Here is a 72089-nt window from a genome sequence, read left to right as displayed (position 1 = left end):
TTTTATGAATTTCTCAATATTTTATTTGTGATTTTTGGACTTACAAAAATACAGTTATTGTTCTTACAAAGTTATAAAAATTCAAATATATATTTTAAGTTATTTTATTCAATTTTAAAAATAATATTTTTTTATAATGTTCCATGGGGGCCCATAGTGCGCATGGGCCTACCATGTGGCATGTGGGTAGGGGACCCACATGTGCCACAAAAGGGTGGCAAGCCCCACCCTCTTTGGATTCTCTTCTTTGCTTTTAAGATAAGGTTAGTTTGATTTGTGGTATGTGGTCAAATCTTTGAAGGGATATATTGACTATGGCTTTATCTACTTTTTAGCAAGTTTGTTTTAAAGAGATGTGGTCAATTTTAATTGATATAGATCTTACCTTATTTATGTTTGGTAGTATTCATCTACTTAATATTATTTGACATATCCTTATAGAATATGTGACATGGATCGTGCAATTTTATAGGATCCATGATATTTATTTTATTTAAATATATTGATAGGAAAATGGTTTAAGGAAATGGGGATAATGGTTTAAGCACCTTCCATAATGCTGATGGCTCATCTATAGAATGGATGGCTCAGATCTCTTACCTCACGAGATCGACGGTCTATGTTCAATCTCATAAGAAGAGGCAAGCCAAGGAAAACCCTAAGAAACCCTAATCTTGTTCAAGCTTATAAAAAAGAGATTGTTTCTACTCAAAATCTCTACTCCTTATCTCTATTTCTCTCTCTCTTAATTAAGTTTATCTCTTTCATGTTTGATCTCTCTCTCCTACATTGTGAAAGAACCGAAGTGTTTAGGTTATGTAATTTTTCTCTCCTATCTCTCAAATATAGATTTATGGCTAAGGGTTTTAGAGTTTAGCAAAAAGAGAATTCATCTCTCTCAAACTAGGTTGCTAAGAGAATTCACATAGGGTTTAAGTTTGTGATCAAAGGGATTCATGTTCCATTGGTGTGGCTTGGCTGAAATTTGCTTTCCCAGTTAGAGATTGAAGCAAGTCCGTTGATCCCGCGCTATCGGATGGTGGCGACTCGGTGTGGGATGTAATAAGCCTGGTTGAGGCAATCTCCGGCACTCTTCCTTTTGTTTCTTGCAATCTTATTGTTTATTCTCAAGCATAATGCATAGTTGTTTCAATGGCATCAAGTTGTTAAGATCTTGGTTTTATTGTTATGCTGATTTTATTTTGAAATTTATCTTATTATAATAAAGACCACATGTAAGTGATCTTTTGCAAAAAGAAAGGGGTGAAGAAAAAAAAAAAAAAATGTATTCCCCGGTAAAAGATCGCAGGAGTCTTTCTTTCAATATTGTAATATCATTAAAAAAAAAAGCTATCTATATAATTTTCTCTTTTGTCAATTAGTTTTATTGAAGCATTGATTCATGGAAAAAGTTTATATAAGGTTGCAACTTTAAAGTGTAGAATTAAAAATGCACATCAAATCTATTAGAAAAATAGTGTATCTTACAACACTTTATATAGACCATCTATTTTCAAGATTTTTATATGGTTATAGATCTACTTGATTTTAACCATTTTTGGAGTTTAAAAATTTATAATTAGATATAACAATAGATTTTGAGATAATCTTAAAAAAAAAATTGTACCAAAATTACATGATAAGTTGGATTGTTTAAGGTTGCAACCGTCGAGAAACGACACCCATTATTCATATCTTATTTTATTGGTAGGCCATCAAATTGGTCATTCACTTCTGGTCAAATAATGGAGTGAGACATCTACTCCTGATTTTCAATCACACCCGCTTATTCCTAAATTTTCAATCACACCCACAAACTACAAAAAAGAAAAAAGAGAATGGTCATGCAAGACCAGCTTTACCTCGAGCATCATTAGTACCAAACACGGCTGCATCATTTTTTTTTCATTCTCTTGTTGTTAGATCAACGTTGAATTCTCTTGGTCAAGGCTCAAGACTAAATGGGAAAGATCCAATGGTGGATCTTGATGAATAATAAAATGATCAACGGTTTTAGTGCGTCAACAGTGTTAGTGTGGCACATATGATAGCTAAGGTAGATCATCTCTAGGAAAGGGGTTGGGGTCGTGGTGGTAGCATCCCCACATCCAGTTACCACATCATGGTATCCATTCCTACGCTAACACCTCTAATTAGCACCTTTAAAATATAACTCCCCAATCTATTGAAACAATGGGTAGGGGTCTGTCTACCCCACTGAATTACCCAAAAAAGAAGAAAAGAAAAAAAAAGAAGGTAGATCACCTCTACCTCATCATTCCTCCTTTCTCTTTGATTTATTGAACACCAAAAGATTAATATGATAGAAAATGAGGAAATGAAAATACTTAAAAATGCTTATGATCTAACTTTTACAATATTTTTTTCACGGCTCATCACTGTCCAAATTTCAGGCCACGATTACATGATAATAGTTGAATTTTAATTATTTTTCTATAAATTAGATTAACTTCAAAATTTGAGAGTGTGTAGGTGCTCAATGAGGTGAACCTACCCAATAATATACAAAGTGATTCAAATAATACGAATGACAAAAGCGCACTTTAAATATTTTAAGTCTATTTTGGTCAATTTATTTTATGATGATTACTTTTTTATGTTTGTTTTTGATGAGTGATGGTGATGGTTAAATTTACACATGCCCCAAATTGTTGGATATGGTGATATCAAAATCACCTACATAATAAAATCCCATACTATGTAGGATGGAGATTGAAATTGAGAAGTTTCATAAAGAAAGTAGAAATCCAATAAAATTAGGAATCTTGGGTATATCTCTTGGTTTTGAGATATATATAATACAGATAGGAATTTTCCTATTTAAAGTGGATTCCTAATTTATATCTATGAGACACCTATAGGAAGTTTCGTATTTGATGTGGATTTCTTGCGTCACCATATAGGAAAGGTGGATACCGCTAAAGAGCGAGGCAGGGTTTCCTCATCATCGGCAAGGCCTCCCTTTGAGAGAAAAGAACTTTCGATGGAGATAAACACCACGGATGTGCCACCTGTAGATTGAGAGGCTGGTTTCTTGTAGATAAGAGGTTCCCATTAAGATTTTTGGTGGTTTCCCTTTTTAGTAAGAGAAAGTATTTGTTGCTCTCAAGGTTCTTCTCCGGGATGATGGTTTAGCTGTGGAATGGAGATGGTCTCTTCCTGGATAGTGGTTTGTTGTGGAATATAAATGAGAGGCCGATGATGGTGCTGATCGGGAGGCTGCGTCTAAAAGGGTTTGCTCAACTGGTTTTTGTCGAAAATTAGAGAGGTAACTCTCTGTCTCAAAATCTGTGATGTAACTTTCATTGGATATAGTGGATTTCAATTTGTCATGCCTGTGGATGTAACCCTTATGGGGTAAACCACTTAAATCTTTGTGTTCTTGTGATGTGTGTGTTTCATGTTTTTTTTTCACATATTATGGCTTGTGCTCTCTCTTATTTTGTTTCTAGCTGGATAAGTACACACTCTTGGTGGGATCCAACTTTTGGGATTCTTGTTTTCACATCTAAGAGGGTTCTTAAATACAAACAAGCGGTATCAGAGTGGATGGTTCAGTACAAGGCTAGTGTTTATACATTCGATCGAAAAAAAACACATGGCAAAATATGCGATTATTTTATTTAAGATGGAGAAATATGGTGGCAAGCACTATTTTTAATAAGAATAATGAAGGAATTTATTTGGCAAAATCCATAAAACTATCCAATGGATGTTGGCATGGTGAGCATGTGATTTTGATATCAACGTGGAGATTATTGAATATGGTGATATCCAAAATCACCCACATAATAAATTTTCATATTGTGTGGGATGGAGATTGATATTAATAAGTTTTCTAAAGAAAGTAGAAATCTAATAAGATTAGGAATGTTGGGTATATATCTTGGTTTTGAGATATATGTAACACCTATATGAAGTTTCCTATTTGATGTGGATTTCTAACCTTATATATATATATATATATATATATATATATATATATATATATATATATATATATATATATATATATATATATATATATATATATATATATATATATATATATATTTGTCTATGTGTGTGTGTGTGTGATATTCTAAACTTCACAACCTTTCAAATTACAAAGGTTCAAGATAAAGAGAGATGTGAAGGGTGGATTTATTACTCTATTTTTTTAAAAAAGTTACTTTTGTGGGGCAAATTTGTAAATATTACTACATGACAAATGATATTTTTGTCATCTCCATAAGGGGTAAAATTAAAATTTCAACTAAAGGACATGAGCACTCTACAAATAAAGTTCCAAGATACTAACTTCCAAAATTCATGTCCTATACCCATATGACAAGTGATTTGGATTTGTAGAAAAAAAAACTAAAATTCAAATACTACCGGACATCCGTGATAGTCAGATCGGTCCAGATTCAAATTTCATCACGGTTATGTTCTCGTTACTTCGCCTTTGATTGTTCTAGGTTTTGCAAAAGTTGGGAATCAAAGACTACATAAATGTTGTTTTTTATAAATCCAATAAAAATGAGGGGTTTGACATATTTTGTGTGCTAGACCATCACATTTTGAGGGTTTGGCATATTTTGTGCTCGACACTTTGGGCCAAGAAGTCTTGTGCCGGATCGACAAACTTTATTTCCAAGAAGCGGGTCCAACACATTTTCTACCAGACTGCTTTAAGTGAGAAAATGCCTGTTTGTGCCGTACGAGTTTCTGCCGGTTCGTTAATAGTGGGAATGTGATAAGATCGGAGAGAAACGTGGTTTGAATAGGGGTGTAATTTTTCCTAAAAAATTAACTTCTTTTGAGGTGGGTGAAAAAAAAAAAAAAACATTAGTAGGGGAAATGATTTGTTTTAATAAGTGTCGGAGAAATAGCTTAAAAGCGGGGTCCATGGGGGTATCTATAACTTCTTTAATTTAAATTAATTTTCTATTAGTTATTTATTTTATTTTAGTTATAGAATCAAATTCTCATTCAAATAGTAATACACGTTAAAATTGATAATTTCTTATTAACAAAAACTCTAATTTCACCTCGAATAAAAAAGACAAATTCACATATAATTCCTATATATATATATATATATATATATATATATATATATATATTTAAAAATAGTATCATTTATTTTATTTTTTACAAATAAATTTTATTTCTTCAGAAATTAAGTCTATTTAAATTTTTTCTCTTTTTATATAAATTGGATCACGCTTAGATTCGGTAGGCACTCTTAATTTTCGTTTACTTGGATTAGCAATCAAGATTGTTTGGACCAAGAATATTGCTGGGCAATGCAAGTAATTTTTTAAAAATTGTTTGAAATTGTAAGGGAACCTTTCTACATGCCACTACATATATCAAATATATGCCACCCCTTTCCTGGTCATCCGATCTCAATGGATGACTCGGATGGCATCAATAGCAATATCATACCTAGCACTATATTATTTTTATTTCTTTTTACAAATAATCTTGTTACAAAAAGAAAATACATTTTTTATTACAAACAATATCACACCTTTTTTCTTAATTTGTTTTTTACATATACTCTTATGAGAGGTCTTTTGGTTACTTTATTTCATCAAAAATATTTTTGATATATTTTTTTAAGTATAATCCTATGAGAGGTAGATAGGCTTCAAATTTCATCTCGAGATAAATTATAAATATAATTAAAAATAAAATACTCTAAACTTTCATATCAAGATATGACATTCAAATACTAATTCATCACATTATTCATCAAGTTATCCCATTCATTTTTTAAAGAGTAATGATCCTGTGAGACCCTCCCACACCCATGTGTGTAGGACCCTACGTCCTCTCTTATTGAGATATATTGTAGAAAGAGAAAGTGCATAGAGAAAAACAGAGAAAAACTTTTGGGGTGCAGAGAGAGAAAATTGTAGAAAAGAAAAGCTTTGTGGGAGATTGAGTATCTGGTTCTGTCAAGTAAATTGTCTTATAATTTTATTTATTTGATTTAGTAAAAAACATCGATCATCTTTCACCCATGGATATAGTCACAATTGTGATGAACCATGTAAATCCTGGTATTCTTTTTTAGTTATTTATTTCTTGCTTTAAATTTATTGTTTGTTTTTTGTCAATTCTTTTTCTCATACTTTATTGGCCAAAAATCAACCCGTCGGGTTTAAAGCTTCCGCGCACAACAAGTGATATCAGAGCCCCGTTTTGGTTTGTCGGTATTCGATTGTGTTTATTGAATGTAGTGTTATATAATATTGTCAATGAGGATTAAGCATCAAGTCTTTGGTCGAAGCTTGAGAGTTTGTATATGACGAAGTCCCTCACAAGTCGATTGTTTTGTAAGCAAAATTTGTACACCATGCGAATGAATGAAGGTACAGATATCTATGAACACCTAAATTATTTTAATAAAATTATTTATAAATTATAGAATATTGGTATTAAGATGGATGATGAGGATAATGTTATAATTTTGTTATCCTCACTCCCTCATTCGTATGAGCATCTAGTCACAACATTGCTCTATAGAAAAGATGTCATATAGATAAAAGATGTGATTTCAACTTTTCTCTCAAATGATTTGTGAAAGAGACATGACAATGCTCAGTCACATGTAGATGGTTTAATGGCTAGAGGGAGATCTGTTGAGAGAAGTGGAAAGAGACATGAAAAACTTGGCTGATCTAGATCAAAATTCAGATCAAGAAAAAGTAATAAGTATTGCAATTACTGCAATAAAAAAGGACATGTTAAAAATTATTATTGGAAACTCAAAGAGAAAGAAAGATGAGCTTATAAAGTAGTCAATATAGTTGATAGAAGTTCGGTAAATGGTACATATAATGTGTTGTCGGCCTCAATAAATTGTGACAACTCCAAAGAATCGTGGGTTCTTGATTCAAAATGTTCCTATCATATGTGCCATCATCAAGATTAGTTCACTACATATAAGAGCATTGATGGTGGATCAATTTTGATGGGGAATGATGCTGCTTGTAAGACTATTGGCGTTAGGACAATTACTATCAAGATATATGATGGAGTTGTCAGAACCTTGACTGATGTTAGACATATTCCAGATTTGAAAAATAATCTTATTTCTCTGAGTACCTTAGACTCCAATGGCTGCAAATTTGTTGGAGAAGGTGGAGTTTTAAATATTCTTAAGGGTATTCTGGTTGTGATGAAAGGCAAGAAGAATAGACCAAAATTATATGTGCTGCTTGGAAATACTATCACAGATAGAGCATCAATTTATGTATCTGATGATGGTGATTCTGACTTGTCTCAGTTGTGGCATATGCGATTGGGCCACATGGGTGAGAAAGATTTGGCAAAACTTAGCAAACACCAATTGATCAATGGCATGAAAAAGTGCAAGTTGGACTTCTGTGAACACTATGTTTATGGTAAGCAGTGTGGGGTTCAGTTTCGCACGTCAAAACATACCACAAAATGTATTCTTGACTATATTCATTCAGATGTTTGGGGCCCTGCATCAATTGTCTCAAAAGACAGATCTCTATACTTTGTTTCCTTCATAGATGATTTCTCTAAGAATGTGTGGATTTACACATTGAAGAAAAGGCAGATGTATTAAACACATTCAAGCAGTGGAAAGCAATAGTCGAAAGACAGACTGGAAAGAAGGTCAAATGCTTGAGGACTGATAATAGTGGAGAGTACACTTCAGTGGAGTTTGTGAATTTTATAAGAGTGAATGAATTGTTTGTCACTTCACCACTTCAAAGATGCCACAACATAATGGAGTTGTTGAGCGTATGAACAATACACTTCTAGAGAAGTCCTGCAGCATGTTGAGTAATGCTGGTTTGTTAAAGGACTTTTGGGCTGAGGCGGTCAATACAACGTGTTAACTTGTCAACAGGTCACCATCTACAACAGTAGATTACAAAACACCAGAAGAGGTATGGTCCGGTAAACCTGCTGCTCATTCTCATTTTAGAATTTTTTGTTGTCCTACTTATGTTCATGTGAAGGATGATAAGTTGAGTCCAAGGTCAAAGAAATGTATTTTATTTGATTATGCAAATGGGGTTAAGGGCTATAGAATGTGGTGCCCAAATCCTAAGTCCCCTTAGGTTATTGTCAGTTGTGATGTTAAGTTTGATGAATCTTTCATGTTAAAGCACATTTAGAATGGTGCAGAAAAGGAAAATTGCAATAGTAGTGATGCAGTTGAGGTGGAGTTGACAACGCCAGAAAATACTCCAAGTTATGTGCCAGAAATTCCCTGTGAGAGAGTGGAGGAAGATGTTGAACATGAGAACGTCATTGAGTTTACTCCACTTGATGAAGAGCCTCAGTTTGGAAAGGAAAAGTGAATAAAAAAAGTTAGTCGTGCGGTATGGTTTTGAGGACATGGTGGCTTATGCATTAGCTGCCACAAGCCAAGAGCCATCCACTTTTAAGGAAGCTACACAAGATAGTGACAGTAGCAGGTAGAGTGAATTCGTGGATGAAAATATAGAATCTCTTCAGAAGATTCGTACTTGGGATCTCATGAAGTTGCCTAAAGGCAAAAGAGACATTGGTTGTAAATGGATTTATAACAAGAAAGATGGGTCACCTGAGAGTGGTGGCCATAGGTTTAAGCCACGTTTGGTTGTAAAAGGCTATGTGCAGAAAAAAAGTGTTCACTATAATGAGATTTTCTTTCCAGTTGTGAAACACACTTTTATTCGAGTTTTACTAGCCATAGTTGTATTGTTTGATTTGGAGTTAGAGCAGCTTAATATCAAGACTGCATTCCTTCATGAAAAGTTAGAAGAACAGATTTATATGACCAACCAGAAGGCTTTGTTGTTAAAGGAAAGGAGGATCATGTCTGCAAGTTGAAGAAGTCGTTGTACAGCCTTAAGCAGCCTCTTAGCCTTAAGCAGTCTCTTAGGCAGTGGTACAAACATTTTGATACATTCATGATTGGACACTGGTATGTCAGAAGTAAGTATGACAATTGTATCTATTTTAAGAGACTTACTGATGGTTCGTTCATCTATTCATTACTTTATATGGATGATATGTTTATTACTGTAAAGAATTCTTCAAAAATCAATAAATTGAAGATTCAGCTTGCCAGAGAATTTCAAATGGAAAATTTATGTTCAACAAAAAAAAATTTGGGTATGGAGATTTACAGAGATCGAAAGTTGGGTAAATTGTAGCTATCTCAGAAGGAGTACATTGATAAGGTCTTCATTAAATTCAGGATAGAAAATTCAAAGCCTGTGGGTACTCCTCTTGCTGCACATTTCAAATTGTCGACAGCATTATCTTCAAGTTATGATGCTGTAAAGGAATACATGACACATGTTCCCTATGCGAGTGCAATTGGAAGCCGTATGTATGTAATAGTTTCCACTCGTCTAGATATTTCACATGTCATTAGTACTGTTAGCAAGTATATGGCTAATCTAAGAAATAAGCATTGACATGGGTAAAATGAATTCTTCATTACCTAAGGGGTACATCACATATGGGTCTGATGTTTGATAGAAATAGAAAGTCTGGTGATAAAGTTGTTGGTTATGTTGATGCTGACTTTGTAGGTGCTTTGGACTGTAGGAGATCTACTACAGGTTATGTGTTTACACTTGCAGGAACTCAAATCAGTTGGAGGACGATGCTACAAACTGTGGTTGTCTTATTGACGACTGAAGCAGAATACATGGATGTTATTGAGGCAGTAAAATAAGTCATGTGGCTGACAGGGCTTGTAAGTGATTTGGGCTTATGACATGATGGGACTGTTATTTATTGTGATAGTTAGAATGCAATACATTTGGCGACGAACCATGTATATCATGTCAGACACCATTTTATTCGTGAGATCATAACTGAAGGTGACATATTGTTACTGAAGAATGGCACCAAGAAGAATGTTGCAGATATGTTGACAAAGCTGGTTTCATTGCAGAAGTTCAGGCTATGCTTGGAGTTGACTAATTTATTGCCAAAGTAAGCCCCTATCGGGGCACGTGTGGAGAAGACAGTTGATTGAAATTTCTTTTGAAATTCAAGCTAAAGTGGATATTTGTTGATATTTATCTTGAATTATTGAATCCCTAATTTTAAGGGATTGGTTTCTTTTAATTTAGGTTTCTTATTTATTTTAGTAAAGCTTATTATTTGGGATCTAAGTTTATAAATAAGTTCTACTTAGATTAGGATAGAACCTTAGGTCCAAATGGATAGGGATAAAGTTCATTTTTGATAAAGTTAGGAAAGTTGAGATTGGTTTGACATACTTGTCTTTGGGCGTTATTCTCTCTATATAGCGATGTTTTTCTATAGAGAAAAAGTATGTGTGGAAAAAGTAAGCCATACATGATGCACTTTTGAGTTTGTCATTTATTATTGGGATATATTATAGAGAGAGAAAGTGTATGAGAAAAATAGAAGGAAACTTTTAAGGATTTTTTACAAGAGATAAAATTGTAGCAAAGAAAGGCTTTGTGGGAGATTGAGTCTCTAGTTCTCTCAAGTAAGTTGCCATGTAATTTTCTTTCTTTAATTTAATGAAAAACATTGATCGTCTTTGCCCATGGATGTAGTCACAATTGTGACGAACCACGTAAATCCTGATGTTCTTTTCATGTTATTTATTTTCTGCTTTAAATTTGTTGTTTGTTGCTTGCTTTTTGTCGATTCTTTTTTCTCGTACTTTATTTGCCAAAAATCAACCCATCGGGTTTAGAGCTTCCTCGCATAACAAGTAGTGTGTCACTAATTAATTTATTTTTCATACAATTTTATTTTATGTTTATTAAAATAAGATCTAATCAAGTGTGTGCAACAACTATTTTATCTCTTAGAACATCCATTAAGTCTATCACTTTTAAAAAGTATAACAAATTTGATATGCAAAAAAAAAAAACCTAAAAAATGAGATGGTGAAGATGATTTAATGATCAGGAGTTTGGGTACTCGTTTAAATTGTTTATGGATGAACGCATTGTCTATAATAACAGTTCATGTTCATTAATACTTACAAGTAATGTTTTGTTAACTAATAGCTTTAATTGTATAATACTTCTAGTTTCCAAATTCACAAAAATCAAAGCATGATTTTTATTGTTATATTTTTTAATAAAGTAGTTTGTTTTGCTAATAGATGGAGTATATTCCTCTATATTAATTTTATTAAAGCATGAAGAAGGGGGAAACAGTTGAGGATACACAAAATTTTTATAGTTTATCAATTAGATTATCTATTCATATTTTGATAGAAGGTTAACTTTAGACTATTTATTCATTGTCTAGTTTAAAGCAGAATCTAACAAATCATGTGTGCACAACAATTAATTTATCTATTAGAATATCCATTAAGTCCATCAGTTTTAAAAATATAACAAATTTGTTGTGCCAAAAAACATATAAACACCTAAAAAATGAGATGGTGAATATGATTTAATGATTACAGGAGTTTGGATACTCGTTTACATTGTTAATGGATGAAGGCATTATCTAAGTTCATGTTCATTAATACATACAAATAATGTTTTGTCAACTAGTACTTTAATTGTATAATATTTCTAGTTTCTAACTTCATACTTCTAGTTTCTAATTTCATGAAAATCAAAGCATGAATTTTATTGTTATATTTCTAAATAAAGTAGCTCGTTTTGCTAATAGATGGAGTATGTTCCTCTATATAAACTTTTATGAAAGCTTGAAGAGGGGGCAAATAGTTGAAGATACACAAAAATTTTATAGTTTATCCATTAGAATATCTATTCATTTCTTAGAGATTGTTATCTTTAGATTATTTATTCATTTTATCTGTTTTAAAACATAATCTAACAAATCAAGTACGAACAACAACTAATTTATCTCTTAGAATATCCATTAAATCTATCACTTTTAAACAGTATAACAAATTTGATATGCACAACAAAATACAAACACCCAAAAAATGAGTTGGTGAAGATATTTAATGATTACAGGAGTTTGGGTACTCGTTTACATTATTTATAGATGAAAGCATTGTCTATAATAGTAGTTCATGTTCATTAATACATACAAAGAGTGTTTTGTTAACTAGTAGTTTTAATTGTATCATACTTCTAGTTTTTAAATTCACAAAAATCAAAGCATGATTTTTGTAGTTATATTTATGAATAAAGTAGTTTGTTTTGCTAATAGATCGAGTATGTTCATCTATATTAACTTTATTAAAGCATGAAGAAGATGAAACAATTGAAAATACACAAAAAATTTATAGTTTATCTATTAGATTATCTATTTATATTTTGATAGAAGGTTAACTTTAGATTATTTATTCATTTTCTGTTTTAAAACAGAATCTAACAAATCATGTGTGCACAACAATTAATTTATCGATTAGAATATCCATTAAGTGTATCACTTTTTTAAGTATAACAAATTTGTTGCGCAAAAAAACATATAAACACCTAAAAAATGATACGGTGAAGATGATTTAATGATTACATGAGTTTGGGTACTCATTTGCATCGTTTATGGATGAAGACATTGTATATAATAGTAGTCCATGTTCATTAATACATACAAAAAATGTTTAGTCAAGTAATACTTTTAGTTATATAATATTTCTAGTTTTTAAATTCATACTTCTAATTTCTAAATTCATAAAAATCAAAACATGATTTTATGGTTATATTTCTGAATAAAGGAGCTTGTTTTGCTAATAGATGGAGCATGTTCCTCTTTAAAGCATCAAGAAGGGGGAAATTGTTGAGAATACACAAAAAATTTATAGTATATCTATTAGATTATCTATTCTTTTTTTAGAGAATGTAAACTTTAAATTATTTATTCATTTTATTTGTTTTAAAACATAATCTAACAAATCAAGTATGCACACTAACTAATTTATCTCTTACAATATCCATTAGGTCTATCACTTTTAAAAATATAATAATTTCGTTGTATCTTAAAAAATAAGATAGTAAAGATGATTTAATGATTAAAGGAGTCTGGCTACTCGTTTACATTGTTTATGGATGAAGATATTGTCTATAATAGTAGTTCACATTCATTAATACATATAAAGAATGTTTTGGCAACTAGTACTTTTAATTGTATAATACTTCTAGTTTTTAAATTTATAGTAATGTCACCCTTATACTAAGTTTGGATAGTGTGATTGTTTCAGGTCAATGACATAGAACTTCCAAATTATGATAACATCTTTAGTTGTTTATTGTTAACAATTCGGGTCTCACTATTTTCATTATGTTATCCTTGTTTAGTATTGAATAACTAAGTGTATGTTTGATAGCACCCTAATATCTTAATAATTCTAGATAATATATAATATTTTATAATTTCAATTATATAAGTTTATATGCCTTATTTGATAGGTTCAAATCATATCTTTTAATATGACTCCCCAATAATTCAACTCCTTGAATTTTACAGAATTCCATTTCTCCATCAAATTTTCACACATCTCTCTCAACTTATCTTCCTATTTAGTTTGTCTTGTTTCTAACATAGGCCCTCTCTCTATCAATGGAGGCCCAAACCCTCTCTCTCTAGAGTCCATCTCTCTCTATATAGTCCCTCTCCTCTCTCTCTCTCTCTCTCTCTCTCTCAAAGGAGACCCTATCTATCTCTATCTAGAAGTACTAAATTGTATTCCGTTGCTTTCTCTCTATCCTCAAATTCTTTTTGGTTTCTGCAACTACTCATCTGAAATTGAACCATTTTTTCAACCTAATGATGCAAAATACTGCAATTTATGCTTTGTAATTGAAGCCATCTGCTAAGCTCCCAAAGGAGACCCTATCTTTCTCTATCTAGAAGTACTAAATTGCATTGCGCTACTTTCTCTCTCGATCTCTTTGAAATTGTATCCTCAAATTCCTTTTGGTTTCTGCAACTTCTCAACTAAAATTGAATCATTTTCTTAACCTATTATTGTAAAATTCTGCAATATATGCTTTGTAATTGAAACCATCTGTTAAGCTCCCAAAGGAGACCCTATCTGTCTCTATCTAGAAGTACTAAATTGTATTCTGCTGCTTTCTCTTTCTATCCCTCTGGAATTATATCTTCAAATTCTTTTTGATTTCTATACCTTCTCATCTGAAATTGAACCATTTTCTTAAGAAGTCATCACCACTGTGAGGTAAACTGCATCTCTACCAAGGCTTGCGATGTTAAAAAAATATTAACTACATTACATATATTATAAAAATAAGATAATATTTTACTTTAATAAAAAAGAGTGAAAGTGAGTTTCCATACTAGTTTTTTTAATTCTAACATTATTAGTCCCCCTAGAATACTTGTAGACACAAGCACACATATAACAGTGTTCCTAAGCCTCACATTTATCAGCACTCTCGGTACTCAATAGAAAATGCACTCTCATTAAATTCATCAACATAAATAAACCAAAGGGAACTCAGTACTTGGTAATTGGTATCAACAAAATGACAAAGACTCTTCATAACACTTCGTTTCTTTACTTATTGCATCGTCTGAATTATCTCCTTTTCTCTCTCTCTCCACATCTAAATATTCTCTCAAACACTTCTCTTTCTTTACATCACTCTATTTGTCAATCTATTTGTGTATGTGAGTTTCTTTGTGTGTGGTCTTAATAAACCAAGGTTTCTAAATTCCAGTTTTGCTAAAATGTTGGGGAGCAAGGAAGCAGAGGGAATAACCCTCATCTCCATGTACAATTATGTAAAAGAAGACCTAGCTGAGGAGAGAGAAGAAAAGGGAAAAGAAGAAAGCAGGAAAGAAAATGAAGAAGATAAACCAAAAGAAAAGGGGGATGGAGATGATGAAGAGCGAGAGATTGTGCCATAATCTTTTAGTGAGATGACTTTTCCACTTCCTTCACTCCCAGCTCGTAATGATTATTTTGCCCTATAAAGCTTTTCTTCTGAGTTTTGTCCACCACCTACCATAGAAGTCGATGTTCAAAGATTCAATAGATGTTCGTTGGCCATTGTTGAGTATGCACATGATAATTTAGTCCTTTTTGTTTTTTTTTTTGTCTTTTGTCTTATAATATACTATAGGAGAAATTATAGATATCCCCGAAAATGTACTTTGTAGCCATTCTACCCCCTAATAGTTTTAGTATGAGAAATTTACGTACGGACCACATTTGGGGGTTTCAATTACAAAATAGGATCATGTTTGTCCCAAATTACAGGCGGCACCCCCTCCCCCCTCGCGGATTTTTTTTTTCCCCAAGCTATCCCCTGTCCAGTAACGTAAACACCGGAAATGTGGGGTTTATATCGTGCAAAGCAAAATAGTTGTCTAGTGTTTGAAATACCGGACAACCTGCTATCCCCAAAACCAACAAGCCCCCTCTCTCTTCAGCATCCTGGCCACCACCACCACCACCACAGCCACCATAACCATTCTCTCTCTGCCACCCCTTCTCTCACCCAACCCCTCTCTCCCCAAACCCCCCTCTCTTTCCTCTCTCTTGCAGCAAGATTTAACAGGCAGCAAAGGCTACCACAAAAATCAAAATCTCACGCATTCAACTTTGAGAGAGAGAGCATCATATCAACTCAGATTATCAAGGGAAAAGAACTAAAACCACAACTGCAAGTACAACATGTTGCAAAAGGATTTAACAGACAAAGAAAGATACCCTGATCCTCAAAACCTTTTAATATCCCAACTCAAAGACATAAAGCGTCCGAAAAATGGGTCTCCTAAGCATTTTAGCAAACAAAATAAAAGTCGAACCTCTGGCACAAGACCTTTGCTAAGTTCGTAACCTCAATCAGAGTCAAATCAGAGATCTCATTCACAAAATCTGAAACCCTAGGGCTCAGTTGGGTGCTGATATAGTAATGGCGATGAGAGAGGTAACGAGCTCTTTCCAAGACTAATTCTGGGCAAAAGAAGGGGCAGTAGAGAGAGAATGGTTGTGATGGCTGTGGTGGTGGAAGTCGGGATGCTAGAGAGAGAGTGAGGGCCCGCTGGTTTTGGGGATAGCAAATAGTCCGATATTTTAAACACCGGATAGCTGCTTTGCTTTGCACGATAAACCCCACATGTCCGGTGTTCGTGTTACCGGATAGGGAGGTAACATGGAAAAAGAAACGCTGCCAAGGGGGGTGCCGCCCGTAATTTAGGACAAACATAATCTAATTTTATAACTGACTCCCACCAATATGGTCCGTACATAAATTTCTCTTTTCGTACCACACCCCTAACCTAGTTACTGTTTTTTGTTTTTTTACTTTTACACCCCAATTAAAAAACTAAATATTTTGAAGACTAAACAACCTTTCCCGCCCTTAGTCTACCAATTAAATCTTTGTCTGTACCTGCCCTTTTTATCTCTCTACCTGCTCTCTTTGACCACCCTTTATCTCTCAGTCTCTCTCTCTCTCTCTGCCCAATACAAGTCTTCGTCTCTCTCTCTCTCTCTCTCTCTCTCTCTCTCTCTCTTGCACTGAAAAAATACGATCCACCACAAAAGTGTGCCAAACTTCTAGAATTCCAGAAGCTTTGTAGCCGGTCAGGCACACTTTTGTGTCGGATCGAAGTAAAACATTTCGTGTCGGACCGGCCACGAGGCTTTTGAAATACAAGAAGCCACCGCTTTTTTTTTTCTTCAGTTCAGCACAAAAGTGTGTCAGACCGGTTATGAGGCTTCTGGATTTTCAAAATCCAAAGCCTGCTCGGGCACTCTTTTGCGCGAGATTGCATTCTTTCAAGATGAGAGAGAGAGAGAGAGAGAGAGAGATTTAGAGAGAGTGAGAGACTGATGTTGGGCAGAGAGAGAGAGGGAGAGAGAAAGCAGATAGAGAAAGAGAGACGGAGAGAAAGAGAGAGATAGAGAGCGATTTAATGGGTAGGGTAAATGAGGGGAAATGTAGTTTAGTCTTTAAAAGAAGGATGTGGTTAACATGTGGCCAGCCCGCACTGTAGAATTATGGGCTCGGCAATAAATATATTTTTTAAATATAATTTGATTCTAATTTTTGGAGAATATATAATCTTTAACCTGGAGATCATATAATATGAAAAAAAAAAAAAAAGTTTGAAAACTAGAATAATAATTATATTAAGAAAACATTTGGACCGTTACTTACAATTGTTTTTTGATGTACCACCTATTTGCATCTATCTTTAAGATAGATGCTTTATACCTCTAGATTATATATTGTGGAAATGCGGTCCAGCCGCCATGAAACAATTGTTCCTAAAAGAATGACTTTTTGACTAGGGGATAAAAGCAAGAAAAAACAGTACTTGGGCTAATTCATCGAAATAAGGTTCATTCATCAGGTGCATTGGTCCGACCAAATAGGTGTGATAATAAAAGTATTGAAAGATAAAATATCTACGAAGTTTATTTTGAAGGGGTATTCATAATTTTCCTTATATTATATCTCTAGTGTTTTCAATTCCTATTTTTCTGGCTAATGTTATATTTTTTTTATTATAAATGCAGTTTCCATGACTTTTAGCTTTTGGTTGATTGTGCTGTCCTTTTTTGAAAATGATTAGTTTTTGCTAGTATATTTATGTCCGACTTCATTGGATATTGGAATCTTTTTGTTTATTTTCTGTGTGGTCTAGTGTTTGAAATTATCAAAAAGAAATCCTAATTTGTGCTAGAAAACATGCACCGTAAACAATTTCCTGCAAATTGCATTGTAGAATTAGAAGCATCTGCCAAGAACACTGCGAGTAAGTGAGTGAGAGAGAGACACCTAGTTCGGGATGGTTGCAAGGTGAGATATGGGTAAGAAAAGAGCTGTAGTCGTGAATAAGACGAAAGGGACCAACAAACCGGAGGAACATAAATTCCCATTAGTTTAGAAGACAGAGATATAGACGCCAACCAAAGGGTAGGGGTGGCAATCTAGTTGTGTTGATCCGCCAAATCTCACCGGGATCGAGTATTTGGACCCCGTGGATCATGTCCAGCTCCGATTGACTTGGGCCTCACTCAAGTTGGCCCGAGATCTGGATCGGGTCGCGTCCATTGGGTCGGGCCGGATCCGGGTTGGGTCAACCCAACCTGGTATGAAATATATAAAACATATATTAGACAATATAAAATATTAAATTTTTATTTTTAAAATATTTTTTAGACCAAGGTCCTTATCATGTCCTGATCCAAATTAGTTGAACCTGACCTGATCCGGTAGGGTCTAGGTCCAAATGACTTGGGAAGTCTGGTCAATCTGAATCTAAATTACAGGCGGCACTCCCCATGGCGGAATTTTTTTTTTTTTTTTTTTCCAATATACTTTCCTATCCGGTAATGTGAGCATGAGACAAGTGGGGTTTATACCGTACAAAGCAAAACAGCTTTCCGATGTTTGAAATACCGGATAGCTATCTGCTCTAAACATCGCAAATCTCTCTCAACCCTTCTCTCTCACACTCTCTCTCCCCCTAAACCATCTCTTTGTCTCTCTCCCGTAACCCATCTCTCTCCCATAACCTTACAATAGAAACTCATAAGGTGTGCATAAAAACCCCCAAGAGCTCTCCACATCAATGGCCTGCACTGTCCCCCACAGTAAGGGCAATTCCCAGGGGCCGCGTACCTACTCACTACGCGCTCCTCCTCATCGCACACAAACACCAGGCACGATCCTCCCGCAAATTGCCTCTACTCCCCCAGTTAAAAGCCCCCTATGTCTACATTCATTTCTCCCAGTAAATCTCCACCTCTTTTTTTCTCTAAACCTCCTCCAAACTCTAAGTTTTTCTCTCTAAACCTCGTGGATAAGTTCCAAAACTCAATCAACACTATGGAGTTCTTGCAGTAGTTCATGAGACAATGGAGAAGTGAAACCAAAAAAAAATGCATCATGATCTCTGGGACAAATCACTGCAGAGAAAAACCTTTCCATCTTTCTGGCTTGGCAAATGAATGAAACCCAGTTTCTTTCTCAACGAGTTAGGGAGAGAACCAATGCTCCCGTTCCTCGTTTTCTTCTTCTCTTTGTTTGGATGATGGGCTTTGGTTCATGGTTGCGTTTCTCTTTCTACTTCGTTTTCTCTCTCTAATTGTCGGGCAACTTAAAAAGGTATACTGTAATTCGATTATCGGATAGCTGTTTTTTTTTCTAAAGCAAAAAACCCACCTGTTCAGTTACCGGACAACTTCGTTTTCTCTCTCTAATTGCTCGACAACTTAAAAAGTTATCCGGTAATTCGAACACCAGACATTGTTTAAAGCTAAAAAACCACCTGTCCAGTTACCAAACATGGGATTTGGGAAAAAAAATATCGGAGGGAGGGTATTGCCCGTAAATTGGGACATTCCCATTTTGAAATGGACCCCCTCCCTCCAATATTGCTCGTACTTAAATTTCTCTAGCGTATTTTGTAACATATTTTTGGACCGTCAATTTTTAAGATTTTCAAGTTTTCGTAGATCTATTGATCTACACTATTTTTCAAGATTTAAACTTTATAGGTAAAGATGAAAATATATTTTAAAGAAACTACATTTTTCAACACTAATTGTAGATAGACTCTAATTTGATTGTTTAGAGCTTAGGCTCTATACAATCCACACCCATTAAAAAAAGGGCAAGCTTCTATGTTTCCCCTACAACATAAAACTGAAAATGATTTTATGCAACGGTTGTATAGTAATATAACGCGACCATCTTCAATGTTTGATACGAATTTTTAAATGTACACGCTTTTAATTCTGAAGAACAATCACAAAAAAAAAATTTTGAAAAAAAACTCTAGAAAGTTCTCATTTTAGCCCAATTAATATAAGCCGTCCATTTTATTGAGATGGTTAGATATATGCATCATAAGGATTTTTTATTCCAAAAAGTTTTATCATCATTAGATTAATAATGCTAAAAACGAAAAAGTGATTTTGAATTTGTTAAGGCCTAGATCTTGAAATTCACCAAATGGATTGTCGAGATTCATTCTTAGATGGGTACTAATTTTGACCATATCTAGGGTGAAAATCAAATTCTTTTTTTCTGTAGGATTGATTATGAGGATAAAGAGCATGTGTGCGAAATTTATACTCATACAAATGCCAAAAATATGGTTTTCTAAATGTGTGGTTGCATTATACTTCTATACAACCATTGCATTAGATCATTTCCCAAAACTTATATACCTCCCATTATCCAACCGTCCATTCTGAATGGAGGGCCAAGATTGCCCCATTCACAATGTCACGTGTCTTCACTATTTGTTTTTAAATTTTTTTCTATAAACTATTTTGATACCAAATTTTGTATGTCCAATCCTATACTAAACTTGCACTAGTAAAAAATATTTTAAAAAAATATTTTTAATAAAATAAAATAACCAAAATACCCCTGAAAATTTCAATAGATATTTTGGTTATTATATTTTATCAAAAATTTATTTTTAATATTTTTTTATAGATTTGCCCCAATGAGAATATGGCACGTACCAAATTTCATATTCATACAGTTTGTATAAAAAAAAAACTAAAAGTAAAATACTTTTAAACATCGGTTCTAAAATCAAACAGTAAATGGCTCTCTTGATCAAAATTAAACGGCCGGTAGAAAAAACATAGATATTCTATATTGTAGGGAAAATATGGAAACTTTTCTCTGAAAGAATATCCTTTACAAAAGGGCTAAAAGGAACAAAAAGGATAAGAAGGTATCGGTCCCATTTTCCACCTTAAATTAGGACCTTAAGATCCAGAGAGTGGGCCTAACTCTCTTTCCTAAAAGGAAAGACTTCAGATTCTTTGTTGCTTCCTAACAAAGTTTGGATGGCGAACATTTTCGAAAGGGCACAGTTTCTATGCAGCCAACCCCCATATCGTAGAAACACGTAGTAAAAATTTCACAATAAATATATTAAATGCTTTATAACTTTGGACCTGTAGAAATGCGATCAAACTCGCATGAAACAATTTTCCTTTTCGACATATGATATGACATATGAATATCATAGATTCGGACATTCCGAAAATAACATATGAGAAGATCTCAACTCTATAGAAGATGGTCGATCGAGATTTAAACTATGTAGATAAGGAGGAAAAGCGAGAGAATGAGAGAGAGAGCGTATGCATAAAAAACTATAACATCTCTCCCTCAAAGTAGACACTTCCTAATGCGACTATTAGTTTTTATCAAATTTTATTAGACAAAATCATACAATTTTCCATATACTGATAAAAGAAAGAACAGGCCCTTAATCAAGGATATTTTGCACTTGCAACGAAATGGAGTGCCCGAAAACTATTTTTCTTTGATGAAAAAATTGCATGAAAATCATGAATTCAAGGAATTATAATGGAAGACGACGGTTGAGCCTCCTAAGCCAGATAGAGTGCAGAATCATATGAATCACGTCGAACCTTTTGGCTGGTCGGTTTACTACAAAATGGCGTTGCACCTGTAACACCCTCCTATATAACTGCAGATACCTCCTCTGTGATATTCTTTCTAGAATGGTCTTGATATCCGGTATTTTTGACACTGGTATATGTACGGAAAACTTTCTCCAATCAAGCACATCACTAAATGGCAAGACGTAGCTGCTGGAGATTATTACTGGAACACAACCACTGTAGATAGCCTCGACAACTCTAGGGCTTGCGACCTCATAACCACTAGGGCACAAGCAAAATTTTGCTCGTTGCATTTGCTTAGAGTAGCTTTGGCCTTTGGGTAGGTACTCGTGGACTTGGACTTGGGAGTCCTTGTCCTTCCATTGGCGTAGAAGAAGTGAACGAATGTAGCCGTGCTGGGCACCAGCAAAGAAGGCTAGGATGGAGCGGCGGGATGGGGAGGGGCCACCGATGAGGCCATCGAGGCGGCCAGTTTTTAGATGGATCTCCGGCATGGAGACATCCTTCCGTGGGTCAAAACCTTCCGACGTATTTGCATTGCAGAGGACCCTGATTGAGTTGCGGTTGAGCTCTGGGTTGGCTTCTGAAGCATCTGGTGCCTGAGTAATACACTAAGGGCTTTAGGGGCAGGAGTTATTAGGAAAAATAACATGTACTATGTGGGGTTACAAATTTTGAGAAAACCATAATGTAATATACAGAATAAAACTATTGAACTCTTGTATAAAGAGGTTAGAATCACTTCTAGATCTTAGATTTGAAATCGAAAGGCTAAAAAAACGTAATTTATCAAGCTCAAAGCTCAAAGAAAGTTTTTTTGAACTCTATAATAGACTTTAAGCTGTCCAATTTGACATTTGATGTCTAGGATTCGTTATGACCTCCTTATTCCAAAGATAAAACAATTTTATAGTATATAGTCCGAAACCCTAAGTTCCCTCATCTCATTGGTGGAGTGGCTAGTAACATGCTTGACTGGGTTGAGAATCACTCATTTTTTAATTCTAATTAATGTTTCTTGCACTCGTCTTGACAGATTGGGAATGAAGATGGGTAAGTGCATGGATTTTTCTATGCATCAAGAGTAAATATGACATGATTTTGTTTACTTCTCAGTAAAACTGAGAGAGAAAGGATAACAAAAGGGAAAGTAGAGGAGAATCCTAATGACTGTAGAAAGATCATGATCACTAGCGTTATGAGCACCCACTGAAATGATTGTTACCAAGTTCATCACCTACCATTGGTTAACATTCACTCAGAAAAGTTCATCCCCAACCATTAGTTAACATTCACTCATAATAGAAGTTCATCACCAACCATCACTGAAGTGTTGAATAGTGATGGAGAGCCTAGTGTTATCGAGACGAGACAGGACTGACAAGTAGGGGCCTTTGCTAATATGGTCCTCAGGTTCGAGTTGGAAATTAGCCAAAACCAATGATTGATTGATCTTGACAGAAAGACTGAAAACAAGGTTGGCTCAAGGTTTCTTTTAAGGTATTTCATAATTTTAAATTATTATTTTTATTTGATTTTTAAGATAATATCTCACCACCCCTTTCCATCACTTCATCAAATGTTGATACCTTTTAAAGGCTATCAACTTTCTGTAGATCTATGCTTGCCCATTTAAAAAAAAGAGAGTTAGCACTAGTGTTCCTACATACCCAGTCATGGCAGGAAAGATAGAAGTGGTCCGAGCCCTGCGTCCTGTTCCAAAATGGATACTTGCGAGAAATGATGCTAATATAATCAGAGACAACTCGATGGAGTGGACCTCTGCCGTATGTCTTAGGAGGGTAGAGGTGGTGGACCAACTTGGTGATGCTAAGGGGGATGAAGTGCAAGTGAGCATGCTCCGGGCTCGAGGCAACAAACCGATTACCACTATCAAACTCATGGATGAATTGGCCCTCCATGGAGTATATGCTCTTGCATGGTCCATCGTGGACTAGAGGTGGCTCACCTTCCTTATAGATCCACACCTTCAGCGTCTTCTCCATCTCCAAATAGCTCCTGTTTGACTAGGGCAGGACCAAGTTAGATTTTGGCACTTAAAAACGAGTAAAATAAACAAAGTGAGACCATGAAAAATGAGGCGAATTTAGGGGTGCCAAGAGATGGAAAATACGAAATGTGGTTTGATCTAGCCTCTTCATCTCGTTCTGAAAGGATATTTGATAAAACTTCATCAAAATTGTTTTTAACAAAAGGAGAAACAAGTAGAGAATGGGAAGAGTTTTTGAAGTATTTTTGGAACCAACTGAATAACGCATGCAGGTTGTCTACTGAATCTAAACCATGTGATTCAAGTTATTGCTCTTTTTTTTTCACCATTTTGCCTGGAATTGTATACAATGAGACCATTTACCTTTGGTACAGGAAGATCAAAATTATTTGTAACCATCCGATATAAAATTTGATAGCTTGGATGTGTCTCAAAGTACGAAAAAAAATATTTTGAATTTTGAGCTTGGTCAATAAAATAAATACAGTCACCCAATTTCAATGGGTAAGATTAATTACGACCACTTTATACCAAAAGTAAATAATCCCATTATATACTTTTCTTATTTACTACTCCAAACAATGGGACTCAATAATTTATCTATCGCAGTGGTTATACAGAAGTACAGAAAATTTCACACCTTTCTAGATAACAACCAAATGAAAGCTTATCATTTAGGGGATACAAGAATAACGGTGTGTTTTGCATCATTTACTCATATGCCCCTATTTGTTGTGTTCCAAAAACTGAACATTGCTTTTCTCCATCCTAAGACAGTTAAGAAAGTCAAAATGGGAGGAACAATACTTTAATTTTGATGTGACCTATTTCTCCAAACAATTAAATTACTACTTTCAGTAGGACGAAAAGCTAAAACAACAATTTTGTTTTATTGAAAAAGAAAACAACCTGTGTAAATAAGGGTATGGCCCTCCAAGGGGAACAAAAAATAGGACTGGTGCAAGACACTCCACATAATTAAAACAAAGCTGGACGATGCCAAATAATTAGAATAAAGCTGAAATACTTAAACGTCGAAAACAAAAAAAATCACTAGCAATGGGAGAGCTTATCCCTACTCTACATATCTAAGTTGGGGCAATTATTCACAGTCATTATCAGGAGACGTGACCCATGTGATGCGATTAATTTTTTTCTCATGCATTACAACGAATCTAAAACAATTATTCAAAACCTAACACTGAAGTAATTAGGGCCGGGTCGTGGTGGTAGTACTGACCCTCTGCCACCGAGCCCCAATTTGAAGGTCGCCTACTTCTAAAAACGGGTAGGGGCCATTATTCTCCACTAATTTCCCCTAAAATAAAAATAATAATAATAATAATAATAATAATAAAAAAAAAAAGACTAAACCAACTTTGCCAACCGGAAATAATCAGGCCACTTCTTGAAGGAGTCGTGGGCAATTTGTTCATTGGTTGCCTTGTTTGAAAAGAGCCTTTGAGCTCTTCTCCTCTGCATTTCGAATTTCCTTTAATTTGTATAGTGAATACAAATTTCATAAAAAACAGTTACCAGGAGAACTCATGAGCTCCGTGATTTTCCTATTCTTTCCTAAATTTTCCGGCGGACAATTTATAATCTTAAAATTCTAAATACCACATATATTGAATTTTCTTGTCTTTTTTTAAGACAAACTCCTTAATTTTTTGTCTTTGTATCATGAAGTTTTATGCCGTGAATTCGTACCTTAAATTCCGAAGTTCACTTTTTCATCCGTCTATTTTTCTACTGCTTTCCTTCTCTTTTTTTTTTATGGGCATGAATAAAAGAGAGCAAATTCATTTTCATTGTAATTCATGAAGTACAGGAGTGAGTTTCAACTCATGCTATAAAGGTTCAAGCAAACAGAGGGAAATGGAAGATTCATAAAAGCAAGAATCTGGAAACCCCAGAAATTGTTCCATTTTGAGCTTGAATTTTCACACCACGAATTCAAATGTCCAAAAAGAAAAAAATTAATAACGAATTTTTCAACTTGTTCAGTTTTTTATTTGAGATTGAGGTCTGAAACTTACTGATAGAAGGCATAGGGATTGCGGTAGGCTGCGCCCTTCGGTACAAATGAATCACCACCATAGCAAGAATCATTGCAGAAGCGGGCAGCTCGTTTGATCGACGAACGAGCTCTCGCCAACTGAGCGTCCAACCTCTGCAAACTCCTCTGTTTCTCTCTCTTCTACATGAAAATCACTCATATCAGAGAAGTTTCTCAAAGTGATACTCCCCTTTTTTCCATCCATATTTCTCTCTCTAAAATAAAAGAAACGGCGTTTAAAAAAGTTTCTTACAGTTGAAGGAGAGAGAACTTCGTCAGTGGAATTGTTGGGTGGCGGTTCAAATTCTGAGTTGTTGGAAGGCATGGGGAAGGCGATGGCGGGACCATGGTCTAGAGAGAGAGAACTGCCACTGGTTTTGTTCGGTGGCGGTTCGAATTCTGAGAGGTTGGAAGACATGGGGAAGGCGATGTCGGGACCGTGGTCTAGAGAGAGAGAACTGTCACTGGTTTTGCTCGGCGGCTGTTCCAATTCTGAGAGGTTGGACGACATAGGGAAGGAGACTGCTCTCTGATTGTATCCAGAGACGGCGGTTGTACCGCGAATACGAGGAGGAGAAGGTTGGGTATAAGGTATGGTAGCATAGATGCAACCTGCAAACAGGGCACCGAGAAGAAACAGAGGAACTGAGAGCATCAAGGTGGTGCTCGTGTTGCAGTAAGCTCCCAATCTTGGGAGCTTTCTCAATTTCATATCAGAGAGAGAGAGAGGGGGCGGTATTTGTGGTGATTACAGGAAGAGAGAGATGTTTGACTTTACATCACAAAGAGGTAGCTAAGGTTTAATGGAGAAATCCATGTTGCAGAACGTCCCAATTCTCAGGCACCTTCCCTCATTTCAAGAGAGAGAGGGAGAGAGAGAGCAGCTTGTTAAGTTCATATCAGAGGACAGAGAGAGAAAGAGAAGAGAGAGGAGCTTGTTAAGTTCATATCAGAGGAGAGAGAAAGAGAGAGAGAAGAGCTTGTTAAGTTCGTATCAGAGGAGAGAGAGAGAGAGAGAGAGAGAATTAAGGTTGCATGAGCAGGAGCAGGGTGGATGGGGCATGTGTAGGTGCTTTGGTTCCCACACCTGTGGTTTCAGAGCTACGGCAGGACGTAAATAAAAGGAAACGTATTTGGAAAATCGTTTGCTGAATCGCATTTCTACAATATGCGGTCTAGCGGAATAAAGCTAGCCAACTTAAAGGATGCGGCGAATAGGTGGGTACATTTAAAACCAATTGTAACGCGAGTCTAAATGTTTTTTTAATATAATTATTATTTTAAAATTTTTTTTTTTATATTCATGATCTTCATGTTAGAAAAATTATATATACTCTAAAAATTGAAAAATCGTTTCATGTGGGCTAGATTGCATTTCTACACATGCAGATGAAAATAGGTATTCCATCTAAAAATAATGGAAACGAACGATCCAAATGTTTTCTTATCAAAATTATTATTTTTAGTTTTAAAAATTTATTTATTCTTTCATATTCATGATCTCTATATTAGAGATTATATGTCTTTAAAAATTAAGGCTTAAAATTCATCTAAAAAATAGATTTATTAAGAAACCCGCATTTCTACGTATGCGAGCTTGGCAGCATACAAACTAAGTCCCTAAAAATTAGGATCAATTTATATTTAAAAATATATTTATTGTTAACCAATATTTCTACAATATATAGGCTGGTCGCATAGAAACTATATCCAAAGTATTTAGTCAATCAACCGACTCATGCTATTCTTACGAGGTGTCGCTACAAAATATATGTCAAAGATGTATTCTCGATTCAAAATTTTAGAGTTTAATAATTTCGACGGTGATAAAAAAATTAACTTTTATTAAATAAAATATTATTTTTAAAATTCTATTCTTCACTGTTTATTAGATGTAATGTTTTTTGGACATCAACCTTCAAGACGAATGTTAAATAAACAATGGACCATAAGGTGATAGGTGAGTCGGCTTACTCACAAAAAACTGTGGCCTTTAATAAAATGCAACAGCTGCTGAACATCCCTGCCTTTTGTTCATGCTAAGCTAAACATGGTGCATTTCTCTCTCTAAAGAATGACATATACTTGGGATAGATGCACGCCATTTGGAGAGAGAAAGAGAGGGTCATAAACGCATAAAGAGAGAGGAAGAGAGAGATGATATTTAAGTGTTCACTTTGTGACAGATAAAGACAATGAGATATATGATATGTGTTACACATTTCTTTGCCAACGAGAGAGAGATATACAACTCTGTGAAATGCTACTGCAATATCGTGCTTCAAGTTTGGTAAGTTTATCATAGTTGTTGACAAACTTAAGAAGAAAAAATAAATAAATAAATAAAACACGACTATTTATCTCTTGTTTATCATTTTTAATAAGTTATATTATTTAAAAAGAAAACAAAAGCAAAAACATATAAGCCTACCGGTTTTGAGTTGAATTGATGTGGACTCAATTGACTTGGCAAACTTAAAAAGAAAAAAAGAAAAAAAAAACAAAGGGAAAAGTTACAAGCTAATTTTTTAAAGGCTGCTCGACCCAAATTTTTTTAGAAAAATAAAGGGTTCGGCAATTTATAGAGGTGGTCCGGCAATGGAGTTCTAGAAAGCAAAAAATGGGGTCTGGGACTTTATAAAGGCGGTATGGCATACTAACCACAGGGTTCAGTAATATGTTCACACGGTCTGGCATAACCGTGTCCCGATCAGGCAATATTATCCTAAGGTTTTTTCGTGCGGGTCCAACACCTTTTTCTCTCGATCTAGTACTACGTTTGTGAGTTCACGTCTTGTCTAGCCCCACGTAATTTCTTATGTATAGGAAAGGGCATTCTCATCAAAAAATATAATTTTTTCGGAGGGGGGTATTTACTATTAAAGTTCATTTTGGAGAAAAACTTACGAAAGAAAACTTGGTTGGGGAGAGGTTGTCTACAAAATCTACTTTTGAGAAGTTTTATTTAATTTTGCTAATTTTAAATTATGAACAAAATATTCGTAATAAAAAAGTTATTTAGAGAACATCTCATATTTGATTCCCACTACTAAACTACCAAAAAATTCTTCATATGATTTATAAGTGATAGACCAAGTCCCGATTTGGGGAAAGAATCACGTGAGGGTGCATGGCAGATCCGGTTTTGACAGTCCATTCAGAGAACAATTTCTCAAGACTCAACCTCTCTTTTCAAAAAAAAAACAAAAAAAACAAAAAAAAAAAAAAAAACTTCGAATTTCGAAATGTACCGTTGTGTTCATTCATTCAAGTTATCATTACTTCCGAAGTGTGATTCCTTATCTGTCAACATTTGGTCAAGAAGATACTTGATCATGTTTTTGCTAAAATGTGACCAACTCCCTAACACCCATTTTTTGTATCTACTCAATTTATAAATCATGAAATTAACAAATAAGACAGGTTTTTGCTGAGATGCCTCTCTAGTGGGAATTACAAGCTTACTTTTCCATCATATATAAATTATTAAATTATTAATAAGAAATGCTTGGTTATAATTTACATGAGTGCTTTGTTATGAGGCCATTTATCATGCCAAACTATTCACTTCTAGCAAAGCATAACCTTTGTCCTTTGAGGTAAATATCTTTTTTTGGTAGTTGAGCACTAGGGTACGTTTTTTGGTAGTGAAAGGATAAAGGTACAGTAGTGAATAGTGATCCGCCATCCTAACTACCTGTCTTGAGCCAGGTAAAGTTACCCTTTAAACCAGATAAAGGTACACTCTAAACCATTCACTATTCACTATGTTATAAAAGAATTCAGGACAGATAAACGTACACTGTAAACCATTCACTATTCACTATGGTATGAATGAATTCAAGACAGGTAGTTAGCCTCGAGCTTAAAAAAACAAATTGACACTGTAAACCATTCACTATTCCTAACTACTTAGCCTCGAGCTTAAAAAAGCAAATTGAGACTTTTTTGTTGAGGTATCAACTCCGCTAACCAGCCCCCTAAACACCGAGACCCAAACCCCATTCCCATAAAAAAGGGCTAAGGTGGCGTTTGAGAGGATTTGAACCTTGAACGAGAGGCGCTATTTAACATTCAATATAGGAGTATAATTCTTATAATACATTCAACCCAAGGTTTAAAAAAATGGATTGGTGACCCGGATCGGTCATCCTAAAACCCGGTTTGGATAAGTAGATCAACAATCTAGAACGAAGAATCGGCCGGTTTGGTCTCAAAACAATTTAAAAAAAAAAAACGAAAAATCTGTAAAAATAGTGTTTTTTGAGTTTTCAAAAAAAATAGCAGTGACGTGTTTTTTGAGTTTTCAAAAAAAAAAAGATTTGGCCGGCTTTTGTTGACCATTATGCATTGTTTTTTATTTTTCAAAAAACTAAAAGTGATACATTATGCACTTTTATTACTTTTTAAACATTCGTGAATATTGAGATGTTGTTTTTTTGTCTGGAGGTTTGATGACCATTAAATTCATATTACTGAAAAAAGAAAAAGAAAAAAAAATAACTTACAATCAATATGGACATAAATACATGGTCTAAAATAGAACGTACAAGAATTAAAATACAACCTGATACCAAAATTAAACACAATGTTGTTCTTCCTCTTCATCGTGTTGATGCCACTCATTGAATTGTACTGAAAATTTATCGAGCCCTTCCATGTACGCCTCAGAATTGTCTGAATAACATGTTATATATTTTATATAATAATAATAACATGATACAATTTAAAATTATAATAAAATTTTATTGCTCTATAAAATAAGTTATTATAACAATAACAAATTAAATAAAAAAATAACATAATCTATATAACAATAACAATTTATTAAGAACATAGAAATTTAATATTAAATTATGTGATTTTTAATGTATTTATAACAATAAAAATTTCAATATAGCAATAACAATTTTAACATAATTATATTCATTTAAAATAATAATATTAAAATTTTATTTGTAAACATATTCATATAATTATAGTGACATAAGTTGAACAAGTTATTAAGATAAATAAACAATAATAATTTCAATATAATTATACTAATTTTTGTAAACTAATTATATGGAATTGTTTTTGTAATTATATGTAATTAAAACTTAACTATATATACTTTTACATTTTGTATATATATATATAAACAAAAAATAAATTTTATTTTATATAGGATTTTATTTTTTTAGACGAACTTGCCCTTGTATAAGAAAGAATGAGAGAAAGAGATGTTAATGGAAATGTATAAACGAGAGAGAGAGAGAGAGAGAGAGAGAGAGAGAGATGCTAAAGGAAAGGTAGACATGTAATGGAAAATATCTAACTTTGAAGTATAGGAGAGAAAAGACTAACAAACAATATCCCGTATTGGAGTATTGTGGGAGAAAATAGCACCATAAAAATATGAACCCACATCACTAATAAAAGGTGTTGCTCATGAGGTAAGCATGATGATAGGTGTAAAAGCCTATTGCTCATGAGATAAGCATGATGATGGGGGCCTAGTGAAGTTGGTGAGCCCCACCACAAGTTTATTAAGAACCATCCGACTCTAACAGCTGCTTCCGAGGGATTTGGCTAGATCTCAATATATTATGAGATCCAGATAGCTCATGACAACTTCTAATCCAGGTTGGACGATTGCGATACAGGTCCACGATTTTTCAAACCCTGATTCAACCTAATAACCAACTTAAAAACCACATGATTTTGAGTTGGAATAGTTGCAAATAGGTAGAATATTAAATAGTTCATCTCTTATAGATATTTTGGTAAATCTCCCTTATAATAATCGATGTGTAAGTAAAGGATAAAGTTATATAAAGTGTCAACCTTATACTATTGAAGTAAGGTCAACCTCAAAATTCCTCTAAAAGAGAGTGTTTTGACATTACAAAACCATCCAATTTGATCTTATTGGCCTCAAGTTGCATGGATACGAAGAAAAAAAACAATTTCAAGTCCTAAAAATATTAAATCATGTAACAACAACGTTTAAAAAAATGACGATCAAATCTGGATTCACCCGATCCAGATCGGGTAGTAGTCATGGCTATCCAGATCCCTAAACAAATCGAGATCTAGGTGATGGCCCCTCTAGAAAACCCATGTTTTGGCAATCTAGATCAGCGATTCACTATATAGACTCCCTTTTCACAACTTTTTTTTACTGTGTCGTCACGGGTCCTTTTTCTCGGCCTTTTGGATCATTTGCAGCTTTGTTCATAGCATTATTGAGCATCAATCCGGTCACTCCAAAAATGTGCCGTGTTAATTAAATGTTTAAAGAAATACTAAAACTCCAAAATGAACAACTAAAGGACAAACACAACTGAGGCCACATTCGTCCATGTATTTCACATTATAAAAACACATGGTTCCTTGCATATAATACTGGATATTGAAGAATTCTAGAGGTTTTAACCTTTGTTACAATTTACATCATCCTAAAGCTAGGGTGAACATCCTTAATTCAGGACTTGAAGCCTATTCATATGATTCTAAGAAAGGAAAACATATACATAGATAGAAAATAAATCAATATCAAGGGCAAGATGGACCCATGTACTTAACTATTTGCAGAGATATTGTCTGTATGGTCTGCTCGTTCTTTGAAATTGGGCCTTCTAAGTTCAATAGCTTCTCCCTCTCAATAGGATTATTACATTGTACATTAAAAAAACAACAATATCAATAGGTTGCTCCTTGACTAATAGTGCTTACAAACACTCTAGTTCTTATCTCACTAGCACAAAGATCACACAAAGTAGTGTGTAACTCTGTGATACGTATGTTTCAATATCAATCCCCTTTCTCTCACTAAAAAGTGAGGTTTGTATAGATATCACGGGTTGATAATAATATAAGCTTGTGATGTATATTCATTTGTTGACCATTCATCTTTATGATCAAGTTCAATCATGATAATTATATACCTTTGTTTAAATTTGAATGCTCCCATAGGTGACCTCATTGGTAATCATATACCTAATCAATGCTATCTCATCTGATGTGTGAATTTGAACTCGTAATCAACAGGATTCAGCAAGATATTTCGTGAGAAAATTAAGAGATTATGTTATTTCTTAGCAGTCGTTGGTCAAGCTGTTGCATGTTGTATTGATATATCTTCATGTTTCTTTTGTCGCTTCCTGATGATGAGTCATTTGGTCATGAAATTTGGAGAGATGATAGAGAACTTAGAGATGAACATAATGGTCCAAGTCTTACTTCAAATAGGAAAATTACATCAACAGATCAAACGATTGTAGGTACATCCATTTCCACCACATAGGATTATAGATCAATGGGTAATGATAATCTTGTGGAGGATACTACGATACACATCTCTACAAAATTTGGCCTCAAAACTCTCTTTATGTTTAGAGATACTTTCACCATTAGTTAAGCTTTGGCACAGTTCGTATGACTACTGTTGTAGAGCTTGCTAATTCCTACATAGGAGCAACATGATGCCACACATTTTAAGAGTTATAGGGCATTGAGCCAGAAATCTAATGGTCCTAGTCTTATAAGAAAATCCCTCATAATTTGAGAAAAATCTCAATTTTGGTGGCCGAGGGTCATCCTGGCTATTATCTAACAAACAACGCCCAAGGCTTTTGATTGCCAATAGATACGTATGATGGGTTAAGCCATCTCCGAATGATATGAAGCTTCAGGATGAGAAAAATAATACCTCAACTATGAATCCCTGAAAGTTTTGGATCAATCCCAAACATAAAATTTGGAGGCGTCGGCCAAAGCATATTTTGGCCGCCAATAAATATGAACAATGAGTTAAGCCATCTCTGAATGATGTCTAATTTGTATAATTCTTGGACTAGAGACATGTGAGGCCTCATTATACATGTTTATAAGGATACAACTTATCGTGATATCATATGGTGAGGTTTCCTTAAGCTATACCTGCCAAACACTTTAACCTTAGCCGATGACAGATTCAAAAAGACTTATAGCACCTCAACAAACTCCTCCAATAGCATATAAAAAGGTATATACGGGCCATGGGAGTATATGTATTCCAGAGTTTGTCTCCAATTGAGATGGTTTGATAGTCTTTTATGATCAATCGCTAGTCACGATGCACATATGTGACCAATGATGAATTAGGAAGTCTATCATTCTACATCAGATTCCTCCGTTATCATATGGAATGAGGAATATGTCAACCATACAAGTATATGTATCCTCAAATTTGCCTCACAATGAGATGATTTGATATCTTCTATCATCAATCATTAGTCAAAATGAACAATACTTGGCCGATGTCAGGTTGAAAAGAATGTCGTACCACATCAAATTCCTCCAGTATCATATGGAGAGATATGTATAATTCTTAGGAGTATACATATCATAGAATATGTCTCGAACTAAGATGGTTTGATGCCTCCCACTATCATTGGTCGTAAGTCAAGACATATATGGATTGACTGATAAGCAGGACTCTAAAGGCATATTTGGGCCTTCATATAATAAGTTCGGGACATATCATATTCTTCATATCACATTAAGGATATATCTTTGCAAATAACTTCGAGAATCATGCTCATTAAGCTTGCATATCTTATCTATTGTCTGTTAAGATACTAATGTGGCGTCAGTTAAATACTTGTCTCATAATTATGTCTTCAAGTCATCGATCGTCTGTCAAAATGTTTATTGTCTCATATGATGACTAAAAATGCACCCAATACAATCCAGTGTTTATTTGATTATAAAACTTGGACCAAAGGATTGAAAATAACATCACGAATTTTCGACACCATTTTTCACTGTTTTTTCATAAGTTCATCAAAATCCGCCAATCTACCAATTTTCAGCCGGATTTGGATCAATTATGTTAAAATTTTGGGTTTTGTAGAAAATTGTATTTTTGGAGCTTATTTGTCTGATTAAATGAGGATTATAGGTCGATTTTGCAAGAAACTGTGTTCCCGAAAAGCTTTACCGTGATCGGATTTTGGATCAAAATAGATCGATTTAAATCAAATTGAGGTATGTATTTTGATCCTCTTTACTTCAATTTGCAGATGCATCTATACCATGATTTATCATTTCGTTTATATATATATATATATATATATATATATATATATATATATATATATATATATATATATGAATTTCTTTAATGAACTTATTGTAGTTTTCATGGGGTTTTACAGTTTAGCAGCCGCCATTCTATCAATTATGGCCTCGATTTTGAAGTATTTTTTGTAAATTTTGGGCTTTTTTGAAGCAAATAATTTTCTTCCCAAGATCATGAAGTTTATTTATCTGATTAAACACGAATTCTAGGTCGATTTTGCAAGGTACTGTATACCCAAAAAGCTTGATCGTGATCGAATTTCCAATCAAATTGATGTATCTATTTTGATCCTCAAAGCTTCAATTTGTGGTGTCGAGAAATGTGATTTCAATACTGGGAATCTTTGTGATGGCCTTAAAATATATTTTCATCTCTAATTATAAAATTTAAAGCTTAAAAAATAGTGTAAATGGAGCATATCTATGAAAATCTTGAAAATTGACGGTCCAAAAATGTATTACAAGATGCACTATTTCCAAAACTTGAAATATATTTGTTTCTCATGTTCATGCATCTTGAGGTCAAGATGATCAATTTGAGGATATTGGAACATCAAAACAAATCTTCTCGTAAATTTTTGAGATACGCCCTAATTTAATTATCTACAGCCTTGCACTTATATAATTTTTTTTCCCAAAATTAAAAGCCTATAAAATTGTTAATTAAACTCAATTAGCGTAGACTGCCCATTTCATGGGTAGCCACCACTAGCCTTTTAAAAATTCATAAAACAATTTTTTTCCTTTTTTAAATTATTCATTTAGTGCTAATAAAGAAATCTATGGTTAAACCAATCCCCTAGAGCATCGAATCAAACAAATTTGGTCTTTCCTAAAATAAATTACCCATATTAACTTTATATACTATTTAGTAAAAAAGGCCACTTTCAATTTTTTTTTTTTTTTTTTTTTTTAATTTGATACAAACTTCTTTATGGGAATTGAGAAAAGCTTATTAAATTTAGGGCGAAAAAACACCCCTCAGTGGCCAAAATGGTGGTGGGGGAGAATATTGTTTTACTCCATGCCTATGTGGTCCATGTATTTTTCCTTTTAACAAAGTTAGAAGGTACTAGACATTATTCATAAAAAGTCCCAAAATATTCATTAAGACAGAGTCTCATAGAAAACATTCTTGGTATTGTGGCTGCATATGAACCCATAAAGTACCTAGAGTGAACTCTCTCTCTCTAGTATCTATAGTGAACTCTTTCTTTCTCTCTTCACAAAGATAATTGCTTATCAAAACAAATAGAGAGAAACAATTGCTTATCAACCCAAGTTAAACTTATTCCAAGAAAGCTACATCATTAATTATACAAATATATACAAATATATAAAGAACAATCTTAGGAGTAGGGTTGGGGTCGCAGCGGTAGCATCACCTGAGCTACAGCGAACAGTTTAAGCTTTCATTCCTACTTACACATTAGAAAACCACTAACTATTTCTTGAAGTGTAAAAGCCTGTAATCCCCACTAATTTATATATATATATATATAAATTAGTGGGAATTGAGAAAAGCTTATTAAATTTAGGGCGAAAAAACACCCCTCAGTCGCCAAAATGGTGGTGGGGGAGAATATTGTTTTACTCCATGCCTATGTGGTCCATGTATTTTTCCTTTTAACAAAGTTAGAAGGTACTAGACATTATTCATAAAAAGTCCCAAAATATTCATTAAGACAGAGTCTCATAGAAAACATTCTTGGTATTGTGGCTGCATATGAACCCATAAAGTACCTAGAGTGAACTCTCTCTCTCTAGTATCTATAGTGAACTCTTTCTTTCTTTCTCACTAATTTATATATATATATATATATATATATATATATATATATATATATATATATATATATATATATATATATATATATATATATATATATATATATATATATATATATATATATATATAAAAACCAACCCTGGCTCTAGTTGAGCATAGGCCCAGGGCCCCTAGTGTCACACATTCAAGAGATATTGCACCTGCAATGCATTAAGAAAACTAATGTAGGCGCCGGAGATTGAGTCGCCTGAGCCAAATAGAGTGCAAAATCATATGTATGACATCGAACCTTTTGGCCGGACGATTCAACACGAAATGATGTTGCACCTGTAACACCCTCCTCTGCAACTGCAAGTACCTCCTCTGTGATATTCCCTTTAAGATGGTTTTAATTTCTGGGATTCTTGACACTGGGATGTTTACTGAGAACTTGCTCCAATCTAGCACGTCACTGAATGGCAGGATGTAACTGGCTGAAATCGTTACCGGAACACAACCACTGTAAATAGCTTCGACAATTCTTGGGCTTGCCACTTCCCAACCACTGGGGCACAGGCAAAATTTTGCCTGTTTCATTAGCTTAGAGTAACTTTTGCCCTTAGGGAGGTACTCATGGACTCGGACCTCGGAGTCCTTGTCCTTCCAATGCTCTAGGAGTACGGACCTAATGTAGCCATGCTCGCCACCAGCGAAGAATGCGAGGACAGTGCGACGAGATGGGGAGGGGCCTCCGATCAGGTCATCGATTTCCCAACCTTTTAGGTGGATCTCAGGCATTGACACGTCCCTGCGACGGTCGAAGCCTTCTGATGTGTTTGCATTGCAAAAAACCCTGATTGAATTGTGTTGCAGGTCCCGGTTGCCTTTCAAAGCATCTGGTGCCTAAGACGTGCAAAAGAGTTGAAAATTAGGGGAATCGAACTATGGAATGGTAGGTTTTTGGAGGATAGAGCCATGTTTTTGTGCTCATGGAGTACAGAAAAGCCATGGCCTCACCCATCTCAACTGTAAGAGACACACTCAACCGGTTTTGAGAATCTTAAACATGGCAACTTGCTGTCCATTGAAATGATGGGTGGTGATTGAGAGAGAATGGACCAATTATGACAAGGCACCATCCGGTCACACTCAAACCATCACCGTCCATCATTTAAATACACTTCATTACCTTAAGGACTATCATTTTCCTATAGTGCTTATCATTATACTATGCATCATAATAAAGGAAAAAGGAGCTCAGGGTTAGCTTCTTTACACACCCAATCGTGGCAAGATAGGATGAAGTGGTCGGCGCCCCTGGTTCGGTTCCAAAACGGATACTTGCAGGAGATGACTTTGACATAGTCGGAGACCGTCCGGTGGAGCGGACCGCTACCGTAGCCATTAGGAGGATAGAGAGTTTGGACCATCTTGGTAACACTAAGAGGTATGAAGTGCAGGTGTGCAATCTCCGGGTCCGAGGTGATGAACTGGTTCCTGCTTTCAAACTCGTGGATGAATTGGCCCTCTATGGAGTATATGTACTTCAGTGGTCCATAGTGGGCTAGAGGTGGCTCACCTTCCTTGTAGATCCATATCTTTAGTGTCTTCTCCATGTCGATATAGCTCCTGTATAACTAAGCTAGATTCAAGTGACATTTTGTGAATGAGAAGAAATTGACTCCCAAATAGAGGATGATATAAAATCACTTCATTTCCCTTATAGAATTTTCATTAAAACTCTCATCAACTTTATTTTTAGCCACAATACTATTCAGCCTTTATACATGGAGTTCACAATCACATTTAATCATCAGATGTAAAATCTGATATAACTTATGGTGTGTAACATAGTTCATGAAATTTTGTTATGTACTTTGTGTTTAGTCAATGACATACCCCTAGCCGCTTGATTTCACATCTAATGACGGATGATAATTGTAACTTTCTTGTATCAAAACTAAATGAACCTATTGTAAAGGGTCAAATAGTAATTTTTCTCTCGTAGTGTTTATGTGAAAAAAACGCAAAAAAAAGATTCCCAAACCCATCCTTGAAATAAGTCATAGCATTTTAATTAATCAATTAGGGGATATAGTATGGTTTTGTTTAGCTTTATTTACTCATTCATTATTCATTTATTGTTTAAAAACTCTTAGAGTGTGTTTGTTTTTCGGAAAGTATTCTTTCATAAAGTATTCTTTTAGATTTTAAAAAGTTTCATGTTTGTTTCAAACTTTCCGTGAAAAGTTCAGAAACTGAACTTTCAACAAAAGTTCCCATTTTTTTGTTAAAAATTGAAACTTAAGTTCCTAAAGGGAAGTAGGAACTTAATCTTTCATAACTTTATAAATATTATATAATATATTTATATTAAATTAAATATTATAATTATTACATTAATTATATATTGTATGTAGTATTTATATTATTATATTATAAATAATATAATTCTTATATTAAATAAATATTATATAATATAATAAATAATAATAAAAATAATATATAAATACTTATATTATACTATTATATATATATATATTATAAAATATATAATATTATATTATATATATATACAAATATCTATATTATATTATATATTATATATAATATATAATATATATTTTTATTATATATAATATTTTATTATTATATTATAAATAATATATAAATATCTTATATTATATTATAATACATATTATATTATATGTTATATATGATACAATTATACATTAATAAAATATATTATATTATGTTATATATTTATATTTAAAAGGTTAATATGTATATATTATCAAACACAGTACCCAAAACTTATTTAAACCTTTCAGAACTAAACATTCAACTTTCCATAAGATTTAAAGACATTAACTTCCCAAAAGATATCTTTCAAAAAAACAAACGCGCCCTTAGAGATCATTTTTCTTTTTGAAAAAGTGTTTTGTGAGTAAAGAGTCTCACTAGCACGCACAATCACAAATGTCCAATCTTTAAGATGAACATCCACAGCCACATATTCCTATCCAATGAATAGGAATATATTCTAATAAAAATGTTTTCAAATTTTATTTTATTATATTTTATTTTTTATATTCATAATCATCATAGTATAGATCATATATTCCTATAAATTTAGATCCAAGATCGATACAAATAATGGGTGTTCAAGGGACCCCGCATGAAAATAGTATGAGTTGGGGACTCATAAAAACCGGATCCTTTTCTTTTACTAAGGTTTGGCTTGGCTTTGCCTCAGAGCAAAACATATCCGTTTGGATGAGGGAGGCTAGAATTGGAACTTTTGACGTTTTTGAGAAAAGTCGAAACACGTCTCAAAAATTAATAATGAAAAACAAAAAGCGAAAACATTTCTTTTAAGATGTAGATTTATTGATTTCTCTTTTACTAACTTCTCAAGAGCTCAACAATAGATGTTTGGGATTGGAACAAATTACTATAATTCGTCTTCGCTTATGTTTACAAATAAGTCAAACATTTTTCGCAAATCATACTAACAATATATATTTGGATGTAAACCAGTGGGCACCAGATTGAAGGGGCAAAATCAAAGGATAGCATAAAAATGTTACAAACCGTTTAATGTTGGTGACTGTTCTGTTATTTTTCTAAGACTCCATCCTATTAAATTTGGGGTTCAATTAAAGGACTAATGTTACCTTTGAATTTTTAAAATCCCGGACAAAGGGTGAAATAGTCATTAAAATAGATTTGTGAATACATTGAATAGGGTTTCTACAAGTCGGCTGGTTCACTTGAGGAGTATACATGCCCAAAAAATTACTGAAAAATAAACACAGCTATAAGTCCAAAAAAGGTGAAAAAATATGAACGATCAAATTGAGAAAAAGTTATTTATAATTGGAAACAACTCAAAAAAAATAAAAAATAAAAATAAAAGTACATGGTGAGAAAAATCTACCAATCATCATATTGGGGCATCTGTAATTTTCTATTTTTTTATATAACCGGGTTCACAATTAGGAGCTCGGCTCGGCATCGTGCAGAGTTCGAATCGAGGTTGGCTGGCAAGTTGCTGAGTCGAAATCCAGCCGGCTGAATTTTATATCAATGGTTGGTTGTGAAACATAAATAAATAGAATTGAAAACGTAAAAACTCTCCATTTTTCCATTGTTGCCCAAGTTTTCATGCCATGAATTCATAATTCGAAACTAAAATGTAAGTACTGGTTTTCCTGCAATGCACAGTTCATTTTCTTCTTCGCCTGTTGGAATCTCATGAAAATGGGAACTAATATGTAGAATCCCAAACACTTCTTCTCTTCGTGTCCTGAATTTTCAGGCCATGCATTCGTACTTCAAATTCCAAAAAAATCATTTTTTTGTCCTTCTGTTTTCAATTTATTTCCTTTTTTTTTTTTTTTGTTGATTATGAATCGTACAAAAAAAACTCCCAAATTTGATTTTTCTTTCTGTTTTCCTGAATTTCCTCAGTCATGATTCATATTTTCACCTCAAAAAAAAAAGATAAAAAAAAACAATGCAACTTCTTCTTTTGACCCGAAAAATTACTCGTAAAGTGTGAAATTGACTTGGAAAACTAACCCGACCCCACAGGGCTAAGGCCGAGCTTGTCTGGGCAAAAAAATAAATGAAGAATAATCAAAGAAAGAGAAGGGTTGAGCCAAACCGGGCTCGCACTAACTCTAGCCCATCCCTTAGGTCACACTTTGTCGCCACATCCTCTACTTTTTCCGGGTCGGGTCGCATTGTGGAACTTACTGATAGAAGGCATGAGGATTGCGGTAAACCGCACCCTTTGGGACCAAAGGATCATCACCATAGCAAGAATCGTTGCAGAATTTAGCCGCCCTTTTAATGGAAGCCCGAGCTCTCACCAATTGTGCTTCCACCCTCTCGAAACCACCCTGTTTCTCTCTCATCTGTAACAAAATTCAATCATACAAATCAAATTCTGAAAACCATTCTTGTTTTCTTTCTCTTTCTAAAATGAAAGAAAAACAATGTTTTGGATGGGTTCTCACAGTGGGAGGAGGAAAGAGAACTGCTTCATGGGTTTTAATGGGCGGTGGTTCCAATTCTGAGAGATTAGAAGTGAGGGGGGACAAGATGGCGACGCCATGCTCTACCGAGAGAGGAGAGCCTCCGGATTCTGAGAGGTTAGAAGACGTGGGATGGTCTAGAGAGAGAAAGGTTTTGCTGTGATTGGGATGGTGTAGAGAGAAAGAGAGCGAGGTATTATTAGTTGGAGGATGAGAAGGGTGGTTATAGGGGATATCAGCATAGAAGCGGCCTGCAAAGAGGGAAGAGAGAAGTAACAGAGGGACTGAAACTATCAAGGTGGTGCTTGCGTTACACCATGAACCCATTCTTCCACACTTTCTCTCAATTCACAGAGAGAGAGGAGAGAGAGAGAACCGTTTGTGTTCATAGAAACAAGGCGGGGGAACTCATTTGTAGAGAGAGAGATTGAGATTGTTACGTTTGTATGAGAGAGAGTATTAAATTGCATGAGAAGAAGCAGGGTGGATGGAAAAAGGGCTAAATTAATGGAAAATTGTTTCATGCGGCCTGGACCGTATTTCTACAATTTGCGGGTCCCTCATCGATAGATCCAAATTGGTGGTCCATCTAGAAACAATTGATACTAATGATCCAAATGGGTTTTTAATAAAATTATTATTTTTCATTTTTAAAATTTATTTATTTTCCATATTAATGATCTATATGTTAAAGATTACAAAAATCCATCTCAAAAATACATTTTTAAGAAGTGACTCATTTCTACATGGACTCATAGAAACTGTGTGGTAAAGTAATAGGGGCGTGCGTTAGGGTGCTTTGGATCAATCCAGATCAACAACTCGCCTTAAATAAAAGAAGCGTTTGATAAGTCGGCAGACTCACACTACTCTTGTGCAATTTCCTTATAGAATATATCTCAAAAGTGTATTTTCGATCACTAAAAATAAAAAATATGAATATTATTTTTTGAATACCTTTCTTCACTGTCTATTTTAATTTTCACTTGATGTAACATTTTTTTGATATCCATCTTAGAGATGGATGTTAAATAAACAAGGGACCACAAGGTGATAGGTGAGTCGGCTTACTCAGGCCATAAATTTTAATGTGCTTTAAAAATATAAATATTATTTTTTATTCATTTCTTCGCCATCCATTTTAGCTTTTACTGGAAGTAACATTGCTTAACATCGATCTGGATGTTAAATAGACAAGTGACCTGTGAGTCGACTGAACTCACCAAAACTGTGGCTATAAATAATATTTTTTTAAAATATAAATGTTTATTTTTTAATTCCTTTCTTTACCGTCCATTTTAACTTTTATTGGATGTAGCATTTTTTGACATCCATCTTAGAGATGAATGGTAAATAGATAAGGGACTACAAGGTGATCGGTGAGTCTATTGACTCACCAAAAGTGTGGCCATAAAAATTTAAGAAAATTCCATATACTCCTTCAAAATCAATTTTCTCCCCATCCTTTTTCATAATACTTTTTGTATTATACCCTAAACCCGAATGCTAATTATTTTTGTATTTATCTCGATTAAATAGTCAATGTATTTTAAGACAAAATAGTCATTTTTCTCTCCCTTCTCCTTTTTTTTCTTTTATTCTTGTTAATCACATCATCCTTTTTCATACTTTCTCTCCCTACATTTCTCCACCCATCCTCTCTCTTTCTCTCTCTACCCGTTTTTCTCTATCTCTCACTCTCTCTACCTGCTTTCTCTCACTCCCTTTCTCTCTAAATTCTATAGATTGTGGAGCGAGATTTCGTGAGTTTGGGATTTCGCAGAGAAAGAGTTTGGGCAGAGATCTTGTTGAGAGAGAGTTAGGGATTTTGAAGAGAGGGACAGATCTTGGGGGCAGTTTGATTTCTACAGAGAGAGAGAAGAGTTTGAGGAGAGAAATTTAGTGGATAAACATGAACTTTTAGGTGTAGAGAGAGGGAGAAGAAACTCTAAAAATATAAATTACAAAATGTATTGAGAAGGGTATTTTAATCACAAATTCATTGACTAGTTGACTGGTGTAAAAAAAAAAACTAGTCTTGTTTACAGTACAATATAAAAAATATTCCAAAATAAGATGTGTAAAAAGTTATTTTGAAGGTCTTTTTAAGATTGATATGTCAAACGTAGTGCATTTCTCTTGGAAAAAATGATAGATACCTGGGATGGATGATTTGGACAGAGAGAGAGAAAGGTCATAAATGTATAGAGAGAGAGAGGAAGACAGTGAGATGATATTGACGTGTTAACTTTGCGACACAGAGAATGACAGTGAGATGATATGTGGTGCACATTTGCCAAAGATGATATTTCAAGTCTTCGGAATGCTACTGCAATATCCTGCTTGAAGTGTGGTAGGTTTATCATTGTTTTTGACAAACTTAAGAAAAAAAAGATAAAAAAATAGAAAAACATAACTCTTGGGACTACTTATCTTTTGTTTATCATTTTTAATATATTATAGTAAAAATATGTTAAAAATAGGTAAGATAGTTAGCCCACCAGTTCGAAGTCGAATATGTTGAGTTAGAAGGTCAACTCAGCAAACTCCATGTAAACTTAAAAAGAAAAACAAAAGCCAAAAAATATATGCAAACCCCGTCGACTCAATTGCTCAACTCAATGGACTTGGTGAACTTAAAAAAATCAAAAAAACAACAATGCAAAAGTTATAAGCAAAATTTAAAATGTTTAAACAACTTTAAGGAACTTTATATCATTTTATAAACAAAATTTTCATAATAAAATAGTTATTTAGGGAACATCTCAAGTTTGATTTCATCCACTAGAACTACCAAAAACAATTATTCATGACTTATTAAGTGATAGACCAAATCCCGATTTGGGGAAAGAAACTAGATACAGATCCGGTTTGACATAATCCATTAAGGGATAACATTTTATGAAAAGTCAACCCCTCTCTCTTAAAAAAAAAACAAAAAAAAAAAAAAAAACAAAAACAAAACAAAACAAAAAAAACAAAAAAGAAAGAAGAATCGAATGTGTACATTCATTGAAGTTATTATTACTTCCTAAGTATGATTCCTTATCTATCACCAATGGGTCGAGAAGATAAGTGATCATGTTTTTTCTAAAATGCCACCAACTTCCCAGCATCCATTCTGTGTTTCTACCCAATATAAACTATGAAATTAACAAACAAGAAAGGTTTTGGCTGAGATGCCTCTCAAATGGGAATTAAATGCTTACCATTTCACCATGTATAAAATATTATAAGAAATGCTTGCTTAGACTTAAAATGAGTACTTTGTTATGGGTCATTCTATCATGTCAAACGATTCATTTCTCGAGGAGCATACCTTTATCCTTCCATGTTAATTTTTTTGTTGTTTTGGATAGTTGAGCGTGGATTGAATTATGTACCCATAATACAATATGAATGAAACTCAAGACATAATGTAATGATGATCCATCAGACCACTTAGCCATAAGCCTATTCTTAAAAAAAAGTAAATTAGGATTTTTTTTTTTTTTCTTTTGAGATGATTATAGCATGAATGGGAAGTGGGATTGGTTATGATGAGGTATCAGCCCCCCTAACCACCGATACCCCATTCCCATGAAAAAGGGATAAGGTGGTGTTTGAGAGGATTTGAACCTTGAACATGAAGTTTATAAACCATAAGCACTCGTCAAAACTTCTTTTAAGTGCTATTTAACATTCAATATGGGAGAATTTCGAAGAGCATAAATTCTGATAATGTATTCAACCTAATGATCAACTTAAAAACCACATGATTTTGGGTTGGAATAGTTTCAAATCGGTAGAATATTTACTAGTTCATCTCTTATGGGTATTTTGATAAATCTCCCTTATTACTATATAAATAAGGATAAAGTTTATATAAAATATCAACCATATACTTATGTCAACCTCAAAAGTCCTCTGAAAGAGATTCTTCTGACATTAGAAGACCTTCCAATCAGATCATCTCGACTTCAAGATGCATGGATGTGAAAAATAAAATAATTTCAAGACCAAAAAATATTTCATCTTGTAACAAATTATATGGGCCATCTATTTTCAAGATTTTCAAATGTTTATAGATCTGCTCGATTTGTACCATTTTGAAATTTTAAATCTCATAACTATAGAATAAAAATAGATTTTCAATCCATCATAAGATTTTTTATCCTAGAACTACATCGCCAAGCAAAATGAAGAGGTGGGCACCTTCTACAAATTTCACCTTATAAGTAAAATTCAGACATAAGTTTCTTTAAGCCACATATAAGGTTTCCCTTTTTAATTTTTATTTTTTTTTGAGTTTGATCATTAGTTTGAGGAGGTCATTAGGTCGAGATGACTGATTTGAGGATTAATTTGATTGTTTAGAGCCTCAACCTTATACAAACGTTTTTCTTCGTACAAAATATCACAAGTGCATGAAAGTAATGCTTGTATAAGGCACGACCTTGACATATCCGACTTTTTTTCACTCATCCATGCAAGGTTAGATTTCAATAATATTATCGAGAATGGATGTTATCGATTCACCTTATAAAAAAAGTAGGCCAGCAGCTAGTTTTGTGTTTCCCGGTAAAGTTCAACTCCAACTTGTCATAACGGTAACTAGTGCTTTGGTTACCTAGACCAACGAAAAAGTTGAATTTAGTAAAAACTAATTAATATTAATGTTTAACCAATTTTGGTTAGTCTAATTTGTTGACATAGATAACCTAAACAGGATTCAAGCAACCTATTTTGTAAGTGTTGTTTTTGGATAATTCAATAGAAAAGACATGCCCCTACTCTTTTTTTAAAATATTTAAGGGTTAGAGTATTGAAGATGTTAGTAAAGTGATGTCATTGGGAATGAAAACCATAACGTGGTGACTAAGATGTAATTGTAGACATATGAAATTTGAGTTTTTCATGGATCATGAAATTCTTATCTCATACGACATACATAGTCCATGTATACACACAGTTCGCATATACCCATAGATGTTTTCTTATACACTCTAGGATCATCAACGCACTAATATACAACATTCCTATCCCTATCTCACTAGAAATTTTCCATTGAAAATTCATAGCTATTTTATCACAAAATATTCCATCTTGTAGGAAATTGCAAGAGCAACCTCATCCCAATCTAATGCACATTTGAAAAAGTTATCATCAAAATACTAAGGGTGTGGTTTCTATAAGGTTGCAACTTTAAACAATCCAATTAAGGCGCACCTCCAAATTTTATCATAAGATGTAATTTTGGTGTAAAAGTTTTTAGGATTATCTCAAAATCCATTTTCATATCTAATTATAAAATTTTAAACTTCAAAAGTAGTTAAAATCAAGTTGATCTAGAAATATATACAAATCTTGAAAATAGATGGTTTAGATAATGTGTTGCAAGATACGCTAATTATGGGACTCAAAACCAATTTTCCATATTCATACATCTCGATGTCAAAATAATCAGTTAAAGGGTTTTTCAACATGAAAACAATATTTTTCGATAGATTAATGAGGTGAATCTTTAGTTTTACATTTTAAGGATGCAACATTATATAAACTTTTTCCAAATACTAAAGCTCGCTTGAAAAGGTCTAAACAATCACTTTTGTCAAATACTTTGGATTAACAGCACATGTGTCAGGCTTGATACAACTGGTGTTAGCTAGAACAACAATTTTATGGTTCAATCAATGATCTTTTTACTCTCAGATTGAAGTCTTAAATCCTAGAAACTTAGATATGATCACGACAATATATATGTGTGTGTGTTAAAGTAGATTAGTTTTCATTATGTGGATGAATTTTTAGTTCATTCAAAAAGCAAGGGTAGCCTATACCCCTCTAATTGTGCTCCAATCGAGTCACTCTCAACCAGGGGCGCACTCAACTAGGATTGTGCAATGCTACCACTCTATTAACCGCATTCTTTCTCAAGGGTTACCTACCCTTGCACCTCAAGTGTGCTCTTGATCAATTAATTTCGACTTGAAAGCATATCCTAGTTCACACAATTGTGCCAAGTATTCACATTTCTTTCGTGCCAAGTATTCACATTTCTTTCTTTCTTTTGTTCTTTGCTTGATTTGATTGTACCACTATCCTCACACACGTACATTTACGTGCTCTTTTTTGCACTACTTGCACACACTAGACCGGGGAAGCCCAGAAAACCAACAAATATTTTCGAAAACCCAAACTCCGGCGTTAAAGCCATGAGGGGCACCTAGCCTTGAGAGCCGGGGTGGTTAGGATTTGCATAATTGTAACTGTGAGCGCCCCTCCATAATCTTTAGCTCAAAGCAACTATGTGACAAACTGTGTTTCTATATATTTGGGCCTTAAGCCCCATGGAAGATGTATTTCAGAGCTTATCGAAGATGTGAACAAGAGCTCTAATTTATAGGGTCACAAAGTTGTGTACTACTAAAGAAACTAACATATGCAATGAACCACCTTTCTAATATGGATACACATAAAAAGAAGAAAAATATTGTACCAAAAAATAAGTGCAAGTTTCTATAATTTTCACATTCCCCCTCAAAATCAAGATGCATTAAGAGAGAACAACTTGAGTTTGGACAACTGAAGACATGCCTTAGAAACAAAGCAGGAACAGAAGAAGCTTAAGCAGCTGCAAATTAACGATCCTCAAAAACTGACGCTGCGAACAGTGCAGTCTTGCATGGCAGCAAATCAACATACCTCCACAAAAAACATGATCGAGTAACAACAAAAAAACTCGATCATCACACAGGATGGAGTAACGGAAAACTCTATCATCCAATATAAATTATTAACGGAAAACTCAATCATTAAACATGATCCAATAACAGAAAACTTGACCATCAACCAGGATCGAGAAATTTGATCATCAAATAGGAGGCACGTGAAAGAGCTGACAAAAATCAGCAGCATATCAACAAGCATAGTGGGACCTTAGATTCGGAGTTGAGAACACTAAGATCCAAAAGCATATCAAAGAGTCGAAAAACGACTCTACAGAGAGACAGATCAAAGAGTCGAAACACGACTCAGTGGATGTTTTGCAGATTGTGTAGATCGTATGTTTTTATAGGCCATTTTCAGAGGCAGATTTAGAGGCGGGTCACAAAAAGTCTACTTTTAAAGATGCAAAAACAAGGACGCCACTTTGACTGTGCAACAGATAGAGAAGAGGCACCGAGAGAGAAAAATGAAAATCGGCAAAAGAGAGAGAAAGAGAAAGACTAGCTTGAAATAACCCCAAATCCAAGCAGAAACACACAAGGGAGATCGATCATGGTCATCAAGTTTGTAACCTTGTAAAGCATCCAAGGCAGTTGCGACATACGTTGGGCTTGTAAATTTAACAAAGCAAAGGACTAATAGAACTCGATTATGTACCACCCCTAGACTAATGGTCTGGCCGAAGCTTTCAACACTGCGATGCCCTATGCTCTCCTCGAGGTTGTCTGGACTCCTCGTTCACAAGTCTTACTTCTTTGAAACCAACAAGTTTTGATCTAAGATCAAAAACTCAGATCTGATTTTTGTCGAAAAATAACTCAGATTGAGTGAGAAAGAAGAGTAATACTAAACCTGATTTTTTTTACTTTTTTTTATTTTTGGTGTGTCCTATCTGTCCGATAAACGAATAGAAGATGATGGGGAGAAGACGCAAGGTTGAACAACGAGAAAGACAATGTTCTCGTTACAAGGATGAAGCTGTCTTGCTAAGAAAAAACAGAAAAGACTAGGCTTTAGAAGAGAAACGATGGGAAAAACAAGGAAACAAGTTTTAAATCAAGTGCTTATTCCAAGCTCTTAAAAATTGATGTGTCAAAAAGATAAAAAACGTAAATAAACAAGAGCTCAACGATGGGGTGACTTTTATAAAGAAAAACTTGGATGGGAAAAACCAGGAATTGAGAGAGAGATAAAAGAAAACGGATTTTTATCAACAAGGCAAAGATGCAAAAAGGAACAACTCAAAACTAAAAGTTAGAGAGAGAGAAAGGGACGAATGAATAATGGACCTAATTTTTTTTTTTTTGCTTTCTGTCCGTTGTAAGAAGACTCTGATAAGAGAAACTATAGAAGTTTCTCCTCGAAAAAAATTTTTGTAGAAAGAACGAGCAAGATCAACTGGATCTGATGAACCAAGACAGTGTAGAGATCGATATCCACAGCCACAGGATGGTCGATTAAGGAAGAAGAAACCACTCACAGACAGGAACAGATAACAGGCAAAAAACCTAGCTTTGATGCCATGTAAGAAACTGTATTTCCATATATTGGGGCCTTACGCCCCCATCGAAGATGTATTTCAAAGCTCAACGAAGATGTGAACAAGAGCCTTAATTGATAGGGTTATGAAGTTGTGTATTACTAAATAAATGAAACACCTTCCTAATATGGGTACACATAAAAGGAATGAAATAAGTGCAGGTTTCTATAATTTCCACAAACTCCACATACAAGTAGGGCTTGGTTGATCCCTTTAATAGGTGACCAAAACCTACATGGGAACCTACTCAGTCAATCCGCATTTCAGTTTTTTCAAAAGTTTGGAACCCCACCAAACCCGACATACCCATAGTCTAAGATAGAACTTTTTAAACCTTTTTCGAGTGCATTGTTGTGCTTACATTTAGGTTTGTCAGTCCAAGTCCTAGTCTGGGTCCTCACTTGGTCTAAAATTAAGTCCTTATGGGTCCAAGCCTAGACTTGTGCCCAACTAGGCTAGGTTCCAATCGAGTTCGCACCCAAGTTCAAACCTAGGACGTCTTGGCCCGAGCCAAGGCCCGCACCAAACCTGGTTTAGATCCAAGTCTAGGTCCTTGCCTAGGTCTAAATTTAGAGTTGTCTCTGGAACGAAACTAGGTTCATTGTAGTTCAGGGTTCAAACCCAAGCTCATCAAGCTTAAACAATGTCCAAGTCTAGATTAGATCCCAAGTCTAAATTCAAAGTTCAAGTTAGGGGGAGTCATTATGTCGGTCACTCAAGGTGATTAGATGATTACTCCATTGCTCACTCTAAACCCAATTTCCCAAAACCTAGAGAACAGTATGCTGCAATCCCATAGGATTAGGGTCAAAATTCCAGTCCATTCATAGTTCAGCGCCCTAGTCTCCAAATAAAGGGAGAGTCTCAGAGGTCAGTTCTGGGTTCTGAAATTTGTGTAGCCCGAAAGACCTTGAATAGTCTGGGAATTCAACCCAACGTCATCCTACAAGGGCTCTTAGGACTTCATGATAGAAGTCAAAGGAGGGAAGAGGTTCACGCATTGTTGAATGCTCCTTCTCATAATTCAAATTGTAGCAACATGAGGAATGGCAGTGTCGAGACCTTGAGAATCAGGACTGACCAAGGTCTAGGAGATCTAACCCAGCCTCAAGCCACCATAGCACCGCTCGAAGTAAGCGGCTTACTGCAATAGGAGGAGAAGGTTGTCACCCAAACCAGCCCCTTGGTGACCTAGGTGTCCAAGTAGTCCTCTAAAGTCTAACATACCAGGGTTATACTGTTCTTGCTGCAGTACATGGCTCAGTCCCCAATCAACTTAGGGCCATAGGACAACCTTTACGACAGCCGAATCAACCAATTCTTCAATCGGTTCTAGTAGTCCATCATGTCCAATAGATAGGTCAGCATCCATAGCCCGTGGCAGCACCAATGGAATAATATTTCCCTTAGGCACAAGCATATCAAGCCACTTTGGTGACTACAGCTTACCAAACTCAGGCCCACGCGGCCCACCACATACCTCAAGATCTTTTTCAGAGTAAGCCTATGTCTGAGCCGAGTATTTAGCCCAAGTCTTAGTAACTCAGCCCAATTATAAAATAAAAAATAAAAAATATAAAAATTCAAAAAAAGAAAAAAAAAAAAAAAAGGAAGGAAAAATATATTTCAAGTAAAATTAAACACAATACATCTAAATGTGGTAAAAAAAAGTAGTGGAAAATAGATTTTGAAAAATCAATTTTTGACTAGGGTATTTTTGTTTAAAAAAATGAACAAATATAAAAATAAGTATTTCTGGCCAAAATATTTTCTAATCTTTGCCAAAATAATAAAAATATATTTAAAAAACTATTACAAGTAGATTTCCTATTTTTTTGGATTTTTTATAATTTTTTAATATCCTCAAGTTGTACCCCCATCTCATGATAACTCGGGCTTGCCACTACCCGAGCCCGAGTAATTTGGCCGAGTCTTAGCTCATACAAAGAATAAGAGCATTCTAATGGGGTACGGCAGCGCAAAACATAAGGTAACCTAGCCAAATAAAAGAAGAAAAGGAGTCACTTACCTATCTAGTAATGGCTCCAGCTCAGGTTCAGTTGCTTTTCTATAGTTAGCAAGTAGGTAACCAATTTTGTTTTTCTTTTTTATGCTTTTTGAAAAACTAGTTGTGATACATGCTTTTTCAATGTCAATAGTACATTTTATAAAAAATGTATTAGATGGGTTGTAGCAAGAAAATCTAATTCAAAATATGCATTTCTCATATCAAATCCATAAAATATATAACAAGCGGTTAAGTCAGGCAGTTTCAAACTTTCCCATTACCAAACACGTGAAAATACGAGCATCATAGTTTATCAAACAGGGTTCCTAGTTTTCACGTTACCAATTTTTATTTTTCTCTCAAGTTTTATTTTCACGTCAATAACTGGGATTTTCCTAAAAAAATTGCAAAGAAAACAACCTAAATATTGCACTCATATGACAAAGATGTCATGAAAATAATTCAAAATTAAAAGCCTATAAAGTTGTTAATTGAGCTCTGTGAGCATAGACAATCCATTTCATGAGTACTAATACTAGACCTTTAAAATTCAAAATCAAATTTTTTTTTTCTTTTCCTTTTGTAATTACTCATCTAGTGCTAATAAGGAAATCTATGGTTAAACCAATCTCCTAGAGCATCGATCAAAAAAGTTTGTCTTTCCTAAAATGGATGACCCACATTCACCTTATTTACTCTCTCCTAAAAACCCACTATTAAGATTTTTTGGCAAATTTTTCTATTATAACCTCCTTTGTAGGGATTGAGAAGAGCCTACTAAATTTAGGGGAAAAAACGGCCTTAATCAGTTAATCCCCAACATGAATGGAGAGGAGTTACTGTTTCAATCCAACCATAAGTGGTTGACGTATTTGCCCTTTTAAGAGCGTTAGAAGGTAGCAGACATTATTCATAGAAGTCCCAAAGCATTCTTTAAGAATCTCTCTCTACAAGAGTAATATAATTTTATTGCTTAAGTGACAATAACATCAAATTCAAAGAATAAAAATATTCGATACTTGAAGGGATTGGAGCTCAACACCCCTCCTTACTAATATATCAGCTATTTTACTAATATATCAGCTATTTTATTAGCCTCCTGTAACATGTCTAATGGAAACACCCAATTGATTACCAATCGTTACTCATCCATTGGGTCCTCAAGCGCCCAGTCAATGGCATTTAAGGAGTCTCTCTCTCTTGCTCTCTCTATCTTAGAAATATTTGTATTTATGTATTCAGGGATCTTAAACACATAGAAGATGTATTATGTGCGTAAGAGCCCTATTTTTATAGGTTTACTAAAAGGGTGAGGTTTGTATAAGGTGCCAACTTTAAACAATCACGATAAGGTGCACCTCAAAATCTCGTTAGAAGATGTTTTTTAGCACCAAGACTCTCATCATGGCCAAAGAGTCTAATTTTCACCGCTATTACGAAATTAAAAACTCCAAAGATAGTGTAGATCTAGCAGATCTATGAACACTTAAAAATCTTAAAAATGAAAAGTCTAGATAATATGTTACAAGATGTACTATTTTTAAGATTTAAAATTCATTTATTCTTTCATTTCCATACATATCGAGATCAAGATGATCAATTGGAAAATTTTCTAGTGACGAAACAACATTCTTCGATGGGTTTTATAGGCGCACCTTATTTCTATAGTGTAAGGTTGACACGTTATATAAACCTTTTCCTTATTAAAATGATATATGCAGCCTATATATAAGTTGTTCAAGCTATTTATAAAGTCGTTGAAAACGCATACAACTGTGCAAGTTTGCACAGATCAAAATTGCAAGGTTGTGCATGTTAAAAGAGGTCGCATAGATCCAATACAATTTCCACATTCTCCCTAAAACTCAAGATGCTTTGAGAGATAGCAGCTGGAGTTGGACAACATAAGGAAAGCCTCAAAAACCAGGTAGGAACAGAGGACGCTTGAGCAAGGGCAAATTAGAAATCCTTAGAAATAGAAACCCCAAACAAAATAGGTTCGAGTAGCAACATATCAACTAGCCACAGGAACAAATGGTCATATTAGAAGAGGCTTGAGCAATTGGACAAAAAACACCAGATCTTCGCTGGAGACAAAAAAGCAATCGAGACAACTGAAAAAACAAAATGACAATTGGAAGAGCGAACAAAACTAGGTGCAAATCCGAGACCTATTTTGTAGATCACATACAATCAGACATGATTGAGTTACAGAACAATAGACTTAATCGTACAGAAAAGAGCCTTTGTCAGTGACAAAAAGCTAGTCGATGCAACTGAGAAAATAGAATGACACTTGGATGAACCAACAAAACTAGGTGCAAATTCGATACCCATTCAGCAACTCGTAAACTATCAGACAAGATCAAGTAACAAACTCAATCTTACAAACAATAATTAACATAGCGAAGATAATCTCAAAAATAATACACAATTTATTTTTTAAATAATAATAGACAAAAAATAGTTCGCATTGACTACAAAGGTGACTCGTCTTTATAACAAGTAATGTGAGCCAAAATGAGTGGTTCTATGTCTAATAAAGTCTAAGATAGTTCAATGTATCTCTCACCCCACCAAAACACAGTAGGCCATCAGGTAACACAAAAGGACCACCAACCCACCCTCCTCCTTTTTTTTCTACGCCACCCCTCTCCCTTTCTTCTTTTTCAAAGAGAACTATGAAGTAGGTCATATCACTATTTTTCACAAGTCTCAAGTGATTAAAGGAAAAACCCAACAAAAGAAGGCCCACTGTGTGGTAGGAATATGTGATGCTCCAACTTAGGCTAATGCCAAGAAATGCGAAAAATAAATGAATAATCACTCGAAATAATTATCGTAAAAAAATGTAAAAAGTAAATGTGGTTTTCGGTGCGTTTCAGGTTTGGCTTTTTTTCTTTTTTCCTTTTTTTTTTGGCGATTTTTTAGAGGTGTTTTTCATATGCGAGTTTCAAAAGGACAATTTCAGAATGGCTGAGACATATGGCACAAATGGCGAAGGCAACAGATCTGTGGATAACAGAGGCTTGCAGGTGGCGATTTTCAAAGGCCATTTTCATATGCCCGTTTTTAAGATGACAGAAAGGTAAATCTTTTAGATCTAACGGAGTATTATAGATCTAACGGTTTTTGGAGTATAGATATAGGTCATTTATAAGTGGGTTTTCAAAGGTGATTTACTTATCTGGCTGAGACAGATCTGGACGAGTGGTAAGTAATAGAGGGGTGAATCGCATAAGTATAGAATAGCAATTTTAGATCTGGTTTGTAAAGGGGCAATTGGCAAAGGAGCTTGAGGCCCGTATATTAGATTTGTTCTGATACCATGTTAAAAATATTTATATTTTTATATTTATGGGCTTTAAGCCTCTATAAAAGATGTATTACATACTAACATAAACTGCGTATAAGAACGATATTTTTATAAGGTTACAACATGATACATGTTGTCCAAAGCTATTTAAAAAGTCATTGAAAACATATGCAGCTGCGCATATCTGCACAGGAAAACAATGTCAAAAGACGTCACACAGTCTCCCCCCCCCCCCTTTGAAGAAACAATTGCTTATCAAAACAATAAAAAAGAATACAATTGCTCAAGTTTTAACTTATTCCAAGAAAAATACATTGTTCCTAATACGATTTACAAATATAGAAAGAACGACCCTGGTTACAGTTGAACCCACCTCAGGGCCCCTAGTGTTACACATTCAAGAGATATTGCACCTACAATGCATTAAGAAAACTAATGTAGGTGCCGGAGATTGAGTCGCCTAAGCCAAATAGAGTGCAAAATCATATGTATCACATCGAATCTTTTGGCCGGACGATTCAACACGAAATGACGTTGCACCCGTAACACCCTCCTCTGCAACTGCAAGTACCTCCTCTGTGATATTCCCTCTAAGATGGTTCTAATTTCTGGGATTCTTGACACTGGGATGTTTACCGAGAACTTGCTCCAGTCTAGCACGTCGCTGAATGGTAGGACGTAACTGGTTGAAATCGTTACCGGAACGCAACCAGTGTAAATAGCTTCAATAATTCTTGGGCTTGCCACTTCCCAACCACTGGGGCACAGGCAAAATTTTGCCTGTTTCATTAGCTTAGAGTAGCTTTGGCCCTTAGGGAGGTACTCATGGACTCGGACTTCGGAGTCCTTGTCCTTCCAATGCTCTAGGAGTACGGACCTAATGTAGCCATGCTTGCCACCAGCGAAGAACGCGAGGACAGAGCGACGAGATGGGGAGGGGCCTCCGATCAGGCCATCGATTTCCCAACCTTTTAGGTGGATCTCAGGCATTGACACGTCCCTGCGCGGGTCGAAGCCTTCTGATGTGTTTGCATTGCAGAATACCCTGATTGAATTGTGTTGCAGGTCCCGGTTGCCTATCGAAGCATCTGGTGCCTAAGACAGGCAAAAGAGTAGAAAATTAGGGGAATCGAACTATGAAATGGTGGGTTTTTGGAGAATAGAGCCATGTTTTTGTGCTCATGGAGCACAGAAAAGCCATGGCCTCATCCATCTCAACTGTAGAGACACACTCAACTGGTTTTGAGAATCTTAAACATGACATCTTGTTGTCCATTGAAATGATGGGTGGTGATTGAGAGAGAATGGACCAATTATGACAAGGCACCATCCTAATGACAGGTCACACTCAAACCATCACCATCCATTATTTAAATACAATTCACTACTTAAGTACTGTCATTTTTATGTTCTACTTACCATATTATACTATGCATCCCAAACAAGGATAAAAGGAACTCAGGGTTAGACATCTTTACACACCCAATCATGGCAAGACAGGATGAAGTGGTCCGAGCCCATGGTTCGGTTCCAAAACGGGTACTTGCGGGAGATGACTTTGACATAGTCGGAGACGACCCGATGGAGCGGACCGTTGCCATAGCCATTAGGAGGATAGAGATTTTGAACCATCATGGTGACGCTAAGAGGTATGAAGTGCAGGTGTGCATGCTCCGGATCCAAGGTGATGAACCGGTTGCCACTGTCAAGCTCATGGATGAATTGGCCCTCCATGGAGTATATGTACTTCAGTGGTCCATAGTGGGCTAGAGGTGGCTCACCTTCCTTATAGATCCATATCTTTAGTATCTTCTCCATCTCGACATAGCTCCTGTTTAACTAGGCCAGAATCAAGTGAGGCCTTGTGAATGAGAAGAAATTTCGACTGTCAAAGAGAGGATGATGTAAAATCTTCATTTCCCTTCTCTGTTATTCATGGAAACTTATCATCAAATTTATTCTTGGCGATAAGAGAATAGGGTGGAATTGCAAATATTCCAAAAAATAATAATAATAAGGAAGAATTTGAGAAGATTAGTTCGGAGTACCTGCATAATTTGAGTTGGTTTTATGCAAAAATGTGAAGCCCGAAGTTTTAAAAAACGGATAGGTGATCCGGATCGCCTATTAGGATTTTCGATCCGATTCGGCACATCAGCAATCCCAACTACGAAACTGTTTTGAAAAAAATAAAAAAATTATATTAAAAAAGTGGGGCCTATTCTGATCGGTTTTGTAACAAAACCGGCAAAAATCGGCTGGTTCTTTGATAGAACCAACCAGAACTGGACGTGTCATGGGGGGAATGCGCTAGGTCTTGATACCCTAGCGAGAACTGATTCGTCCCGACGGTTCGTAGTCCGGATCGGCCAGTTCCAATCCGAATTGGCATTTTCTTAAAACTTGGTGAAACTCCATCCAGGCAACACGAGTTGCTAGATTTTTTTTTTTTTGTTTTGCCCTTTTACCGATGTCAAGTATTGTCATATCGATACTATTTTCTTCTAGCACTGCCATCGGATGTAAAATCTAATATAACTTAAATTTTACCACATAGTTCATGAAATTTTATTTTGGACTTTACGCATAGTCAATGCCACCCGATTTCATATATAATGGTCAATAGTGATTGTAACTTTTGTGCCAAAAATAAATAATCTTATGGCATACCTTTCCTTACCATTGAGGGTAATATAGTAAAAAATTTATATTCTCGATTAGGAGATACAATATGGTTCTGTTTAGCTTTATTTACCCACTCTCTTACTTATTTGGTGTTTAAAAACTCAACGGTGCCATTTTCTTTTAACAAGGCTCAGCTTGGCTTCGTAAACATATTGGTGTGGATGTGGGAACTTTTTGAATTTTTTCGAAGGAGTCAAAATTGCTGACTTAATTTTTAAGAAAAGTTAATAATGGAAAATAAAAAAGGAAACATCTCCGTTTAAAATGGATGTCAAAAAAAAAAAAAGGACCTCACCAAATTCTAAAATAAAGGGTTTAGAGAAATTCAAAAATACCACTTTTAAATTTCAAATTTAGGATTTATTTTTAATATTCATGATTTCTATAGCCTTGATTCCTGGATCCAAAATTCATGTTTTAAATAGATTTAAGTGAGGACTCACGTGAATATATGACGCTGCCAACTCATATTTGTAAATTTACTAACTTCTCTTTTGCTAACTTCTTGAGAGCTCAACAATAGAAAGTATTTATTTGGATGTATACGAGTGGCCATCAGATGAAATCGTTATTACGACCTCGGGGGCAAAATCAAAGGATAGCATGAAAGTCAATGTTCGCAAAATCGAATCGAAACGGTTAATCGGATATGGGGGCCAAAAGCGGTTTAACCAGCTTAACCAGTAAGCCGGTCGATTCGACTATTCTAACCTAGCAAGTTCCCGGGCAGTCTAAAAATTGTTGAAAAAAATAAAAAAGATACAAAAAAAATGTACTAAAATATGAAAATCATATAAAGAATAATTAAAACAAAACACATTCAAATGAAGTTAAAAATTAATGAAAAAAATGGATTTTAACAGTGCCTAGGGTTATCGTTTTAAAAAATTGAAAAAACATGTGAAAAATAATGTAAAGAATATTAAAAAATGTATTACAAATCAAATTATTTATTTTAGGATTTTTTTTTTTTTTTAAATACCGGTCGATCATAAAACGATCCTAAAGGCTGGTTCCGATATAACCAGGCAGTTACCGGTTAGATGACCTGATTTTTCTAACATGGATGAAAATATTACAAACCGTTTAATGCTTTTCACTTTTCTCTTGATTGTATACAATGAGAACAATTACCTTTGATACAAAATATTGTACCCCTTAAGTTTTTAAAAACCCAAACACATGGTGAATGCCCATTAACATATATTTGTAAATAAAGTTGAGAAATTACCCGATCCGAATCCAAAACCCGAAATTTGGATCCATCCGGATCTCAGTATGGATCCAAAAATTTGGATCCATATCCAAAATCTAGATCCGAATAATAATTCAGGTTAAATCTGGGTATAGGTGAATCCGATTGGGATCCGACCCGATTTTTTAAAATGAGTACGGTTTGTATTGAGGCTTGGCTCTAAACAATCAAATTAGAGCCTACCTTCAAATAATGCCGCGAAATGTGGATTCAATACAGCAAATCTTTGTAATAGCCTTAAAATGTATTTTCATCTTTTTATAAAGTTTAAAGCTTCAAAAATAGTTTAGATCGATAGATCTATGAAAACTTGAAAATATTGAAATTTGATGGTACAAAAGTACGTTACAAAGTACACTATTCCAAAACTTACCATCCATTTTTTTCTTATGTCCATGCATCTTGATGTTGAGATGATCAATTTGAGGATATTTGGGCATAAAACAACCTCTTCTAGTGAGATTTTTGGGGCTCTATGCCTCGGCTCTATATAAACTTTTCCTTTTTAAAATTATATATATATATATATATATATATATATATATATATATATATATATATATATATATGGTTTGTCTAGAGTTAACAACCCCTCAAAATACGCAAGTTAAAGTTTGAAAGAGTTGTGATGGATGTATTTATCAAAACAATCATTACTTTTTTATTAAAAAATTATTTAAATAGGTAACTTTACAACTAAGTAATAGAAAATTTAAAATTTTCACAAAAGTACAATGGCATTTCGGAAGTTAGCGTCCTGGAACTTTATTTATAGAGTGCCTTTGTCTTTTAGTTAAAATTTCAACTTTGCCTCTTATAGTGATGACAAAAGTGTCCTTTGTCTTATAGTAATATTTACAAAATTTCCCCACAAAAGTAACTTTTTTAAAAAATAGAGTCCAATGAAAATTTCATATGAGTTAATGGGCTAATCTTAGCATTTTCCTATATATATATATATATATATATATATATATATATATATATATATATATATATATATATATATATATATAAAGTCTTCTCAATGCCTATAGGGAAAAATGAATAGTAATTTATCCTACCCTCATCACTGATCAAATTTCATCGCGCGGTCAGGATTGTCCTGCAGTGTTTTATTTTTCATTGCTTTTCTACAAATCGCAATGACCTGAAATTTGGAAGATATGTACATCTTACTGAGGCGCATCTAATAAAAATATAAAAAAAAATATCCTCGAAAAAAAATTGACAAAAATATCCCAAAAAATTTTTAGGGGTATTTTTTATCAATGTTTTTCATGTAAAATATTTTTTATATATTTTTCAAAGATTCTCCCTATTTTTTATGAATACACGTTCTAAATTTAAAGTCATTCCGATTTGTAAAAAAACTATGAAAAATGAAACACCACCAGACAATCGTGACCGCGCGATGAACTTTGGACGGTGATGGACGTAGGCAAAATCACTGTTCATTTTCGCTTATAGGCGTTGCGTAGTGTTTTCTATATATATATATAAGGCTGAGAATTTTTCAGATTGGATCCGGATCACTTCTTGTATATTATAAAGTTAAAATATAATTATAACATTTAAAATAATATATATATATATATATATATATGGGAAAATATGGGATTAGCCCACTAGCTCAAATGAACATATGAGCCCAACGTCTCAGATTGAATCTAGGCCCATCTGACGATCACGGATGTCCGGTAGTGTTTGAATTTTAGTTTTTTTTCTTCAAATCCAAATCACTTGAAATTTTAGACGTGCATTTATCAAACATAGGTGCATCTTCAAAAAATATCAAAAAAATATTTTACGTAAAATAAATTGACCAAAATACCCCTAAAAAGTTTCAGGGGGTATTTTGTTTCTTGCGAATAATTTTTTTTATTTTTTTATTAAGTACGAATTGATGAGAAGAACATACACCTAAAATTCATATGATTTAGATCTATAAGAAAATAAATAAAATTCAAACACTATCGAACATCCGTGATCGTCAAATCGGCCCAGATTCAATCTGGGCCATTGGGCTCATATGTTCATATGAGCGAATGGGCTAATATCATCTTTTCCATATATATATATATATCAATTGGGCTCATATGTTCATATGAGCTAGTGGGCTAATCTCATATTTTCCCATATATATTTATAGGAAAACACTACGCAACGCCTATAGGCGAAAATGAACAGTGATTTCGTCTACCCCCATAACCATCCAAAGTTCATTGCGCGTTCACGATTGTCCGATAGTATTTTATTTTTCATTTTTTTTCTACAAATCGGAATGACCTGAAATTTAGAGCGTGTATTCATCAAAAATAGGGAAATCTTTGAAAATTATATAAAAAAAATATTTTACATGAAAAATATTGAACCAAATACCCCTGAAAAATTTTCGGGGTATTTTGGTCAATTTATTTTTAACGAATAATTTTGTTTTTATATTTTTATTAGATGCTCCTCAGTAATATGTACATACTCTCCAAATTTTAAATCATTCAGATTTGTTAAAAAAAAAATGAAAAATGAAACACTGCTAGAAAATGGTGAACGCGCGATGAACTTTTGACGATGATGGGGGTAGGCGAAACCACTGTTTATTTTTCGCTTACTCGCGTATAGGCATTGCGTAGTGTTTTCCATATATATATATATATATATATATATATATATATATATATATATATATATATATATAAGTCTTTCTAGCGCCTATAGGCAAAAATAGGAGAATCTTTGAAAATTATAAAAAAAATATTTTATATGAAAAAAATTGACCAAAATACCCACGAAAAGTTACAGGGGTATTTTGGTCAATTTAATTTTTGTGGATAATTTTTTTTATATATTTTTATTAGATGCGCCTCAGTAAGATATACATACCCTCCAAATTCAGGTCATTCCGATTTGTAGAAAACCAATGAAAAATAAAACGCTACCAAACAATCGTGATCGGACGATGCAATTTGGACGGTAATGAGGGTAGGCAAAATCACTATTCATTTTCGCCTACAGGCGTTGAGAAGAATTTTTCATATATATATATATATATATATATATATATATATATATATATATATATATATATATATATATATATATATATAACTGAAGCTCTAAACAATCAAATTAGAGCCCACACCAAAAATTTTACTAGAAGAGGTTATTTTGTTGCCCAAATATCCTCAAATTGATCATCTTGACATCAAGATGCATGAACATGAGAAAAAAAATGGATTTCAAGTTTTAGAAATAGTGCATCTTGTAACGATGCCTAAATATCCTTAAATTGATCATCTTGACATCAAGATGCATGGACATGAGAAAAAAAATGGATTTTAAGTTTTGAAAATAGTGCATCTTGTAATACATTTTTGGACTATCAATTTTGAAGATTTTTAAGTTTTCATAGATCTGCTCAATCTACATTGTTTTTTAAGCTATAAATTTTATAATTAAAGATAAACGCATAATTTAAGGCTATCATAAAGATGTCCAATACTGAAACCACGTTTAAGGCGAGCTGTTGTTTAGTGCCTCGTCTCTACACAAACCGCACTTTTTTATGAATCGCTTACTCTTATGTATATATGCCACCTCTAGCTTAAACATACTTTTGATTTTTGAATATTTGTAGAGATTCAAGATTTAAGATATGGTTCTTGAATGTGGATATGGGAAAATAAAAATCGTAAGTTTTTTTTAGTTCTAAAAAAAACTATTCGAAGTTAAAAAAAACTGAAGAATTTTTTTGCACCGGTCATTTGGATGCCCGCTTTTGCCATATATATGGTCATCAATATTTTTTTCTGAGAAATATATGGTCATCAATAGTTTCTACTGAGAAATATATACAATATAATATTAACTCCTAGGTATTTTTTTGAATGTTTTACAAAAATTTTCTAAAACAATATTGTCCTCAAAAATGGTTATGGATAAAATAAAATATCCAAAACATCAAAATGGCATTTCTCTCAATCATTCCTAATTGTTAGTTTTCAAACACAAAAAATGATGAATTATATGAGTTTTAGTCTAAGAGGATATAGCTCTTGATAGAGTACAATTGCATAAGGGTGTAGTTATAGTGACCATCCCAACTAGTTGGAAAAATGATAGGGGTGTGGTTTCTATACGTTTGCAACCTTAAACAATCCAATTAAGACGTTTCTCCAAATTTTATCATAATTTGTAATTTTGGTATGAAAAATTCGTAAGATTATTTAAAAATCTATTTTTTATTTAGATATAAAATTTTAAACTCTAAAAATAGTTAAAATCAAGTAGATCTATAAATATATGAAAATCTTAAAAATGGAGGATCTAGATAATGTGTTACACGATGCACTATTTTTGGAACTCAAAATCGTTCTTTTCGATATTCATACATCTCAATGTCGAGATGATCAATTAAAGGATTTTTCAACATTAAAACAACATTGTCCGATGGATTTTTTAGGTGCATCTGTAATTCTACATTTTAAGTTTGCAACCTTATTTAAACCTTTTCCAAATGATAATGATGATGGGGTGTGGTTTCCATAAGGTTGCAACCTTAAACAATCCGCGCACCTTCAAATTTTATCATAACATATAATTTTGATTTAAAATATTCTCAAGATTATCTCAAAATCTATTTTCATATCTAATTATAAAATTTTAAGTAAAAAATGATTAAAATCAAGTAGATCTATAAAAATATGAAAATCTTGAAAATACACAGTCTAGATAATGTGTTATAAGATGCATCATTTCTGAAACTCAAAATCCTTTTTTTTTCATAGTCATTCATCTCAATATCAAGATGATTAATTAGAGGGTTTTTCAATATTAAAACAACTTTTTCCAGTAGATTTTTTAGGTGCATCCATAATTCTACATTTAAGGTTGCAACCTTATATAAACTTTTCCCTTGATAATAAGGAAATTATTGCTAATCTACTCAAATTTTTGAAAAATTAGAAAAAAAAGTCCAAACTTTTCAAAACCTCGGCCACACCCTTTTGGATCATTTTTGTATTTTTTCGGATGAAACTACCCTTTACGGTAGTCTTCATATCGTAATAAGAATTACAGTACTGAAAATACCGCAATGAACTGATCACGGTACCATTAGTACCGTTATGTTCTAACTATGTATTACGGTACTATTTACTACATACGTAAATAAAATTATTTACTGTACTACTTGTATTACGGTACTATCACTACATATGTTCTAACTATGTAATACGGTACTATTAGCCCTTCCCTCTCTCCCCTTTTTCATATAAACCTGAATTTATGCCATTCTCTCTTTCTCTCTCTCTCGCTCTCAAGGAGATGGTTTTATTCTGAGGCTTTTTGGGGAAGGTCAAATATACAGGTCTGATTTGCCTTCGATCAATTAATGGCATCTCTCAAAGTCCGATAACATTTTCTTAGGGTTGACAACATTTACGGTTCTGCATATGCCGTTTAGATTGTTTAAAAAGATTTCGGTACAATTAATGTCATAATTGTTTTTTATTTTAAAAATAAATATTACGGTACAAGTAGTATCATAAAGAATTTTATAAGTATTACGGCATTAATATTACCGTAATATATAGTTAAAATATTACGATATTAATAATATTGTTATCAGTTTATTACGATATTTTTAATACCGTAATTTTTTATTACAGTATAATAACTATCGTAAAAAGTAGTTTCATCGTAAAACAAATGTAAAAATGGTTTAAAAGAATGTGGTCAAGGTTTTGAAAGGTTACAAGTTTTTTTTTTAATCTTTCAAAAATTTGAATATATTAACAATAATCTCCCATAGATAATATAGGTTTCAATGTCTTCCCCTTTTGTACCACATTCCGTACGGATTTTCAGGCAATTTGACATGAGACAAAATTTCGGCCGCAATTTCGATAGAGAAAGAAACTTCGAGAACAGCTTATGTGGCCTAACCATTTTCAGTAAACATAACCACCCATGTAATTAATATTTTTCCCCTTTCTTTTTGGGTAAATAACTAATATTTTTCCCTTGTGAAGGAATGATTCATTGAATCCAAATTAATTATGGAACCCTAATGCATATAACCAGGGGCACTTCCGCATTTCTTAAATAAAATGAGGAATGCAACTTTTTACATTGTTTTTAAAAATAAAATGTAAGTCACAGCTTTTTTAACTCCTCCATTTATTTTTATTTTATTTTATTTTTATTTTTTGTTTAGAATGAGGCTGGGGACGTAGTGTAGTAGCATCATCGTGCCCCAGTTCAAAGTCACGGCCTCCAACTCACTAAAATATCAAAAATATCTGATTATTTTCAAAATGAGTAGGGGCCTATATTCCCAATTAATCGACCTAAAAAAAAAGAAAACTCCTCCAGTTTTTTCATCTTGTTCCTGTTCTATAAAGTATTGGTGTACATTCCTAATATTGAAGATTAGTTTTTCCTTTTTTAAAAATTTAGTTTATGTTGATTACAAGGTTCAACAATTCCTCAGGATTCAAGTCCTGCCCTAGCCAAGTAACTCAGGCCAGTCAAAGTCGACTCACTTGAGAAGTGTACTGGCCCAAAAAATAATAATAACAACACAGCTATTTTATCAAAAGATAAAAAAAGATAAATAATAAAATTTAGAAAAACTTATTTATTGTTAAAAATAAATAAAATAATAAAATAAAATGTGTATGACACGAAAAACTTACAAATCACAGTAAAAATCATCAAAATTATATGCATATATTTATACATTAATTTAGTAAAGTCTATAATTTTATTTTATTTTTTATATAATCAGGTTTACAAATAGGAGCTTGGCTAGGCAAGGTGCCGATATAAATTTCTATTTTTTTATATAATCGGATTTACAAATAGGAGATTGGCTAGGCAAGGTGCCGAATTGAGTCGGGCAAATTATAAAACCGTGGTTCGCTGTAAAAAAAATATATAAATAGGAATGCAAACATAAAAACTCTTCCTTTTTTTCAATCGTTGCCCATGTTTGCATGCCATCAATTCATAATTCAAAATTAAGAGTGATTTACCGAGGGGCACTAAAATTTTAAGTAAAATATAAAAAGTAGAAATTACAAAGAAGGTCTGTCATATTTTAGTTTTTTTAGTAGCGCTCCAAGCTTTAATTTTTTTAGTTTTTTTTGTAGCGTCCCAAGCTTTAAGGACGGCCCTACTAATGAAAAAAATAAAATAAAATTCGGGTTGACTGTTAAAAAAAAATAAAAGGCAGATTGACTAATCTTTTTTTGGAATCTCTGAGCATTTCATATTTTATTTAAATTTTTAAGATTCCCACGTAAATCACCCAATTAAAAATGTAAACATTGGTTTTCCTTTGTTTTCTTCTTTTTATGTTGGAATCTCATGAAAATGGGAACTAATATGTAGAAGCTCAAACGCTTCCACTTCTTTTCCTATTCTGAATTTTCAGGCCAATAATTCATACTTTAAATTTTTGAAAATCACTCTTTTAGTCCTATTTTCAATTTCTTTCGTTTTTTTTTGATTATGAATCTTACAAGAATAAGAACCCAAAGACCCGATAAAAACTTTGGTTGTTTTCCTTGTTTTTGTTGAATTTCCTCTATCATGATTCATATTTTCACCTCAAAAAAAGAAAAAAAAAGAAATTATGCTACTGCTTCTTTTGACCTGTAAAAGTACTGGTTAAGTGTGAAATTGAGTTTGAAAACTTACCGGTAGAAAGCACCAGGATTGCGATAAACCACGCCCTTTGGGACAAAAGAATCATCACCATAGCAAGAGTTGTTGCAGAATTTAGCATCTCTTTTAATGGAAGCCCGAGCACTCGCCAATTGCGCTTGCACCCTCTGGAAACCATCCTGTTTCTCTCTCTTCTGTTACAAAATTCAATTACACAAATCAAATTTTGAAAACCAACCTCATTTTCTTTCTCTTTCTAAAATGAAAGAAAAACAAAGGTTTTCGATGGCTTCTCACAGTGGGAGGAGGAAAGAGAACTCCTTCATGGGTTTTGATGGGCGGTGGTTCCGATTCCGAGAGATTAGAAGTGAGGGGGGACGAGATGGCAACGCCAGGCTCTACAGAGAGAGGAGAGCCTCCGGATTCTGAGAGGTTAGAAGCCATGGGATGGTCTAGAGAGAGGAAGGTTTTGGTGTGATTGGGATGGTGGAGAGAGTGAGGGGCGGTGGTATTATTAGTTGGAGGAGGAGAAGGGTCGTTATAGGGGATGACAGCATAGAAGCGGTCTGCAAAGAGGGCAGAGAGAAGTAACAGAGGGACTGAAAGTATCAATGTGGTGCTTGTGTTACACCATGAACCCATTCTTCCACACTTTCTCTCAATTGACAGAGTAGAGAGACAGTAAAAGAGGAATTGAGGGAAGAAAAGAATAACCCACTTTACAGAAAGTGGTAATTCTCAGACAAGTATCACTTCCAATGAGAGAGAGATTTCACAACAGTAAAATAGGAATCAGTGTAAAAGATAAGAACCCATGTTGAAGAAACCTTTGATTCTTTGAAAGCTTAAGCTTCTCTCAGTTTTCCGATGGAGAGAGAGAGAGAGAGAGAGAGCGAGAGAGAGAGGGGAGAGAGAGAGCCGTTTTGTGTTCAAAGAAACCAGACCAGGGGACCTTAATTGTATAGAGAGAGAGAGGTTTGAGGGCATGTGCCCGGCTCCTTCGGTTCTTTGGTTGCCGCGCCTAGGCAAGGCACAGCTAAGGTATTCCATAAACAAAACGGAAAATTACAAACTCCCCCCCCCCCCGCCTCCTAATGTATTTTTAGGCAAGTGTTTGTTTCTCTAACTTTTAATCCAAAATGAACTTCCGCGTCAAAATACCCCCAAGTAAAAAATATTTTTTTTGAAGAAAATGCCCATAGGAGTGGACCACCCCTATTTTGTTTCGGACCGTATGTCCAAAGATTCGGACCGCCTCTATTTTGTGTCAAACCGCATGCTTTTCGAAACCCAAAGTGCCAAACCGCCTTATTTTGTGTCGAACCGCATACCCAAAGTGTCGGACTACCCCTATTTTATGCCAGACTGCATGCTTTTCAGAGGGTATTTTGGTCTTCATTTTATCTTGTTTTTTACTTAGGGGTATTCATTAAGAAAGCTAATTTTAGTGTAAAAATTGTAAAAGAAAATATTAATTGGGAAAAGTTGTATAACAAGATTCCTTTGGGGGGTTTTTGTAATTTTCTCCTATATAAATGGAAAGAATTGGAAAGAATTTAGTCATTTGAATTTAGTTTTGGGAATGCAGTGAATCCAACCTCAACGTTGGTGGTGAATGCTTGTAGGGTTTGATGCATTGGAGTTTCGTTCCATGAAATCTGCATATCGAAGAGAGACGCACGGATGCCATGATTTGTCAAAAATCAAAATTAAAATATCCGAAAGAGAGGGCTTAAAATAGACAATTCCTAAGGTTTATGTCTGCTATTTTTTTAGTGGTTGAGATTATCAACTAATATCTCCAAAATTGATTTCTATCATAAATTTTATTGAGGGAATTAAGGGGAATGATCCTGTCATTTATAAATACACGGTGTCGTGTGTATTTAACTTATAAACCGTCGATTACACAAAAATATAAATCTAACAGGCCACTAATCTGCACTTGCCCCTCCACTCTCTCTCTTTCTTAACTTCCAAGCAAGGGTTTTTAGAGGAACCACTCTCTTTTAAATTTTTCAAGCAAGAATTCTTTCGAGGAACTATCTATCTCTCTCAAAAAAATTTCAAACCAAACACGAGTTCCTTAAAAAGGATTGGACGTTTACAGATAATTCGCTATTCTCTGTGAATTTCGTCGCTAATTTTAAAGAGATGCTACATTTGTTTTACATTCTTTTGGTTTGTCAGCCCTTAATGGAAAGAGCTTTTGGGTCTTGGATAATGGGGTTTTTTTAGTTTGATTTTCTTTTCTCATATTACAGTAATGGAGATTTTTTTACAGGGTAGAGAGAGAGAAAGTGAAGGCCTTGCTGGAGCGTGTGATTTGGGGCTTGTAAAAAAAATAGTAAAATGGGATTTTGCATAAAGAGATAAATTACCGGCGGTAAAATGAGATTTTTTAAAAGAAAGGGTAAAAGAAACTATTTACACTATAATATTGTGTATTTAAAATACGGGTGAGGTTTGTATAAAGTTCCAATTTTATATTATTGAAATAAGGTACACCTCAAAACTATGCCAAAAACACAATTTCGGTCCCGCGTAACCTTGTGATAACATGAAAATCTATTGTTGCCCCCAATTATGAAATTTAAAGTTTTAGAAATAGTGACGATCAAGCAAATCTATAAATACTTAATAATTTTGAAAATAGACAGTGCACGTAATGTAATGTGTTAGAAGAAGAGCTATTTTTAGGATTAAAAAACCCATTTTTTTTCATGTCCATGAATCTCGAGGTCGAGATGATCAATTTAAGAGTTTCCTATCATAAGAACAAATTTTTCCAATAGGCTTTTTAGATACACCTTACTCTTACATAAGGTTGACACTTTATATAAACTTTTTCCTTAAAATACATAATGATAAGTCCCCTGGAACTAAATTTGAGTAGGTTGGCCAGAAGAAGCTCTAAAACCGTATCCTAAATAAAACGGAATTGATCCCTTGAGTTCCAAGGAACTTCGTGATGAAGCCACCCACACATGGGTTACTTTCATCTAGGGTGTGGCAATGGACCCTCACCCGACTTGGGACCTAAGGTAGACCCAATCCAGGTCCGGGTATGGGTTCAAAATTGGACCCAACAGGTCGGATCTGGGTATACATATTGGATTTGAATACTATTTGAGCCTGATTGGGTTCAGGTCAGGGTCTACTAATATTTTTCAGGTCCTAATATATGAAATATATTTAAATATAATTAAATATAATTAAATATGAGATTGATCCGATCGGGGTCTGGGTCTGGGTCAAGGTCAAGTGAATTCGAGTCCGAGTCCAACCAAACCCGACCCAACCCAGCCCTTGCCACCCCTCCTTTCTTCCATGCTCTCTTTCCCAACCAATTAGGATCGAAACGGTTAAGTCACTTAAATGTTGAGGGCTATGATCCAATCAAAATTGATCGGATCAAACTGATTCTATTCAATTTTTAAAATGTAAGCAAATATGAATAATAATTCTAAAATATTTAATTCATTAAAAAAAAGCTGCTCTACTTTGTTCAGATGACCGATCTTGTCAAAACTTGATCGCCAAATTATCTAACCTAGTCAAATATTGACTTTTTATAAACTTTTACCAAATTTATTTATTTTTTTTCTATTAACCAGAGCGCCGAAAGCACTAGTCAATTGTTTGACCGATCAAGTCAACAACAAATCTTGTTCTTGATAACTATGCTCCCAACACAAAATATCACATGCATGCAGGGATTTGCAAGTTGAAGGGACAGAGATGAGAGAGAGATAGAGAGAGAGCGAGTGAGAGAGAGAGATGAGGTGTCAACATTTTTTTAAAAAAAAAATTATATCTATACCATAAATGAAATAGGGAATCAAACATAGGTCCAAAATTTTTCAAATTTTCCTTTTGTTTATCCAATTTTGCCCCTTCTACTCGATGCTCAAAACATCAAAAATTGCTTTTTATTTTATTTTTAAAAAATTTTGGTGTAAGGACCGATCTAAGTTCTGGATCCTCATACCACTTGGCTTTTAGGAATATTATGCACACCAAGTTGTCAGAGGTCTGGAACATCAAACCAGTCCCTGGACCGTGAATTTCATTCCAATGTTCGGTTCGAGGTTGCAGACCTTAAACCACTTGGCTTGCATGAACAATGTGCAAGCCAAGTAGTCCAAAGTTCCAAATCTTAGATTGGTACCTAAACCAGCAAATTTCACTAGGGACCAATATGAGGTAACAATGCTCATACCACTTTGGCTTCCACAATGCTTCCACTAGCCAAGCCATTGGAGGTCTAGAACCTCGTACAGGTCCCTACGTTGCAAAAAAAAAAAAGCAAATAAAATAAAAAAGCCATGTAATGTTTTGAAGATCGTATCCAAGACCAAATTTTGAAAAAAATAAAAAGGGTGAAAAAAAATAATGTTTTAATGTTTGAAACATCTGACCAGTGGAACTCTTCGTAAATTTTAATAAATTTTAAAAATCCATATAATTACCGCATTTAAATATAGTACGGCCATATGTTTTTCTTAAAAAACAAAACGAAAAAACACAAGAGGGAGGACGTAGAGAGATGTCAGATATCCTAGAGAGAGAGAGAGAGAGAGAGAATATAAGAATACACTTATTGTTGTTAGGAATGAACATAGATAAAGATGAAAATATATTAGTTATCACAAAAATTTCCAATATTGAAACCACATTTCTCGATCCAATTTGAAGGTAGGCTCTAATTTGATTGTTTAGAGCCTAGGCTTTATACAAATTGCACCTTTTTAATAATAGCAAAATCTCTGCACCCGTTGACTAAAATACCACCACAATGGAATTTATGTTGAAACTCTTTTACCTGTTTTCCCATTCTCTCTTTTCTCCATTGGAACTGTTGAGAAAGATATTGTCTTTTATTGTATTTTATAACATTGTTTAGGTCATTGTTTCATTATTTACCTTCAAGTGTATTTTCATTCATTGAATATTTATATATACTGTTGTATAATGTAAAATATGTATCGTGGTGTTGATTGGAGAATGCAGGTGTTCTCTTTCTCTCTCTAGGGTTTTCCTAGTCTTTCATGATATCAGAGCATTAGACTTTATATTAAATGAGTCAAGCGTAGACTCAAAGTGTTTTCCTAATTGACAAGATGAATGCAGTGAACCAGGAGAGATAAGTCATCAACAAAATTGGGTAGAGCTAACTGTCTTCTAAGATGACTGACAGTAAAGAATCTAGGATGACCTAGGCGCTCATGCCCCAAAATAGAAGCTACTCCTCTGGCTTTGGAGATAGTCGTAGCAAGACCATAGAATTGATCATTATGCAGCACATACAAGCATTCTAGCAGCACCCCCTCAGCAATCACCTTCTCATTTTGTATATCCTTCACAACACAATCATGAGGAGTAAAGTCAAAATAACACTTCAAATCTTTAACAAATTGATATACAAATATGAGTCATATCTTTAATTTGAGAACAAGTAAAACATTAGGAATATTTAAGGAACCAAGTGTAGTGAAAATAGTCACAGTTCCAATATGAGTTATGGGTAAAGCAATATCATCTCCAGTGAATCCATACAAGGACTGTGATAAGG

The 72089-nt window shown here is 34.2% G+C and overlaps 3 protein-coding genes across 7 annotated transcripts; all 3 read right to left on the bottom strand.

Moving 5' to 3' along the window:
• Positions 1-21118: 21118 nt before the first annotated feature.
• Positions 21119-26529, bottom strand: LOC18446374 (putative glycosyltransferase At5g03795). Of its 3 annotated transcripts, none has more exons than XM_006856493.4 (4): positions 25670-26529; positions 25397-25557; positions 23017-23365; positions 21119-21945 (listed from the first exon to the last, which is right to left on the bottom strand). In XM_006856493.4, exons 1-4 carry the CDS (start codon positions 26126-26128, stop codon positions 21283-21285), a joined length of 1632 nt encoding a protein of 543 aa, XP_006856555.1. In that variant the 5' UTR covers positions 26129-26529; the 3' UTR covers positions 21119-21282. The 3 variants fall into 3 exon arrangements, with proteins under 3 accessions (XP_006856555.1, XP_020530563.1, XP_020530562.1); XM_020674904.2 differs by having other exon boundaries at positions 23017-23373; positions 25670-26507; XM_020674903.2 differs by having other exon boundaries at positions 25397-25554; positions 25670-26507.
• Positions 26530-36516: 9987 nt separating this feature from the next.
• Positions 36517-41781, bottom strand: LOC18446373 (putative glycosyltransferase At5g03795). 3 transcript variants are annotated; one of them, XM_006856492.4, is made up of 4 exons: positions 41314-41781; positions 41051-41211; positions 37570-37918; positions 36517-37192 (listed from the first exon to the last, which is right to left on the bottom strand). In XM_006856492.4, the coding sequence occupies exons 1-4, from the start codon at positions 41656-41658 to the stop codon at positions 36530-36532; spliced, it is 1518 nt and encodes a 505-aa protein (XP_006856554.1). In that variant the 5' UTR covers positions 41659-41781; the 3' UTR covers positions 36517-36529. The 3 variants fall into 3 exon arrangements, with proteins under 3 accessions (XP_006856554.1, XP_020530541.1, XP_020530542.1); XM_020674882.2 differs by having other exon boundaries at positions 40959-41211; positions 41314-41718; XM_020674883.2 differs by lacking the exon at positions 41314-41781 and having other exon boundaries at positions 37570-37931; positions 40959-41083.
• A 13393-nt stretch (positions 41782-55174) lies between these two features.
• Positions 55175-67508, bottom strand: LOC18446371 (putative glycosyltransferase At5g20260). Its single transcript, XM_006856490.4, has 4 exons — positions 66812-67508; positions 66548-66708; positions 56386-56734; positions 55175-55998 (listed from the first exon to the last, which is right to left on the bottom strand). The coding sequence occupies exons 1-4, from the start codon at positions 67154-67156 to the stop codon at positions 55336-55338; spliced, it is 1518 nt and encodes a 505-aa protein (XP_006856552.4). The 5' UTR covers positions 67157-67508; the 3' UTR covers positions 55175-55335.
• Between the last annotated feature and the right edge of the window lie 4581 nt (positions 67509-72089).

The sequence above is a fragment of the Amborella trichopoda genome, chromosome 13 (genome assembly GCF_054954075.1).
Source record: "Amborella trichopoda isolate Santa Cruz 75 chromosome 13, AtrichopodaSantaCruz75HAP2 v2.0, whole genome shotgun sequence".
Lineage (NCBI taxonomy): Eukaryota > Viridiplantae > Streptophyta > Magnoliopsida > Amborellales > Amborellaceae > Amborella > Amborella trichopoda.
The sequence above is the reverse complement of the archived record's forward strand: the minus strand, read 5'-3'. Positions and strand labels throughout refer to the sequence as shown.

What these genes read in the sequence shown, in the direction of transcription:
- LOC18446374 (XM_006856493.4), bottom strand. Translation starts at nt 26,128, where the DNA reads ATGAAATTGAGAAAGCTCCCAAGATTGGGAGCTTACTGCAACACGAGC. An exon ending in AAGTTCTCTCTCCTTCAACT is followed by an intron (nt 25,558 to 25,669) that starts GTAAGAAACTTT and finishes ATTTTCATGTAG; the next exon opens with AAGAGAGAGAAACAGAGGAG. An exon ending in AATCCCTATGCCTTCTATCA is followed by an intron (nt 23,366 to 25,396) that starts GTAAGTTTCAGA and finishes CTAGTCAAACAG; the next exon opens with GAGCTATTTGGAGATGGAGA.
- LOC18446371 (XM_006856490.4), bottom strand. Translation starts at nt 67,156, where the DNA reads ATGGGTTCATGGTGTAACACAAGCACCACATTGATACTTTCAGTCCCT. An exon ending in TTCTCTTTCCTCCTCCCACT is followed by an intron (nt 66,709 to 66,811) that starts GTGAGAAGCCAT and finishes ATTTTGTAACAG; the next exon opens with AAGAGAGAGAAACAGGATGG. An exon ending in AATCCTGGTGCTTTCTACCG is followed by an intron (nt 56,735 to 66,547) that starts GTAAGTTTTCAA and finishes CTAGTTAAACAG; the next exon opens with GAGCTATGTCGAGATGGAGA.
- LOC18446373 (XM_006856492.4), bottom strand. Translation starts at nt 41,658, where the DNA reads ATGGGTTCATGGTGTAACGCAAGCACCACCTTGATAGTTTCAGTCCCT. An exon ending in TTCTCTTTCCTCCTCCCACT is followed by an intron (nt 41,212 to 41,313) that starts GTGAGAACCCAT and finishes ATTTTGTTACAG; the next exon opens with ATGAGAGAGAAACAGGGTGG. An exon ending in TCCTATCTTGCCACGATTGG is followed by an intron (nt 37,193 to 37,569) that starts GTGTGTAAAGAA and finishes TGCACGTCTTAG; the next exon opens with GCACCAGATGCTTTGAAAGG.